The 59,758-nt window shown below is 48.5% G+C and overlaps 3 protein-coding genes across 5 annotated transcripts; all 3 read right to left on the reverse strand.

The window, feature by feature from the left end:
* Nucleotides 1-8,984: 8,984 nt before the first annotated feature.
* LOC306667058 (uncharacterized protein) lies at nucleotides 8,985-23,243 on the reverse strand. Its single transcript, XM_079149321.1, has 6 exons — nucleotides 23,037-23,243; nucleotides 20,179-20,532; nucleotides 19,209-19,335; nucleotides 18,051-18,155; nucleotides 14,604-14,708; nucleotides 8,985-13,761 (listed from the first exon to the last, which is right to left on the reverse strand). The coding sequence occupies exons 1-6, from the start codon at nucleotides 23,058-23,060 to the stop codon at nucleotides 12,641-12,643; spliced, it is 1,836 nt and encodes a 611-aa protein (XP_079005447.1). The 5' UTR covers nucleotides 23,061-23,243; the 3' UTR covers nucleotides 8,985-12,640.
* Nucleotides 23,244-23,546: 303 nt separating this feature from the next.
* On the reverse strand, nucleotides 23,547-34,854 carry ZNF783 (zinc finger protein 783). Of its 2 annotated transcripts, none has more exons than XM_079149323.1 (7): nucleotides 34,676-34,854; nucleotides 31,149-31,547; nucleotides 30,938-31,064; nucleotides 30,661-30,789; nucleotides 28,761-28,889; nucleotides 27,613-27,723; nucleotides 23,547-26,464 (listed from the first exon to the last, which is right to left on the reverse strand). In XM_079149323.1, the coding sequence occupies exons 1-7, from the start codon at nucleotides 34,697-34,699 to the stop codon at nucleotides 25,629-25,631; spliced, it is 1,755 nt and encodes a 584-aa protein (XP_079005449.1). In that variant the 5' UTR covers nucleotides 34,700-34,854; the 3' UTR covers nucleotides 23,547-25,628. The 2 variants fall into 2 exon arrangements, with proteins under 2 accessions (XP_079005449.1, XP_079005448.1); XM_079149322.1 differs by having other exon boundaries at nucleotides 27,613-27,768.
* Nucleotides 34,855-41,649: 6,795 nt separating this feature from the next.
* ZNF212 (zinc finger protein 212) lies at nucleotides 41,650-56,855 on the reverse strand. Of its 2 annotated transcripts, none has more exons than XM_079149330.1 (5): nucleotides 56,714-56,855; nucleotides 45,573-45,959; nucleotides 45,321-45,402; nucleotides 43,803-43,907; nucleotides 41,650-43,026 (listed from the first exon to the last, which is right to left on the reverse strand). In XM_079149330.1, the coding sequence occupies exons 1-5, from the start codon at nucleotides 56,735-56,737 to the stop codon at nucleotides 42,164-42,166; spliced, it is 1,461 nt and encodes a 486-aa protein (XP_079005456.1). In that variant the 5' UTR covers nucleotides 56,738-56,855; the 3' UTR covers nucleotides 41,650-42,163. The 2 variants fall into 2 exon arrangements, with proteins under 2 accessions (XP_079005456.1, XP_079005455.1); XM_079149329.1 differs by having other exon boundaries at nucleotides 45,321-45,447.
* Nucleotides 56,856-59,758: the final 2,903 nt, after the last annotated feature.

Here is a 59,758-nt window from a genome sequence, read left to right on the forward strand (position 1 = left end):
CTCAGGACTTCAGGTAAGGTTTCTGCACCCAAGGTCAATGGCTTTTTTGAGTGGACCAACAAACAGAAATTATTTTCTTGATAATTTGAGAAGTTACTGTTCACCTCATAGAGAAGGAAATGGAAGGTTGTTGAGGGTGGTGGGGCTAGACCTCCAGGTGAGGCAGATTAGTGAAGAGGAGCTCTTTGCAAATGTGACTGTCTTCTTCCTGTCTTTTGCCAGGGACCGAGCCCAGGGCCTTGCACATGCTAGGCAAGAGCTCTGTCACTCCTGTCCTGTCCTGCTGGACCACTCTTTCCTCCTTTCACGTTTCCATCTGACCTATCACTCCCTCTGGTGGACATCTGTTGATTCTGCTTACCCAGTATCCATTTCCCCTGCTCCTTAAGATTCTCCCATTTCCCCAATCTCACCACCTTTCCCCTCCTCCATACCACTGGACCCCAAAAAGCCTCCATCTGCAGGTACAGAAGGGAAGGGGGCACCCGGATTTGAACCGGGGACCTCTTGATCTGCAGTCAAATGCTCTGCCACTGAGCTATGCCCCCTGCTGGCCCTGGACTGCTTACTAATATCCTTTCACTTTAGAAGCATGCTGCATTAACACTGGCTGTAAGTGGCGGTGATTAAATTCCAACTGCTAGAAAACAAAAGGAGTTCGTTGGGCCACAACAATGAAAAATCAGAGAAGCAGCTGACTGCCAGGAATTCTAATGCTATCAGAATTTACTCTGTCCAGCTTTCTTTGGTCCCTCTTAAGTCAGTCATATGTGCCAAAGCAGCCTCTCTGGGCGGACCCTGACTCCAACATCACACTCCACACTTAGGCTCACATCTCCACACTTAGGCGGACAGAGAGAAAAGATATAAGTCTGAAAAACGTAGGGCAGAACTCTAGTCAGTTTGGTCTGGACCATGACCCACCCCTGCAACCAGAGGACTGGATATGCAATCAGAATAGCCATTTTGAGAGTAAGAGTATACTTGTTTCCACTCAGAATGTGTCTATAGCTTGGACAGGAAAGGTGGTTCTCCTGAAGAAGAGCAGGATGGCCAAGACGAGACCACAGGGGACCATCCCTGCAAACTAGTGCCTTCTCAGTGGAGACCACCCTATCAGGGTAGACCAGAAGTCTACTACTTCTGCTGCACAGGATTGTCAGAGCCCTACGTGCCCAGATTCCCTGGCGGTTAGCATTCATTCCTCCACTCATTCACCCAGAAAGCCTGAATATTTGCCTACCATGTGCCTGGTCCTAGCAACCATGCAGTTCCTGGTCTTGGGGGCACAGAGCCAAATGGAAATGCCTGATGTGACAGGCATTATAATAATATGACATGATAATAACATGGTGTGAGCAGGTGCTACGGGAACATGGAGGAGAGAGCATTAGTTATAAGTTTGACTGGAGACTTGGGTAACGATGTGGGTCTTGCACTTTGAGGAGCTTCCTTAAACAGGAAGTGGAAAGGAATTTCAGTAAAAGTGGCAACAACAAAGGAATCTGGTGCAGTCATGCTGTCAGCCCGAGGTGGGATGTGGTGACAAGGTCCAAGGCCTGTTTGTGATAGAGAAGGGCCCCCAGGCGGAATCAGTCAGCACTGTGAGCCCTGAAGGTGACTCCCCTGGAAAACGGGCGCATCACACCTGCCAATGTGCAGTTTAGGGCACTGGACTGCAGGAAGTGGGAACTCAAGGCCAGGCAGTCGCTCCCTGTTCTGGCTTTCGCTGTGAGTGGCCTCATGCCTTATTCACGTGATAACCTGCTTGGGAGTTGAACTCTGCACTCAGGGGGTATCTTCACTGTGTGTTCTCCAAGAAGCAAGGTCCCTATTACAGGCTAGACTGTGTCCCCAAAAACATTGGCTGAAGTCCTAATCTCTGGTCCCTGCGAATGTGATCTTATTTGGAAATATGGTCTTTGCAGATGTAATCAAATCAAGATGAGGCCATTAGGGTGGGCCCTAATTCCATATGACTGGTATCAAGTGATATAGACACAGACATAGAAAGAATGTCACATGATGGAGGTAGATTGGAGAGGCCCATCTGTAAGCCAAGGAATTCCAAGGAGTGACAGCCACCACCAGAAGCTAGGAAGAGGCAAGGAAGGATTCTACCCAAAGTCTAAGGAAGCATCTTCTTTTCAGACTTCATTCTCAAGAAGTGTGAGAGAATAAACATTTGATGTTTTGAGTCACTGGCTCATGGCACTCTGTCATAGAAACCCTAGGGAACAAAGAAAGTCCCCATGCCAGGGGATATGTGGGTCCTGAGTCCAGGGCAGGGACGTGACCTGCCTCAGAGGGCACAGTGGAGCGGCCACGTGGGGCCTCGGTACCTCCAGAATGTTAAACACCATCTTCTTCAACTTTGCCGACTAGCTTGAATGTGGGGCCCCTGGGATCGCTGGGGCTGCGGCCTGTCTGACCAGGAAATAGCTTTCGCTGGAGACCTTTACTCCCTAAGGTCGTGGGAGGACTAAGAGAGCAAAGGAAAAATTCAGCTCGGATGAGGTGAAAACAAAGGACACCCACAGCCTGTGACGAGCTGTGGCTCCCTCCTGAGGGGACAGCCACCAACGCCCGTGGTCAGGAGTGCTCACGTGCACCACGGGGTTCACCGCTCACACACAACACGAAGCCCGAGGGGCCCAGGTCCTCCAACTCCCGTTCACCCGGCCCACCTGCAGGAGGAGAGCAAGTGAGCAGGAGGCCGCGGTAGCCCAGGACGATGGTGGCAGGTCAGGTCAGCAGGACCACGTCACCTCTTTAGGATGGCTGCCACGGTGGCCCAGCTGGAGTGGTGTGGCCACGTCCTAAGGCGGTCAGCTGCACCGTTGCTCTCTGACCTGTCTGGGCTTCCTTCCCATCGTCTGTTAAATGCCAGAATGAAAGATGCTCCGATTCCATGGATCACGTGAGACCCTTCAGGGCAGGGACCGGCAGACCACGGCCTCCACGGGTGCAGCCTGTGAAGGATGGGCTTTACGGTTTGGTTTGGTTTCTCCCATTTTTTATTGGTGCCTTACAGTTGTACACAACGGTGGGATTACTGTTCATATTCACACATACACTCTGACCGCACCACTGCCCTGCACTGTCAGGTGTTACATTTTTAAATGGTTGGAAGAGCAAAGAAGACGGGACCTCATGAAATTTTGGAAGAAATAAATGAAAGTTTTTTAATGATACAGAGTATGTGCTCATATTAAATTTTGCCTTACAAAACTATTTCATGGCACAAGAAAATAACACGAAATTCAAAAGTCAATGTCTCCAGTGTCACTGGAACACAGCCACTCTTGTTCTTTTCTTCAGAGTCTACAGCTGCTCCCCTGCTCCAAGGGCAGAGGTGAGTGGTGTGACAGAGACTGGATGACCCTAGAATTAAAAAAATACATGTATAGAATGGCGTTTCTCAGAAAGCATGTGTGTCTGGGCTTAGAGTCCAGCAACAGCTTAGCAAGCAAAGCGCAGGGTCACGAGAGCAGAGAGCAAGCTCAGCCACTGGAGAGCACAGAGGGCCCTGTCCCATGCCGTTTCCCTGGCTTCCCAGCATCGAGAGCTGCAAACCGCGCTTTGTGTCTGGGCCTCATTGTCCAAGACCTCCAGGGAAACACTCCTTTTAAGATGCTAAAAGCTACAGTCTGACCATCCACTAGGGTGGCTTGGCAAGCCAGAACAGCTGTTTCTGCAGTGTGGCGGAAGTGTTTGGGGACACAACCACAGCTGCATAAGACAGCTGGCAGTAGCTCTCACAATTATAAAAGAATGTAACTTTGACCCAACAATTACGCTTCTAGAAATTTAGAGGGATATGAAAACATTTGGGAAATCATGTTTGTGTAAAATTATTCCATAGTTACATAATTCTTAATTATTTAAAACACTGGAAAGAACTCAACTGTCCATAATTTTAGGACTGGTTAAATAAATTATGGTTCGGGCAGCCATTCAGAAAATGATGAGGGCTGGAGGACGGCTCAGTGGTGGAGCTCTGGCCTAGCACGGGCAAAGGCCCCGGGTTCGATCCCAGCACCGTGTAAAGAAACAAACAGTGGTGATGCTGTTGATGTACTGCAATGAACAGATTGCCAAGAAAGAAAGGGAAACATACACATTAAGACAACGCTTATTCACCACAGCATGTTATCAAAAAGAAGAGAAATTTATTTACTTATTTATATGTGAAAACACTCTGCAAAGCTACATAAGAAACTGGCAACATTAGTTGCTTACAGGGAGGAGACATGGATGACCAGGGAACAGGAGGGAGACTATGCCTTGTTGTACCATTCAAATTTTGAACCATATAAACACATTATTTTTTTTCAATATGTTGTTACCTATCCAAAAAGGAAGAAAGTATAAAAGAACAAAAATCCAGTACAGTCTAGGAAATGCCTCTTGCATGACATGGGGATTCCTTGTCCCCCTCACCTCTGCCCCCTCCCACTGGGCTTCTGTACTGCAGTGTACATGCATGTGTACATGCATGTTCCTTTAGTACAGGAAGTAAATACAGAGCTAGGCACAGTGGTGCAGGTGTGTATTCCCAGCTGCTTGGGAAGCTGAGGTGGGAAGATCCGTGAGCCAGGAGTTCAAGACCAGCCAGGAGTTCAAGACCAGACTGGATTGCATAGATCCCATCTCAACAACAACAAAAGCAAACATAAAAGTCATTGAAACACACAAAATGTCTTAGAGACACTAGGAGTAAAACATTTCCCAAACCCAGTTTATCATAAATTATAATAAAATACAAGTTAAAACAAGATACATACTTGGAACTTCTAAGCACTCTGGGGTTGAATTTGCTGAGACATGGGCTCCAGCTTGAGCGTAGTCATTTTTCGACTTACAGGAACACCCCCCCTGGACCAAGCACCCCGACGGCCACCACCAGGCCTTCTTTGCCCGTGTGTCTCCATCATCTAACAGAGAGCTTGCACACAGTTAGGGTTCCCGGAATCACACAGGCCAGTCCTGGCCCTGGTGGAGAGCCCTCTGCAACCAACGAGCAGAGCGCGCACCTCCGACAAGCCCTCGGGAGCACGCCCAGGCCTGCCACCCTCTCCTGCCAGCCTGCAGCCCGCTCACCTCACGACCATCCGCGCCTTACCTGCTATCAGAGTTGACTGAATCTGGGTGGCTAGACATCCAAGACCGAGGGGTCAGCAGGCTTCTTCTCCTGAGGCCTTTCCTGATGGCTGGCAGACACCCCCTCCTCGCTGTCCTCACGTGGCCCTCCCTCTGTGCATGTGCATGCCTGGGGTCTCTTCCTCCCCCGAGAAGGCCCCCAGGCCCATTCCACAGCCTCATTTTAACTTAATCACTTCTTTAGAGACCTTACCTCCAAATACAGTGACGTTCTGCAGTGCTGAGGTTGGGGACTTTGACATGAGTTTGCGGGTGGGATACACAAAAGCCAACCGAACACCTACGAGATCACTCCTCATGCTACTGCCTTTCAAACTCTTAGTCAATGTCACGGACTGAATGTTTCTGTCTCCCAAAATTCATGTGGAAATCCTAATCCTCAAAGTGCAGGTATTTGAAGGCAATTGGTTTAGATGACTGTGGGGTTCCCGTAAGATCAGCGCTCTCATTAGAAGAGGAAATACTAGTGCCCTACTCCCCACCTCCTCTGGGAACGCAGAGGGTGGTGACTCGCAAGCCCAGAGGAGAATCCTCATGAGGAACCCGATCTGTTGGCACCTCGTCTTGGATTCCAGCCACCAGACCTGTGAGGAAGAAGAACTCCCATTGATGACGCTACCCAGTCTACGACAGGGTTACTGCAGCCCAGGCTGACGAATACAGTCCACGTGGTCATTTCAGCTGTTGTTTGGTTTAGTTTTTGCTTGTTATCCAGACTGATATTTGAAGATAACAAGGCTGGTGAAACGGGACTTCCCACGTAGCTTCCCCTGCACATCCCTTCTGGAACACGATTTGGCAAAACCATATTTATCAATTGACTCAGTCATGCCACTTCTGAGAATCCACTTCGAAGAAATAAACGAAGCTGGATGCAAAGGTCTGCCCCTGTAGCCCTGCTGAAGTGGGAGGATTGCTTGAGCTCAGGAGTTCAAGACCAGCTGGGAAAATAGTGAGACCTCTTCTGGGGTGGGGTGGACTGGGGAAGACAGGATAAAGAAAGAGCCATAGAAAATAACAAATCTTCGTCACGGTATTATTTGTAATTTAAAATAGGGGAAAAAAAAAAAAAAAAAGCCCTAAATGTCCCGTAATAGGAGAATGGTTAACAACATTCACTCAATGGAATGCTATGAAGTCATTTTACAAGATCATTTAATTTTTATTAAGTACCTGCTATATGCCAGGCACTGTGTTAAACAAGACAGATACAAAGATAAGAAAAGCAATGCTTGCTTTCAAAGAATTTACATTGTCATTCAAAACAGAGAGAAACTCTGGAGAATCCTAAATTTATCTGGGAATAAGCAGGAATTATAATCTGGGATCTGTGTGCCATGATAGATCATAGGCATATCCAAGGAGGCAAGGACGAGGGGGAGCTTTTTAAAGCAGGAAGAAGTTGGCACAAACTGGAAACAAAGTTCATTAGTCACGGAGGGTCCCCGCAGGAGCTGTTGATGACTCAGTGGCTGATGGTTTCCCGGGAGGTGTCTTCACAGAAATGTTCCCTGCTGTCAGACCGTTCTTACAGTAGTTCTTACCACAGGCCTATTTGAAGGACTTGTGATACAAGCATGAGACCCCCCTCTCTCATGACCTCCTGGTTCCACTGTGGTTTGGGTCTGATGTGACTCCATCTTGTCATCAAGAGCTTTCACATTTTCCCCTTTGATCAAGATCTTTGCCCCAAAGCATCACCAATGATTTAACTTGTGGTGAGGTTGTCCCTCATTGCTGAGATGGACCAGTCCCAGTTGGTCCAATCTGAGGTCAGGGGAAATGACCAATAGCTACGTTAATGTCAAGACCCTCTTAGCCAGTTTTGAGTGACAAGGAGTCTTAGAGGAAGTGGCTCTGAGGCCAAGTCTGCCTAGAATTCACTGTGAAGTTGAACTTTGCTCTGTAGGCATTGTCTATCATCTCTCAGTGCTGGGCCAGCATCATTCTGTTAGAAGTTGTACTTCTACAACAATTTGACAGGCAACAGGTTTGTATTTCTACAGAAATCTGACAGGCAACAACGTTTTAAAAGTAATACAAAGTAATAATAATTCTATGACAACCCAGATTGTACAATAGTTTTTACATCATCAACTCAAGCCTGAAGGAACTGACTAAACAAATCGAATGACCTTCAGGAACTGGGAGACTTATTAGCAGATATGAGGGGCAACTAGAAGAATCCATCGTCTACCCAGTCAGGTAGATAATAACTCAAGAACAGTGAACACAGCTCCACACTAACATAGTTTTCCTTTGAAACATAATTCTTCTGTCTCTGGTTCCCCGTGAGTGACTCCATCTTGGCATCAGCAGCTTTCACAGCATTTTAGTGGAAGGAGACACAAAACATTTATTCAATCATTCAAACGTTCTGTAGGTATCTGTTATGTGCCAGGGACTATTCTAGGCACTGGGCAGGAACAAAATAAAAACCTAGTCACATGGAGCTGACTATATGTCAAATACCTGTGAGAAACACAGGCAGAGTAAGGGGAATGCACAGGGCCAGGGATGCAGGGGAGGTTGATATTTTAGATCCAGTGGTCAAGGATGACATGTAGAAAATCATTGTTAAGTGCACAGGGAGCGAGCTGTGTAGACCTCTGAGGCGGGAGACCAGTGAGGGCCAAGGCCCAGAGGCAGGAGCATGGCTGAGGGTGGCCAGGTAAAAAGGATGATCCCTTTATCCTGACCATAAGGGGGCGCTGGGCAGCAGACCAGAGAACTGCACAAGCTGGGCTGTGAAGCGTGATGCTGGACAACTGGGGTGGCAGCAGAGGAGCCTGGGGCAGTTGAGGACTAGGGCATTATTCACACAATGAGGCGTCAGCGGATATTCAAGCTGCAGGTAACATGTCACATTTCATTTCAACCCATCATCCTGACAGATATGTAAAGGAGGGAAGGGGGAACTTATGAGAAGTGCTTAAATGTGGAAGCACCTACTTTAGATGTGCATGTGTAAAAACACGGGCAGAAAAGACTAGAAGAAATGACATCAAAATTACAGCAGTGATTGGATCAGATGTTGCATTTATGAATTTAAAAAAAAAAAGATTTTTCCATATGTTTTGTGTCACATTTATGGCTTATTTTTATTTTTTATTACTTATTACTTTTCCAGCACAGGTGATTGCTTGGCAAGTGGTCCACCCCTGAGTTACACCCCAGCTCCATTAATGACTTTAAAAAGGCCTGTCCGCTCTCCATTACTTAAAGGACAAAACTCAAACTCCTAGGTTTGGCAAACAAGGCCTTTCACTTAACCCCCAGCTGGCAACACAGAACAGCAGCTGTCTTTTCATCGTACATCCCCAGCAAACGTGTGAAGTAGCAAGTGTATCGCTATCAGCGCCCCGGGCGGGGGTCTTCCTCATGCCATTCTCCTGCGGGTGCCCTGACCTCCTGCTGAGCACGAACCTCACAGTCACACCGTGTGGCTCGGACCTGATGCTCACTCCTGAGCGTCATGCTTCTGCAGGCACGTCCTTGCTTGGCAGTTGGTCTTTTCCTCTTCCGGCTTCTCCATCCACGCGTATTCCCTACTTGCTGTCACCACTACTGCTTTGCAGTGGATTTCAGCGTTTGGCATGTCACTCACACACACACCCCTCAGAGCACAGTCCTCCCCACAGCATTTACCACCCCGTCTTACTGCAGTGCTACACTGGGCATGGGAAATGTTACTGAGTACTTGAATCCATCAACCCCAATCTGGAGCAATCCAGATTGCTGTAACCTGACGTGAAGAACAGGGACTCTGGGCTGCGGTTGTGGCTCAGAGGTAGGGTGCTTGTCTAGCACCGCGAGGCACTACATAAAAAAATAAAGATATCGTGTGCATCTACAACTAAAAATATTTAAAAACAAACAAACAACCAGGGATTTTAAACCCCTGCTGTTTGGCAATGCTTGGACAGGTGAGGGAAAGCCCTCTCAAGCACCCTTAGACTAGGACCACTTAGGCATGGATCTACTTGAGGAAGGGTCTCATTTGGCTTAGTGTTCTACCATCGCCATCTTGAAACTCGAGATCTTGAACTTGTGTTTGTTTAGCCTTACTCTTCCCCAGGTGTGCCTCTAAAACCTCACGCCAGGCCAATGACCAGTCACTTCCCCACCCCAGGAGGAAACGACGTATGTGTCAAAGAACTGAGGGACCCCTGGGTAAAGTACCACAAACCAGGCGGCTTGCAACAATGGAAATTGATTCTCCCACGGTTCTGGAGGCTGGAGGTCTGAAATCAAGCGTCAGCAGGGTCACGCCCTCTGAAGGCTTGAGGAGACAATCTGTTGTGGTCATCCTCAGTTTCTGAGCTGCATTCGTTGGCTGGTAAACACATCACTCAAACTCAATCCATTGTCACATGATCGCCACGTTGTCTCCATCTTCACGGTTTTCTCTTCTTACAGGGACACCAGTCTTACTGAATTAAGTCTTATCCTACTCCGGCGTAACTTCATCTTACTGAGATCTCAATTAGATCTGCAAAGACCTCATCTCCAACTTGAGCCACATTCTAGGTCCTGGAAGTCAGGACTAGAACCTATCTTTCAGTGACACAATACAACCCACAACAAGGTGCCATCAACAACTGCAGTCAAGCCCTTGGGTCTGGACCATTGGGGAGGGAGTGGCTGTAAGACAATGGCCTAAAGTAAATGGAGTGGAAATTCAAGAAAGGAAGAGTAACAAGGAAGGAATCAGAAGCTTTTGGGAGGAAGGTGTCTCACTCAGCCCAGGCTGCCATAATAAAATGCCAGACTGCAGAGCCTAGACTATAGGAATTTCACAGCTCTGGAGGCTAAAGCTGAGGTCACAGTGCTACACACTGGGTCCTGGTGAGGACTCTCCTTCTGTCCTGTACACAGTCACCTTCTCATCCCGTCCCCACCTGGCAGAGTTCTGATCTCTTCCTGCAAGGCCACTAATCCCATAGTGACCCCATCCTGCTGATCTCATCCAAACCTAATCACCTCATCCAAAGGTCCCATCTCCAAACACCACACTGAAGTCAGGGCTTCAACACATGAACTTGAAGATGCAATTCAGCCCACAGCAGAACGTTAGATGAATTTAGTACATGAAATCAGAGAACCCACCACCTTTATTGTCTGAAGGTCCAGAGAACCCGCCCTGCAATAGGTATGCACTTAAGGCCAAGGAGGCGCTGGGAGGTTAGGGGGATTATTGTCTGCAGCTTGGGTTTGGGGCAGGAGTTGCTGACACAGAACTGAACTCCCTGGTGCCAAAAGAAACCATGGGAATCCAGAAGGAAGAGGCAAACTCAAGAGCAGTCCTGGATCTGAACTGTTGGTAGCCCATGTCAACGGAATAACAATGCTATTGCTGGTTCACTTTTACACACTGAGGACCTTTGTCTAAAAATAAATCTTCTGACCTAGCATTGTCAAGAATAAATCTTGGTGGCAAACATATCAGCCACCTAGCCAGTTTTCACTTTATAAAAGGACACCTCATGCACCTCACGTTTCCCAGTGTGGGAACATGTCTACAGTGGGACACACTTAACAGCCTGCATTAGTAACAGTCAGGATGAAATGGATGCATTTTTTTTTTCCTTGCTTAGTGAAACAGAAAATAAAGGTGTGTCTTACAATTGATGGAGTTTAGATTTGATGACATAGTTAATGGATAAATATTATTCAAGGTGGGAAATGGTAAAGAGGTGCTAAACTTTGCATTTCAGATCAATGGCATTAAAATTGGGTGTGGTGCCACATGTGGGCCACTCATTCATCCCAGAGGCAGGTGCTGTCCAGGTGCGGATCCAGGGCTGAATGCTAAGGCCCTGCCCTCCAGGCCTACTTCACTCTGCCTGCCTTTGGAACCCTGTCCTGGACTTTAGTCCACCTGGGACTTTTCTTCAGAACTTCAAAATGCAGCACAGTTGAATCAACTGTAGTTTACCACTGCTCATCAGAACCTGGAGTCACACAGTTACTACATCGTAAACAAGAACAATCCCCAGCAGGATCAGGAGGGGAGGGGCTTACGGTTCCACACAAATCTCCTTAGAGGTTTTAAGTGATTACGGTAAATTAGAACTCCCCCAAACCCAACACCAGGTATAGACACGAAAGCCAGGGGGCAGCATGGGAGCTGCCATGCTCTCCGAGTGCAGCCTCTAGTGCACCCACTTCTGCTCCCATGTCCCCAAAGCAAGGAAAATGGTAGAGACAGCACCACCCCTCCGGTGTGCATCCCTAGGAACGCACATGCACACACTCCAGGTACTGGGGGTTAGGGGATAATCTGACAGTGGGGTCTCAGAACTCCTAGGGGATCTAGGAAGCCAGTGTGGGCTGAGATCTCCTGTAGTCGGGGAGGAATTTATCAAAATGACAGGGTTCCAAACCAGCCAGCTACCCATAAGCCCGACCTGAAAAGTCCATGTTGCTGGCCCAAATTTTTGAGATAGAGAGTGACCAAGATCTCAAGGGTCTCTTCTGCTGCTGGCAGGCCACATCCTCTTTCTTCCTTCCTTCCTCTCAACTTGCAGTGCTTCTGCCAACATTCATCGTGCCCATGCCACCTGCTGGCATTTGCGCCCACATCCCCGGTGCTACAGATGACGCGAGCTACCCTTCCTAGTCCCAGCAAAACACAAGGAGGCCTTGGTTCTTCTGTGTTCATCCCCAGTGGGGCACAGCTCGGGTTCCAGAAAGGCCCCTTTCCTGCCGCTCCAGCAAGAGCTTGAAGGCAAACCTTACACCAATTAAACGGTGCCTCATGGGGGACAGCAGGGCTCTTTGTGAGCTCTGAGCCAGTAGCCCCGGCCTTCTGGGACACTCTGGCCCACAAAGTTGCCTTTCCCAGGTTGGGGAGCAGAAAATTGGGAGCCACACAGAAAATCCCCGTGAATTTTATGGCAACTCACCAAGGCTCTTGGTTCTGTACTGACGGGCACTTGGACTTGGCTATTTAAAGGGAAGCTAGGTCAGGAGTGGACTCCACCTGAAGAAATCCCTTAGCATCTGCACAGTTCCTATGAGGGGAGCCGAGGGCTGCTAGAAGGGCAAGCCCACGTCCCCGCAAGGCACTGAGCATGACCTTGGAAGCAGGTCCTCCAATTTTACTCCCTTCCTGGAGAGGTCCCAGCAGGTCACTCCCTCCCAACCCAAGAAGGCCCTTCCTACAGTGGGCCCTGCCTCCAATTGGCAGAGCCTTCCTGCAGCAAGAAGTCCCCCAGGCACTTTGCCCACTCAGTCCCTGGAAGAATAGCCTCGGCTGGGAGTGCTTCCCTTGCATGCACAAGGCCCTGGTTCAATTCCCAGCACCACCACCAAAAAAAAAAAAGGGGGGGGGCAGCCTCCCCTGGGAAGCCTACTGGACAGCACCATGTCCTCCACAGAACCGGCAGGCTCCCCTTAGGAGAGGTAGCTTGGATTCGTGGGGCACCCAGGGTCTCTGTGTCCTCAGGGATCACCTGAGGGAGCTCTCTGGGTGCTACCTGGCATTCTCCATCTTCACACTGGAAAGAAAACTGTGAATGGACCCCCGCAGCTCCTCCTGACTACTGCCACTCAGCTGCCTGCCCCCAGGGTGCACCCTGTGGTCCCACTCAGCTCCAGTGCCCTCAGATCTGGGTGGAACAGAAGGGTCACTGGGGGTCCTTCCCCACGGTGCACCTCTGAGGAGGCCCACAGGGGGCTCGTGGCTTGGAGAGCCCCTCTCACAAGCTGCACAAGCAGAGGAGGTGCGGCTGGCATGGCTGCCCTGGTGGCGCACGAGCCAGGAGCGACAAGTGAAGCTCTTGCCGCAGTGGCCACAGGAGAAGCGCTTCTCCTGCGAGTGGCCACGCAGGTGCCGCAGAAAGCTGGGCTTGTGTGCGAAGCGCGAGCCACACTGGGAGCACTGGAAGGCGCGCTCTCCCGAGTGCACGCGCTGGTGCACCGTCAGGTTGGCCAGGCGTGTGAAGCGCTTGTCACACTGTGTGCACGGGAAGGGCTTCTCACCCGTGTGCGTGCGACGGTGCTCCACCAGCGTGGACAGGCGGCCGAAGCGCCGGCCACACTGCGTGCACGGGAAGGGCCTCTCGCCGGTGTGCGTGCGACGGTGCTGCAGCAGCGTGGACAGGCGGCCGAAGCGCTTCTCGCACTCAGCGCACTCATACGGCTTCTCCCCCGTGTGCGTGCGGTAGTGCGTGGTGAGCGTCGACTGATGAACAAAGCTCTTGCCGCACTGGGCACAGGTGTGGGTGCGCTGGGCCGTGTGCGCACTGCCGTGGCTAGTGACGGTGGCCTGCTGCGTGAAGCTCTTAGGACACTGCTCACAGGGGAGGGGCTGGGGGTCACGGTGCGAGCGCTCCTGCTGTGCGCTGAGCTCCTTGCTGCTGAAGCCCTGGTCATGCTCAGCACAGGGCCAGCACTGCTCTGGCACAGCCTGGCTCTGCGGACCTGGAGGACAGGAGGTCACCTCTTTTTCCCTTGTGGCATGAGGCAGGTCCCCACAGGTGCCCCCCTGCACGTCTTCCTTGCGAGGTTCCCCTTCAGCTGCCCAGGCTGGCTCCAGGACTTCGGACTTCCCCTCCAGGATCCTCTTCTCTGCGCTGGCTAGCCAGGTCTGTGCTAGGAAGGGACAGCAAGCAGGTCACCTCTGGAGCCAGGCCACCCTGATCCTTTGCTCTTCTGTTATCAGTAGCCTCCACCCCTACTCACGAGTCTATCACTAAAGGCCTCCCCTGTGGCCCCAGGCTACCTGATCTTCTGCCTGCCTTCTGCCAGGTTCCCACGCCGAGCTACTCTATGAAATGTCACCCAAATGCCCTGTTCATCCAGCTCTGTGCCTCGGCTCCAGCGTCCTCTCCACCTGCAATGCCTCTCTCACCACGCTTCAGGGCCCTCTCAGCCTCTGCTCTCCCAGGAGTCTCCCAAGACCAGCGAAGTGGTATTTTCCCTGGAAGCACCTTATCTGCCACACATGGCCACAAGACGTCCCATTTGCCACAGCTTAGTGGCAGCACATCTTTGCCTGTACACTGTTAAGCAGCTGTGCTTCTTCTTAGGAAAATGTTCATCATTTTCACAAGATCCCAAAGGGCTCTCTGGTTCTCTTCCTCTTCTCCCTTCATACTGCTTACCTGTATTAATCGTCTCTCCCAACCATAAGTTCCTTGTGGGGACAGGGGAATCTCTATCTAATGCATCGATGAGTCCCCACAGTGCCCAGCACCACGCTAGCCAGTTTGTAAAATGAAGTTAGGAAACATTTTCAGGAGAAAAAGGAGAATGAGTTCATGCAACTCTACAGGACACCCCAGCAAACAGATGAGGCCACACAGATACAGCACAATGCAGGCGCCTGACGCTGCCTCCCCCTTCAGGACACTCCTGCAGAAGGCTCTGCTGCCTCACGGTGCCCACGGTCCAAGGCCCAGGGACGCAGCCTGCAGCCCTGCCCTGAGTCTTACCTGAGCACAGGTGTGCAGTGGCCTCCTGCAGGTTCCTCCCACATGCTTCTTCCTCTTGCTTGATCTGAAGCAGACCTCCCGGGAGAGATCCCATCTGGCCTGCTTCTAAGGGAGAGGGGAGGAGGCCCTGAGGGCATCAGAGGCCTGGGCTTCCTTCCTCTCCTGGTCTGAGTCAGGGACAGCCATCAGCGGGCTCTACCAGCAGGACCATAGGTCCCAACAAGGGCAGAGCAGACACCAGGGTCTCCAGGAACACCGGCATGTGCTGTGGCAGGGAGCCAGGAGACCTGGGGTTGCGTGGCAGTGAGTGATTGGCTGCGGGCTGTGACCAGGTGGCCGGCAGCCTTCCACCACCACCTGCCTTACTCCTGGAGTAACAGAGGGCCTGATGTTTGGCTGGACCCACAAACCCCAGGATGAAGACCATGTTTCCAGGCCTTCCCTGCCAGCAGACAACTAACGGATGTGAGGGACTCCGCTCCACTAATCACATGACCTGACAGTCTCGTCTAAAACAGGAGGAAACAAAGGCTGTCAGAGTTAAAAGTGTCTGATAAGAACAAATGTGTGTTCACTGAATGAGAAATGTGCTTTCTTAAACAGAACAGGCATCCCCTTCCCCTCCGGCTACCGCTTCACCCATTTGTCCCATCGTCCCAGAAGCGAGACACCTATACACACTTGAATTGGGAAACAAATACATCACTCATGGTAACTTTGAAATAATTATTTTTGCAGAACTGAAAACTTGTGAATTTAATGGGTTAACGGCTGTGATGTGGCAGTGGCCATGAGGACAAGACCCGCCCTGGGAAAGGTGAAGCAACAAGCTGGAAGGAGCCTGGGCCTGTGCCTGACCTGCCAAATAAGTCCTGTCAGGAGGAGAAACCAATCACTATCTAATTTAAGCTACTATCTCATTGTTTGAGTTTAGTTTTTTTTAATCTCTGTTTTGGAAGCCTACATAACACAGTGTCCTTGGTAGGCGTCCTTCAGGGGCCAAGTGTCCTCACGAATCTGCACCAAGCTCTAAGGCCCACCTCAAAAAATAGAACAATCACTGCACCAAGCTCTAAGGCCCACCTCAAAAAATAGAACAATCACTGCTCCTCCTTCCTACAGTGAGCTTGATAAGGGTTAGGCATAATTTTTTGTTAAATAAATGAATAAATGGGTAACATTCTAAGCCACCAACATCCACATCACTCAACTATGGGCCAGGTTTTGTATTCAGGGGCACATACAGTCCCTTTCTGACATACCTGATGCACTCTGATCCAGTCACACGGAGAAGATGCCAGCCCAGCCACACAGGCCTCACTGCCACGTGGGGGCTGGCTCCGCAATGAACAAGGGCCCTGCAAACCATGTTCCCAACAGGTTCCTAGCAGCCCAGCCTTCAGAGAAGGAAGGGGATCAAAATGTCCACTTAAAGACATTTTGTCCTTATTCAGTTAAAGACAAAAAGATCCTTACTTAACACATACTGTTGAGTGAAAACAGCAAGCTGTCGAGTGATATGCATAGTATATCTGTTTTAAAACCCTGTATTTTTCTATATACATGCATATATGTAAAAGCATGAGAAAAAAGCCTAAAAGGTCTTATACCAAAATGATCATGAGGGCTATGCTGGAGGGAACAAGGACCAGGTGGGTGGCCAGTACAGAGCCCTTCCACTTCACACATAACCTCTGTGCTGCTTAGTGAGAATATATTCCTGTAAGAAGGCATTTGCATGATTCATGTATTAATTCATCTGCATCAGCAAAACACAGACACTTTCAAAGGCCAGAGGTTGGCTAGTTGCTGATAAGGGATCTCTACAGCCTGCTTCTCGAATTCTGACTGCATTCGAACCACCGGGGACATGCTGAAATTGCAATGCCCAGATCTAGAGGATCCTGTTCACATCTCTCCCAGAATTCTGATAGAAGGAGCCCATGTGTGGAAACTTCTAGAAAATAAAGTACGTGTGCACTCACATATCCTAGGCCCACTGGTCTGTGGTAGAGTGTGAAGACAGTTCCTAGGAACACGGCCCAGGGAGGAACCAAAGCTCTCTCCAGATGAAAGTGGAAAAGCTTATAGAGAGTGGACTGCAAGAAACTGACTGCCAAGACAGCAGTGACCCAGGGCACAGGCAGCCCCAAGTCCTGAGGACACCTCCTTTCATCTCCTGATGCTTACGCTAGCCTCCTTCCAAAGCAAGCCCCAGCCCCATGGGAGAGCTGTGGGCACCTCCACAGGGGCACCTCCAGGGACCTGTAGGCCAGGCCCAGGCTGCTCTGCATCTGCCTGGGAGCAGCACAGCCTCTGAAGAGCCCTGTCCTGCCCAAATGGGCAGCGGGCACCCAGACACCTCCCTGCACCACAGGGGAGGGAGCGCCACCAGAATCTTGCAGTACCAGAATTCAGTGGAGTCACAACAGCCACTGCCCACCCAGCCCTCACACTCGGCTCCCCAGCCTGCTTGGGCTGCCACCGCTTCCTGCCACAAGGCCTGGCCCTTGACTTGGCTCACTCTCTGCAACGCCCTACAGGGGTCCCAGACAGTTTAGCCTCAGGCCTCCATGCCAGCCACTCAGAACTCATGTTACCACCTCCTTCTTCCTTGTTCTGGGGTGACTCTGTGACTTAATTTATCTACTCAGAGAGTCTGCTTCAAAACAAAGCCTTTCTCCACAAATAAAATAAAGAATCCAAAAGAAAGGAGTGGTGTCCTGGCACGATCCTTTGTGTTCTGAGCGGACAGGGCTCACACCCCAACAACCAGAGCTCCCTTTCCCCTGTTCTGTGTCTGGCTACCATTTGAATAAAGGATTCCACACCCTTAAAAAAAAAAAAAAAAAAAAGAAGAAGAAGAAAGAAAGCTAGCTTTGAAATCTGCATTCGATCTACAATTATCTGAAAAATAATGAAAACTGAGCTCCTAATGTGGCTCACTGTTCATTTAGTAATCATTCATTCTTTATGATCCACGTATGTGTCAGGTACTGTGTTAAGTGCCACGAGGGGACATTATATTAACACTCAGTCCTTTCTTGAGCACAGTGCAGTCTTACGGAAGCTCAAGATGAAGCCTGCAGTCAGGAGCAGAGAGAGCAGGTGCCACGGGCCGTGGGGACAGAGAAGGTATCCAAAGTTTCGAAGAGGATCCTGCAAGTGCTAGAACAGCCCCTGAGTCTTTGGTTCCTAGGTATATGCTCTGCCCTCAGCCTATCCCCACAGCAATCAGGGTGGTTTCAGGCCATGGTGATGGCTTCAGGGGGAAGCTCAGGAAGCAGCCCCCACATTCCCCAGGCATCGAACACCTGGGTCTGCCCAACTGTGGGCTGTGGCACGTGGAAGCTCACTTCCCCCTCTGCCTCTGTATCTTAGGAAGGGATACTGACACCTGTTCCAGGTAAAACCAGGGAGGCACATGCCTGCGGCGCGGGGACTCACCAGTGCCTGGGTTCCTGTTCCCCTCTGCACTGGGCAGGCTGTGGCTGCCTACCTCATCTCCCATCTCCGCTGGGGTCAGGCACTCTGGTGTGGTGGCTTCATGGTCTGTGGGGAGAAGAGGGCAGTGAAGGGCTCCCTTCTGCAGGCTAAGAGCAGGACCCGCGTGCATACCCTTCAAGATACATATGGTATGGGGTATCTGGGACACTGGATGGAGTGGGGCGAGGCCTCCCAGTGCCCCGAGCCAGAAGCATGAGCAATAAGAACAGGAGGAAAGGCTTCTATCCTGCCCCTCTCTCAGACAGGAGACCACGGTCACCTAGTCCAGCTGCTTCATGTGACACTGTGGGAAACTGAGGCCCAAGCTGGGGCATCATTAAACATGGTAGTCTGCTCCCTGGCCTCCTGCTGTCCTTCTTCCACATGCTCGCCCCTGCCTGCTCTTGCCAGGCACTATCCCTTACCCCGCATTCCTGCAAGACACTGGCACCTCTTCTAGAAGAGGAAGCTTGGTGCTAGGAGAGGGAAGCAAGGCATTCTTTCCTGGGCTTCGCTCTCCCTACAAGGCAAGAGAGAGGATACAGCCAACTGCTCATTTTCCCAAAGCACTGGGAGAATTCATGTGCACAAGCAGGTTGGCAGCGGAGGAGGGAGCCACAAACATCTGGGCCTAATCAAGTCTCACCTAGGCACCTGTGCACACCTGCCTGGAAGACCCCAAGGCTTAGGACTGGCCCTTATTTTCTGGACCCAGGACACCTTTTAAAGCTTGCCCACAATTAATTCTGCATTCAGCAGGAGATCGCTGCGAACTCCAAAATTCAGAGCACAGTTCAGGGAGTTCCAGGGGTGTAAACATGAGTAGGGGAGGCCCCTGCTCCCCAGAAGTGAACTGTGCCTGAAGGAGCAGCCTTGAGTCACATGAAGGGTAGATTCCAGTCTGTCTTTCTCTTCCCTGAGGTCTTGGAAAAACCATTCAATCTCGGTGTGTTTCAATGCTTAAGACCCAAAAATGGGAAGAAAAGATAACTTCTACCTGCCTGAAGGCAGAGGATGACAGGATGACACCAATGTGCTTCTGCCTCTCTGAGCCAAGGGTTTCAACTAACTGAATAACAAAATGAAAGCAAGGTTTGGAAGCCCCAGCTGGCCCCTCACCTGCAGAGCCCAGCATCTTGCGGCTTCCCTTTGCCACTTGCTTGCAAGGCCCCTTCTTCCAGTCTTGTAAGCTGCCCTCCTGCTGCTCTGAGAAACACATGGCCACCTCTTCAGCTGTCATGGGCATCTGGAAGTATAAGTTCCCCAGGTCCGCAAGAAGTTACAACCGCTTCAGGGAACAACTAGACCCAACTGTACTCTCCCCTCCCTGCCCCCAAACCAGAGCGCACTGTTTTTCAAACCACTGGGCAAATGCAGGTCTTCTCCATCACATCTGCTTCAGATAAGGGGCAGAACCAGGGGCTAGGGACCCAGGGTTAGGACTCTTGAGGTCTACTACTCTCTTCTAGGCACAAATTTATCTTCTATTCCACATGTGGGCTTCATGGAAGGACTTTCTGTTACCTCTCACTCTCAGAGGTCATTCTGGAATAAGACAACTCTTTTTTTTTTTTTTTTTTTTTTTTTTGGTAAAAGGGTTTGAAGCCAGGGGTGCTTAACCATTGAGCATATCCCCAGCCCACCCCCTCCCCACTGGGCTTTTACTTTTTAATCTTTTTTTTTTTTTTAAGTCGTTGATGGACCTTATTCATTTATTTATATATGGTACTGAGAATCAAACCCAGAGCCTCACATACAACAGGCAAGCACTCTACCACTGAGCCACAACCCCAGCATCCCCAGCACAATTTTTTAATATATCATTTTAAGTCAGGGTCTCACTAAGTCACTCAGGGCCCCATTAAGTTGCTGAGGCTGGCTTTGAACTTGCTGAGGCTGGCTTTGAACTTGCAATCCTCCTGCCAGAGCCTCTCAAGCTGCTGGGATTACAGGGGTACAGGGGTGCACCACTGCACCCAGCTTAAAGTCCAAGGGTGACTAGCATTGGGTGCCAAGAAATCAAGCTTCAGCAGCCAAGGGGCCTCTCTCCACTCTGCCTATGAGGACCCTCCTGAGTCAGTTCCTGTACCTTGGGGACCTCGCCCTTGCTGCCGGGTGGCAGCCGCAGCACCCAGGAGCTCCCATTGCGCAGCAGGTTCTCCACGTTCTCCAGTCGCCGCTGCAGCAGCCCATACTCCTGCAGCAGAGTCCCCAGCACGGCCCACTTGCCCTCCAGCTGGTTGCCGAACTCCATGGCCATCTTCTCATAGTCAGCCAGCTTCTTCTCAGCTGTTCCTGTTCGAATTTCCAGGCTTTGAAGCTGGACAGCCTGCGACTCTGTCTTCTTCTCCACGGCCTGAACAGCAGCCAAGATGGCCAGAAGGGAGATCTCTGCAGACTGAATCTGGGCCTCTCGTTGGCAGTCAGTCCCCAGGTGCCAATCCTACAACCAGACACAAGGATGTGAGTCAGCTGCCAAAAGAGGAACCAATGCCATTTCCAGATACAAGAAATTCAGGCTCCTCTGGAATGGAAAAAACTTCTCCCAGGTGCCAAAAGCCCTTTCTGGTTGGAACACCAAACAGACCCAACCTGACAGATGGTCAAGTCAGCAGACCTTAGACTTCACAGAGCCTTTGTGTGAAGAATCTTGAACCATCCCTGGGAGCAGTGGAAAAAATGAAATGGCATGCATTATCATCATAAATAGAGTATAATGGATTCCAATACCAGTTCTTCTATGAACTTTTATTAGCCAATTAACTAATCACTTTTTTTTGGAGGGGGGGGGTTTCTGGGAATTGAACCCAGAGGGGCTTAACCATTGAGTCACATTCCCCAGCCCTCCTCTTTTTAATTTTTTGTTTTAGTTGTAGGTGGACATAATACCTTTATTTATTTATATTTTCGTGGTGCTGAGGATCAAACCCAGTGCTTCACATGTGCTAGGCAAGCGCTCTACCACTGAGCCACAACTCCAGACCCGCCTTCTTTATATTATTATTTAGAGGGCTGAAATTGCTGCCTTACCTGCTCCTCAAGTTCACGGCACCCCCACCCCCCCATTAATAGGTGAGTAAGGGAAAGGGAATAAGGACTGTTCTGACCTTGATAATCTTTTTTTTTTTTTTCTTTCTTTTTTTTGCGGTGCTGGGGATTGAATCCAGGGTTTTGTGCTTGCGAGGCAAGCACTCAACCAACTGAGCTATCTCCCCAGCCCCCTTGATAATCTTGAAGGCCTGCTACCTGCTGGTGTGTGATTTCCTGCCCTGCCTGGAAAACTGGGTGCTTGTGACCCACGTGCCTAGTAAACCAGCATCCAAGGTAGTCACCACACTAGGAGGCCATATCTAGCTGCCAGGAAACAGGGGCCAGAAAAAGACAAAAGATAGCACCTTAAAGTAGTCAGAACAAGGATATAGTGAAAAAAAAAAAATCCTGCCCATCGAGGTGAACATTGTATCATGCATTACTAGAAATAACAAAATAAAGAGCCCAGGAATGCCTCAGTGGAGGCAGGGGCAGCTGAGGTATGATGGCAGCACTCCTGGATGGAGCGCTCCTAGATCTTGACCCACGTCTAACCTGTCTTCTGAATGCTGTACACCTGGAGGTGAAGCATGCTACTTCTCTAGGGACATCGTGGCTCTGCTACCTCCTAAGGCGGTGGTGTGGATGGAGTGCATTAGAGGCATGGAAAAGCACTCGGGGTGTATGACAACACCACTTGGCGTACTACTGAAAACAGGCCATGGAACAATGGCCAGAAAGTGTTCCTAAACAAAAATTGTGATTAATCCAATTTATCCCAAGACCTCTCCCAAAAAACAACTCAGTAAAAGGTCCCACACATACAAAGTACTAGTCACCAGATGTCTGTCCTTCCTTCCACCTCTTACAGCATGATGGGTCCATTCCCGAGTCTGGCCTCTGACCCATACAACACAGCATAGCCAAGAGAAGGCAAGTAGTCTTCACAGATTTGGGGCAAACATCTTTTATCTCTCTGCAGTGTCCTGCCACAAATCTGGCATGCAGGAATATCAATAAAATTTCTGCAAAGCTATTGTTAACAGGAGATGCTCTTTATCTTCTGAGACACAGAAAATCACAGCAGTTCAGTCACACCAGTCAGGGAGGGCCTAGGTCAAACCTGAGTCTGAAATACTAATCAAAAGTACTGCACACCTGTAATCCTAGCGGCTCAGGAGGCAGAGGCAGGAGGATCACAAGTTCAAATGCAGCCTCTGCAAAAGCGAGGCACCAGTGAGACCCTGTCTAAATAAAACGCAAAACAGTGCTGGGGATGTTGCTCAGTGGCCGAGTACCTCTGAATTCAGTGCCTAGTACCAAAAAAAAAAATCCCGCATACATAATGCAGATCAGCTCCCAGCAGCTGTGTTAGGGGCTGCCCGGGGAATTTTGGAAAACAAGGGCAACCTCCCGCAGGAATCCATCCTGACTGGAATCAGAGCTCAGGTCTAGAAAACCGTTTTGGGACTCTCCAGGTAGGGATTCAAGATGGGTTCCCAGGAGGATGTGAGGGCCTGATGAGACAAATATGTCCTCCCCAGACCATGACTTAGCTTGGGAAAAGATTAGATAACGGGGTGGAATGTCCCTCTGAGATGGGTCAGTTGTGGCGGGGGTGGGGGGCAGGTCCCTGAAGGACAGGTCCAGGAAAAGAAGCCTTGCAAGAGTCTCCGGAGTGAGGACTCCCACATCACCGCCCCGCAACCTGGTCCTACAGAGCCAGCGCTCCGGACCTCGGGCATCTCGCGGTGAAATCCGATTGCTCTCTGCTACCCGCGAGGAAACTGGGGCCGAGAAGGCGAAGGGACTTCATCGTGCGGCCCGAGGCGTCCTCCCCACTACGGAAGGTGGCAGGCTGGGGTAGGGCATCCTGACGAATTCAGGACTCGGCTCCACCGTGAGGGCCGCCCTTACCGGAGCCGCGGCCGCCTGAGCCATGGTCCTGCGCTGTCAAGCCAGGCGGGAGTCACCGTCGCCGCCGCGCCCGGTCCTCTCCGCCGGCGGTGCGAGCCCGGACCTGCCTTCCCCGCGGACCCGGCGCGCGGCCGCAGGGACACGAGACGCTCGCGGACCCGGGCGGAAAGCCAGGTCCAAGCCCGAGCGCTGCTATGCAGGCAGCGGGACCGCGAGCCAGGCCACGGGCGGGTCCCGCCCCGGCCCGCCCCCTTCGGAGCCGGCCCCCCCCCTTCGGAGCCGGCCCCCCATTGGCCAGCCGGGAAGCCCGCCCCCGCCCGCGAGCGTTAGGCCGCAGCCCGGAGCCCGCCCCCCATTGGCTGGCGGGAAGCTCGGCCGCAGCGCGCCGGGGGCTTCTGCGCGGCCGCAGGTGTGTGCGCGGGATGCGGGGCTGCCCTTCCCAGGGCCAGCGACCCTCTGCGTCGCCAGCCGACTGACCAGTGCGGCCGCTCACCGCCTGCAAAACAGAAACCAGGTCACGGGCATCATCATTTATGCCAACATGTTTATTAAGCACCGACTAAAGCAAGAGACTGCCACCTTCACAGTTCGGAAGGAGTCTCCGCGGCCCAACCACTTCTTTTTACAAATGACGTTGAGGTCCAGAGCTGGGAGTCTGGGACCCAACCAGGGCTCCACCTCCCGGTTGTGGGGCACGGTTGGGCTGCTGCAACCAAAGGAGCATTCTTTGAACACGTCCTCCTGAGTGACAGGGCAAACCCAATACCCTAGCCCAGAGTTGAGCACTGAATGCTTTGAAAATATGGGAAAGACACCTGTGCCTTGCAAGTGAGCGCCTGCATTTACGGAGGGCATTTAGCACTTACAAAGCAGGCCTAGGACTGAGCAAAACTGAGCTCTGAGGCATCTCCAGAATACCTGAGATGAGCTCTTGTAGCTGAGGGTTAAGCTCTGTGCACACTTGCACCATAGCCTGTGTGCTTGCTGACAGCTGCCTCTGGGGCGGGGGTCCAGACAAGCAGGAGCCACACGCAGAGACAGCTGGTGCCTCTTCAGGATCCTGACAAACTCTTATCCTTCCCTCGCCCTAAGGATGACAGCAATGTTACCATCTGATCCCAGCTCTGTTCAGGACTTTGGAAAGGGAGTGAGGGCAGCAGGAAATGGCACAGCCAGGACCCCAGCACCCAAGGTGGTGTGACTGAGTATGAGAACCAGGCGTCTTCACCACTTCTCTGTGCAGCTTGACACTATCATCTGAACGTGCTCAGTGTGAACCGATGCTTTGGGAAAAGGGTGCCCAGAGCACCAGCCCAGTGGGATGGTCTAATCTCTAACTGGAACCTTCACTCTCCAGAAGAGGGGTCCTTCCTGGGGGGTTCTGCCTGAGGGAACTGCAGGAAGTCACTGAAGAAAAAGGAGGCCCTAAACTTGAAACTAAGACCACCACCAAGCTTCTTACTAGTTCAGTCTCTAAATTCAGGCCAACAGCTCCAAGGTGAGGTGATGCACTGGAGCTGTCACCCTCTTTGACACACAAGGAATGTGAGCCTAGAGTTGGTTGAAGGCTTCCCAACCTCCTAACCCAACTCAGCCCCAGAGCCCAAATTCTTTACCAGGAGAAAGGAGCCCTGGAGACCCAAGTCCTGGCAGGCTACCCAGCCTCCCCGTCAGTCTTCCCCTTGGGGAAGGTCTTCTTGGGCTCACTCTGCAGCACTTCAAGGCATCTTCTGGGGTCCAGTCAATGGGTCATGCACACCCATGAATTCTGAGACCTTAGGGGGAAGACCATCCACTTCTGGCTTCCTTTCTCCTCTTGACTGATAGCAAAAGTAAACAGCAGATAAGACTGCTCTGTGAGGGAGACTCCAAACACTGGGAGTCACCCTGAGCTGAGAAACATACCTGGAGAGAAGCTTGGCTTCTAGGACAGCAGCCCAACCTTCCCCATCAAAGCCCACAGGTCCAGACTGAGCACCTCTTCCTGCCCTGCCAGCCCCACACAGAAGGTGGCAGAAGACTTCCGGCCCTCAGGAGTTCTTGGTCCTCTTCGCAACTACACACAACACTTACAAAAGCACTAGAAAGTCTCCATACAAAGGGAAAAAAGTCTCAAGGTAAGAAAAGTACAAAATGCAAATTTCCAGCCTTGGGTCTTCTGTCCTTTCTGCCGTTTCTCAAGTGGACCACAGACAGATCTCTGTGCAGTCAGTCCAGTCCCCGAGGTTTCTATGGCCCATCCTGAAAGGACCACAATCTCTGATCATCTTGACTATAGCACCAGTCAAAAGCCACACCAAAAACTGGTGTTCCTTAAGTCTTCAGGGATCTTTTGTAAGTCAGGAATGTAGGAAAAACAGCTAAGAGTGGCACACTTAGGAAAGAGAAAGCAGAGGCACCTTGTCACACATATATGCTATCATCAAAAGGGCCACTGCTTTCCACATGAATAAGGGGAAAAAACAACTCTCTCCAAGTCATCCCAGAATAAGGGACCAGCATCAGGCGCAAGGGAAGGTCCCAAGAGACAGAGCACAGGTCCTGCCAGGGATGCAGGCAGGCCAGAGGGTGCCCTGGCAGGCTCCTGCCTGATCAGCCCTCCTCTGCATGGCTGTGATCCTGCGGGGGTGAGCACCCCTGGCCTGTGGAGGGCACAGGGAAATGCAGGCCCCCCCGATGCCGGGCATGAGTCTGCATGTGCACAGCCAGGTGGTGGTTTCGGTTGAAGGCTCGGCCACACTGGGGGCATTGGTAGGGCCGCTCACCAGTGTGGATGCGCTGGTGACGGAAGAGGTCCGAGGGCCGGCGGAAGGCCTTGCCACAATAGGGACAGGCAGGCCAGCCCTGATTGTGGCCAGTGTGCAGGCGCTGGTGAAGCAGCAGGCTCTTCCGCTGCTGGAAAAACCGCAGGCACTCACTGCAGTGGTAAACCTTGGTGGCTGCTGGCCTCCGCCCCAGGAAGGTATGGCCTGCCAGGGAGCGGGGGCCCCCGCGATCCTCAGGAAGCCAGCGGATGACAGGGCCAGGCACTACCACTTCCCCGGGCTCCAGTGTGGAGTGGTCTTCCCCCCACCCGGTGGGTGAGCCACCCAGAGCTTCCCTGTGCTCCTCCTCCACATGAGTCCGTTGATGGATGGTCAAGTTAATCTTCAAGCGGAAGCTCTGCCCACAGTCAGGACAGGGGAAGGTCCGTTCCCGCCGGCGAGGGAGGACACGGGGTGTCTCCCCAATGGCTCCTGGTGGCCGGGGTTCCCCTGCCCGCACCCTTGGCATCCCCTGGGCATGATGCCGCCTAGGGCCTCCAGTCCTATTCCTGTGCCCTTTGGGTATTCTACACTTGGTCCGGCTTGGGGACCCCAGGAGGAGCTGCTCAGGCATCATCTCGTCCTCAGACTGAGCTTCTGTCTTGAGGGCCATGCCACCACCACCTGGCAAAGGAATCTATGTTGGTTCCAAAGGACCGCACAGTTCTTCCAGGTCACCCTACCCAGGGCTTGCTTCCAGGCTGCCCCACTCCCACACCCCTGAATCCTTTCTCTTCCAAGTGCTCACAGGCCTCACCAGGCAGGCACTGCCCTGTCCTGTCATTCAGTCCTGTTTGCTATCTTACTCCTCACTCCTGGGGGCTGAGCTAGGGAACCAGGAGAGAGGAAAGTAAGCCACAAAAAACAGCTGCCAGATAGCCCGTGGAGTCAGAGCACAAACTGGTGGGAGACAGGTGGGTGGGAAGGTGGAAGAGAGCCCTAGGCAGTGAGACACTTGGTCAAGGTAGAGGAGTAAGCAGGACCCTAAGAGTTCTGATGTCAGTAGTTACGATCCATGAAGGACAAGGAACACATGGGCCCCAATTACCTCCAGACCAGGGGAGAGGCCCCTGCAGCCCAGAGGAGGCCAGTGACTCAACCTCACATAGGGTCACTCATCCACATAACAAATGGGCTCATACCCTGCTCTCAGAGCACCCTGCGGGGCAGCCTGTGTTTCTGCCTGGGTCTCAATGCAGGTCTCCCCTGACTCGGGTAGGACTGAGGCAGGAGCTGCCAGGAAAACAGTGAAAAGTTCACACCGAGGCAGCAACAGTGGTCAGAGACGGGTCAAGACCTAAGACTGAAGTCTTAGCAGATGGCTTTCAGAAGTCCCTAGTGCAAGAAAACAAGGTTCCTGGCCCTGTGCCCTCAGACTCCGGCAGAGGGACTTAAATTTAAATTGTAGGTCAATACATGCCAAGTCCAAAACACCAAAGGCTGAGAGCCCAGGTCACCTCAAAGGGTTGCTGTGAGGCTGGAACCAAAGTGGAATGACTTTTCGGTCACCATCAGACCACAGCCTGGTGGCCTGCAGCCTATTTTCCAGCAGTAGCTCCCCAGCCAGGTCAGACCACAAGGGAGAAGACTAGGACCACAGGCTGACCTGGGCCCTGCAGCCCACAGGGTCACACCTGGGTAGGGAAGAAGGAAGGAAGCCTCAAGACGAAGCCCCTCATCGGGTCCCATCACCAGACCTTGCTACTCCCAAAGGGCCCTCTGAGCTCTGTGTGGCTCTGCCATGGTGACTGGTGCCCTCTCCTTTTACTCACCTGGCCCCAGACTGGACATGATGTCCCTGGGAGGGGAAGCTGGTGACTCCCCCTCTGAAGATTCTCCCTCCTGTTTAACTGAGGACAAAATGCTGGTGGTTGCTGGAGACCCTGTGTGAGAGAGAATCCCATGGGGACTTTCCTGACACGGGGTTCCTGCAGAGTGACAGGCCATCTTTTCAGCAGGCCTGCCAGGCATAGGGGCCCCCAGGCCTTGGTCCAGATGACTTCAGAGCTAACAAGAGAGGTATGAAGGCCACACCCACAATCCCTATGCAAGCTTAGGCTCACAACTTGTCCCTCTGCAACTGTCACCCTGATGGTCCTCAAAAGGAAAGAGGGTTTGGGGAGGCCTCAGCAGAGTCTCAGGTCTGCAATGGGCAGGGATACTGTTCTCCTATATGTAAGAAGGTCCCACCTGACTGATTCCATGAGCTGAGCCCAAACTTCTACACTGGCCAGGAAGGAGCACCTAGGGAAGGAAGGGGATTTCACTTCCACCTGCAGAAGGTCACACTCAGTGGGGGAGATACAAAGGAACCACGGGGAGTAGGCAACAGACGAAGCTGGACCAGCAGCAAGAAGGAAGAATAGGGAGGAGGAGCCAGAGTAGCCAGTGTGCGCTGAGACAGAAAGCGAGACTCGGGATTAGAGGCCCAATGCTCTGTACAGTGTCCTCTGAGTTAACAGTTCCAGTGCAGGATGGCAGGAACTGCCTGTGAACAGAAGCAAACACAACTTGGGAGAGGTAACTAAAGCCAGCCTTCCCAGCAGTCTCCAGAAGGAGGACGTTTACTGAGAACTACAACATGCATGCCATCCCAGCGCTGTGCTGGGCGTGAGACAGCCCTGGAAGAAGCCCCAGGAGGCTCCATCCACATCCCTCCCCTTGCTCCAGCCAGACAAGTGTGCCCAGGCCCCCAAAAGCTCCATGCAGATGTTTTCTTCCACTGAAAATCCAAAACCTACCTTCTTTGAGGTCTAGATCAGGAGCCCCTTCCCCAGAAGCCCGTGCAGCTCAGTCCAGTCATATCCCCAGCCATCTCTCCCACTAAGCTTCTAGCATGGCCTCTCAGTGCCATGTGTTTGGAACCCATGCACTGCCAAAAGACACCATTCACCGTGCTGTCCCGGCTGTCCTCACTCACCAGTGCCCACCCTGGGTGGGGTCACTCCTGCTTCTTCGTCTTGCTGATGTTGAGGGGCCTGCCCTTCTTTTGGCTCCTCCTGGACATGGCTGACGGGGCTGGGGACCTGCTCTGGATACGGAGGGAGACCTAGAGGACGCAAACCAGTGACACTGAGCACAACATGAAGATCTCCCAGCCAGATGGCCGGGGACCCTGGGGAGTGTGTAAATGCAGAGTCCCAGGATCCTGCGATATCAGACCAAGCACAGAGTGTGATGATGAGGTGGCTTCACCTGTCATCCAACTGCTATATTCTCCCCTAGAGCCTCATGTCCAGAAGGACTGCGTAGTGTGATAATCCACACAGGTTTCACAGCCAGGACGTGACAGAGGACTGCTCCTTAGGGCAGGGAGGGGAAACACAGTATTGTCTGTCCCACCAGCCATCACGGTGGCTGCTGGCCTCCCCTCCAACCCACTCTCCATAGCATCAGGGAGTCCAAAGATGAAACTAGTCCCTTCTTTTTTTTTTTTTTGCGGTGCTGGGGATTGAACCCAGGGCCTTGTGCTTGCCCTGCAAGCACTCTACCAACTGAGCTATCTCCCCAGCCCTGAAGTAGTCCCTTCTGAGACAACTCTTCATCCCGACACCTGGCCTCCTCACACCCAAGTCTACACGAAATGTCTGTCAGGGCTTGCCTCCCAGCGTAGTCACAAGGACCCAGGTGTCACCGAGGTTGTCCAACCATGAGCTGCAAAATGAGCACATGTCACATGTACCCCTCCCACAAGAAATGGAGCTCTGGTTTTTTGGTTTTTGTTTCTAAGGAAAATACCTATGAAGAGGATGAAATACATCAGGAGAGAGCGCAGCAGGGAGTGACTGCTAATGGGTGTAAAGTTTCTTTTGATGGGACACAAAAGTTATCAAGTTAGATTGTGGTGACAATTGCACAACTCTGAATATACTAAAAACCACTGAATTGTGTACTTTAACAGAGGAATTCTATGCTGTATAAATTATATCTCAAAGAAGCTGCTGAAAAGCGGGAGGACACAGGCCGGGGATGTAGCTCAGTGATACAGCACTTGCCTGGCCCTGGGTTTGATCCCCAGCACCAAGGGAAAAAAAGGAGAGAGTCACTTATAAACCAAATGGAATGCACAGACTTTGAGTTATGAGATTAGGATCCAAATACCTACTGAAAATATTGTTGAGACAACCAGGGGAAAAAGAACAAGCACCAGGCATTAGATGGTTTTTTTGTGGGTATAAAAATGGTATTATGGCTGTGTGTAGAAAAAGCAGAGACCGATGAAGCAAATGTAGAAAAATCAAGATCTTGTTGGGTCTTGGCAATAATCTGGAGGTTCACTGTTCTCTCTGCTCTCATTTTTCTTTCTTTTTTTTTTTTTTTTTATATTCAAAAATATCCCCCAGGGCTGGGGACATAGCTCAGTGGTAGAGTGCTTGCCTGGCCAGGCCCTAGGTTCAATCCCCAGCACTGTAAAAAAAAAAAAAAAAAAGAGTCCCCCCAGAGGATTCTGATAGGCAATGTCACCTTTGGACACTGGCTGTGGGAGGAGTTGCCCCAGTCCTGCTCCCAAGGGCCCATCCCACAAAGGGACTCCAGTGCCACAGGAGCCTCCTGCTGCAGGAGGAGCTGGGAAGCAGAAACGGGCAGGTGGATACGGACAGCACCGACGACACCAGCGTACTACATGGTCACATCGGCAACACTCAGCCCTACTAATGATGGAACGTGCAGGCCATACACCACAGGGCTCTGAAGAAAAGCCCTCCACCCGCCCTGCCCAGTGTACCCTGCCAACAGCCCACTCGGGGATGAGGGCCAGTGCTCCCTTCGCAGTTCTCAGACAGGGAGTGAGCCTGTGGTCACTGTGCCCAGCCACTCACCAGCGTCCAGCCTCCCCGGACGTGCTGCCTCCTCCTCACGCCCCTTCTCCTGGCCTTGCTGGTCTTCAGGACAAGGCTCCTCTCCCCTCTCTATCCTGGTGAGGATGTCGGGTTTGGAGAGGGCGTAATCTGCACACAGGACAGGGATAGGAGGGGTAAAGAGCTTCCCAGATACCCACGGACAGGCCCTGATGCCCAAAAAAAGAAGCAAAGCAAAGATGCAGACTGCAGGAGGTCAACCCGGGATGGAGGCCCGGATCCCCCTACACACCCTTACCCAGGGAGACCAGCGTCTCGTAGTTGCCCCTCATCACGTGCTTGTAGAGCTCCTTCTGCCAGTCCTCCAGCTTGCCCCACTCGGGCTGGGAGAAGTAGACGGCCACATCATCAAAGGTCACGGGCACCTGGAACCACAGTGTCACACTCGCTCACCCACACTTACAGGCACAGCCCCCAGCGCTCCCCACTCCAGGGCACCCAAAGGCTACCTTGGGGACCTCCCCCTTGCTGCCGGGTGGCAGCCGCAGGATCCAAAAGTTCCTGTTGCGCAGCAGGTTCTCCATGTTCTCCAGCCGCCGCTGCAGCAGCCCGTACTCCTGCAGCAGGGTCCCCAGCACGGCCCACTTGCCCTCCAGCTGGATGCCAAACTCCACGGCTGTCTTCTCGCAGTCGGCCAGCTTCTTCTCGGCTGCTCCGGTGCGTCCCTCCAGAGCCAGCAATCGGGCCAGGCAGGAATCCACCTTCTTCTCCAAGGCCTGAATGGCAGCCACCACGGTCCACAGCGTGATCTCTGTGGAGTAGAGGTACGAGTTCTTCTCAGCAGCTAGCTGGGGCGATGGAGGTGTTGGAGGCCTCTGATCCTCTACTGGCTTGTCCCTCTCTGGAACCTGCTCAAAACAAGAGAAGAGAGAGATATTACCAAAATTATACAATCAAAATTTCCAACTCAGAACTTGGAATGACTCCTGCTCCAGTGCAGCCCCTGGAGACCCTGCCGGCCAGAGAGCTGGAAGTGAAGAAAGGAGGCTAGGACGTCAAGTAGGAGTCCAGTTCTGGTAACTGGAGATGGTGGCTCAACCAGGGTGTTGGCAGGTGGCAAAGAGGAGGAAAAATGGCCAAAGAGAGAAGGCATCTACAATCTCAGGTGACTCCCCTTCTTGGGGTGTTTCTCCTGAGAATGAAGGAACAAGGCTGGTCATGCTCACAAGAACGTGAGCCCAAGGAGCTCATAAGCCACAACCACACACTGAGTGACTTTAGGAAAGGTTTTTCAAATTAATTTCCACATCTAGAAAATAGAATGTCTAGAACAATATTGTATACATAATAGCATTTTGAAAAAACAATGAGACAATCTTTTGTAAAAAACAGTTCGCATAATGTGTTGCACATAAACAATAGTGTGAATCCTAGGTTGTTGGGGCTGAGACAGTGATAATAGCTACAGACTGAATATCCGTGTCTCCCCCAGCTCTGCATGCTGAAGCACTAATCTCCAATATGATGGTATGTGAAGGTAGGGTCTTTGGGAGGTACACAGATGGGTGGAATAGGACTGGTGCCCTTAAAGGAAGAGACGTGAGAGCAATGAGAGCTTTCTCCACAGTGAGGCTGTTGAGAAGGTGGCCAACTGCAAACCAGGAAGAGGCCTCACCAGACACCAAACTGGTGGCACTCTGATCTTGGACTTCCAGTGTCCAGAACCATGAGGAGGAAAACTTCTGTTTAAGCTACCAGTCTGTTGAACTTTGTTATGGTAGCTGGCTAATAACAATGATGTTGATGATGGCCACGCTCTGGCTCAGGGACACCCTAGGAAACAGGCGCATTGCCTTTTCTTCCTCCCCCTTTTATTCCATCATCATTCAGCAGTTTGGAAAAAAAGCTTCTGAGGGCCTCAACTTAGCTGGAAGTCTGATGTGGAAGCCCTCACTGAACATGTGCAATGCCCCAGTCCTGGTGCATGTTGCTAAGAGCCTTCTGGACAGACAGACTGACACCTTGACCCTTTCACGGTTAGACCAACATCTAACCCCATTTGGTTGACTGCTGAAATCATCTCAGATCCATCCACTTTTCTCCTCCTCCACCACCACTGCCATGCCCCACCGCCTCACAGCCCGGGCCACTGCAATCCCACCCACCTGATTTCCCCTCTTCAACCTTGTCATACACAATACGTGTTCCACAGTGTAGTCAGTAATCTTTTAAAACACAAACTAGACTACTTCAGTCCTTGCTTCAAACTCGCCAGTACTCCCAGCACACCAAGATAACATCTGAACATCTTCATACCCAGCCAGCTCGTGGCACCTGACACATTCCATCATTGCTGCACTTGGGCCACGTGGCTCCCATGGCTGGAATGCAGCTGGCTCTCCTCCACCCTCTCCTGGGCTTTCCCATGCAACTCGCTAGGCCTGGGTCCCCTCACCTTTGAAGTTCCAGGTTTAAGCACCACTTCACAGAGCCTTTCCCCAAGCGCTGCATTGACCCAAAGCCCCTGTTAGCCCCTTCCTTCACTGCGCTAATAATGTGGACTCATCGCCTGCCTTAGGTTTGTTTCCCCCATGTGAACATAGCCCTCCGAGGGTGTGTGTCATTACCACTGTGATCCCTGCTTTGTAGAGTGCCTCACCCACAGAAGATGCTTGATAACTATTTATTGAATAAATTAATAATGGAACAATGCATTCCTTCAGTAACAATGAGTGAACACCTATCATAGTAAACGTACAAAGGGAGGGAGTTGCACAAAAAATTGATGTTTCTTCTTTCTCCAGGAGAAAAATTCTGTATAGAAATGCAGCTGGCCCTCTGTATCTGTGGTTCCACATCCAAGGATTTGACAAAGCCAAATAAAACACTTGGAAAGAAAAAATTAGAATATGTCCATTCTTTTTCCTTGTCGTTATTTCCTAAACAACAGAGCATAACAATTTACACAGTATTTCCCTTGTATTAGGAATTACAGGCAATCTAGAGGTGATTTGGAGGATTGCTGTAGATTATATGCAACTATTATGCTATTTCATGGCTACCAAGAGTTGAGTCTTAACAATGTAACAGGATGGGCTAACAAAGAGTCTGGGCAAATCTGTCCTGCTGGGGAGCTTCTTGGGCTCTCAGGTGCTGCAAGATGGCTGAGGGAAAGGTGTGTAGGTGAGTAGGAAAGGCCAGGCAGTACTGAAGGTGGCCAGGCCACGCGGGGCTGACAGGTCTTCTAGGGATTCTCGTAAGAACAGGGTCATAAAACTGCAGAGTCCCCAGCCTGCTCTCTCTTGCACTCAAATCCAGCAACAGGGAGAAAGTTCTCCTTAGGAGCACCCAGGAAAACCAAGGTCTCAGAAACTTGGCCGAGCTGTATCGATAGTAGACATAACTTAGTACTACACACACGTCCTTTTCTAGTATGTCAAGGTGACCAAAGGGCTATTTTCTCTGAATTGGCCGTGCTGCACACTTCAAGCCAGCATTCTAAAACTATACAAACCATCGTTCTTATAAAGGAATGAAAACCTGTTGTAAACTGTAGCCAGTATCCTTCCTTCAGTACAATCTGGTGGGACACTAGATGCCCACCGGCCAGGTCCAGCCGGCTCGACACGACTGGGTAAGTGCGCAACCTCGGGCTAGCGTGTCTAGCCCGGGCCTCGGCCACCCACGCTCCCTGCCAGCTCGGGCCGCAGGCCCCAAAAGGGACAATGGACGAGGGCACAGCTCCGCGGTTCACTCGCAGGGTCCGTGGCCGTGTCCAGGCGGGACTCCGGCGCCCTGCCTCGCAGGGGCCTGGAGCGGCAGGTCGCGGGCCGCGCGCCGTCGGGGCCCCGCGCGCGGGGCCTGGCGCTGGGCCGCCGGGTCCGTGGCCTGCAGGCGGCCGCGGGCGGCCGGGCCTAGCCAGGGGGGCGGACCGGGGCTGCAGTGATCCCCGCGACCGGGCGTGCCGGGACCCTCGCGCGGGCCACGCGGCCGCGGCGGCCCTGCCTGGGCGGCGTCCGCGAGCCGGGGCGCTTACCCGCGCGGGCGCCGCTTCGGCCATGGCGGCCCGCGTCCTCGCTGGGCTGCGCTCCTCGGGCCGGCCTGGGGGGCCTGGCGCGGGCAGCGGCGGCGGAGCGGGAGCCGCCCAGCCCCGGAGCTCCTGCTGGGCGGCCGCGAGCTGCGTCCTGAGCCACGTGCCCCGGGGGCCCTTTAAAAAAGAGCTGCGCCTGGCGGCCGCGCCCGAGGGCGCACACAGCGCCCCCTGCAGCCCGTAGGACCGCACGCCCCTCGGGCCCCCAGGCGGCCGCCGCCCCGCGCGGCCTCCGCGGAGGAAGCGCGCGGGAAAGTTCAACGCTTGGGCCGAGCACCTGCAGGGGGAGGAGAAGCGGCCGCGCCCGCAGTGCAGGGCGGACCAGGACTTGCTGTCTCAGCGCCTCCAACCGACGAGACGGACTTTCCTTAGATTGAGCAAAGTAGGTTTTTAAGGTGTTTGAACTTCCTTTTCATCATTTCATTAAGTGAAAAGAAAAAAAGAGGGGGGGCCTCTCCTCCCCCAGTCCTGTCCTGTAGGAGTTCACCTTCTCCGTATTTTTCTTACTTTTTTAATATGTTGATAGACCTTTATTTTACTCACTTGTTAATAAGCGGTGCTGAGAATCAAACCCAGTGCCTCAGTGTGCTAGGCAAGCGCTCCACCACCGCCACGACCGCAGCCCACCTCGCCTGTGTTTCTGGGTCTTTCTTCATTCACCCTGGGACCCATCCCGCCCGCAGGTGTCTGGTGTGCCTGAAGCCCCTCTCTGCACCCAGCCTGGACCTGCCGTCGTCCCACCTGGGGATCCCGTTAGCCTTGGCTGCAGGCCAGGATCACAGCAAGTTCATGGAGCACCGGTTCAGGCCCCACTCCACCGGCCCATTTTCTTCCTCTGCAACGGGAGAGCCTTGCTCTGAAACACCAGAATTAACCCCGCATATAGAGTCACGTGTTCTACGTGCAGCTCAGGGTTTTTCCTCCCTGATTTTTCTGCATCTTCTATTCATCTTGTCTTTTGTCCAACAAATCTGCAAACTCTTTCTGCTATAAACTGTTTCAAGGTTTCTTCATATGTTTCGATTTGCTTTTTGAGGGAGGCAGAAAATTATTTCCCCCCAATATTTTATTCTAACGTAAGTGTGGTCAGTTAACATAGTAAGTACATAAAGAAACATTCTCTCTACAATGCACCCCTAGAATTTGGGGCTAGGAGTGTTACTTTAAGGAAACAAAGTTCAAATCAAAGTATTCATTTTGGAATTCTTTTTTTGTTGTTGTTGTAGATGGACACAATACCTTTATTTTATTTGAAAGCAAATGAAAGAGAATACAAAAAGAAAAAAAAGGGGAGATAGACCTCAACGGAGCAGCGATGCTTTATGAAGCAGCGAGGGCACATTTTCAAGAGGGAAAATAGCAATGGGCTAAAACAAGGGTTCAGCAGGTCCAGGTCATGGAAGGAGTTGGTCACTTACTTTGGGCAGGCTTATATTCGGTGAGCAGGAGGATCTTGGCAGATAAAGGAGATTGTGGCAGGTCAGATTCAGGAGCTCCCTTTTCCCCTGAGGGGTTTTGTAAGTCTCCATTTCCTTATTAATTAATTTATTTATTGTGCTGGGGATTGAACCCAGGGCCTTGTGCATATGAGGCAAGCACTCTACCTACTGAGTCATATCCCCAGTCCTATTTAATTTTTTTTTAATATGGTCCTGATAGTCAAACCCAGTACCTCACATATGCTAGGCAAGTGCTCTACTGCTAAGCTACAACCCAGCCCCATTTTGGAAATATTTGTTAACACCATCTAAAAGACAAATTGTGAAGACATTAAGAACTTCACCAGGATCTCATCAAGGATCAGTGCAATAAAGATTATAAAATGCTGGTAAATTATCACATTATAAAATAATAATGGCTGGGATCATGGCTCAGTGGTAGAGTGCTTACCTTGCACTGGGTTCGACTCTCCGCACCACAAAAAATGAATAAAATAAAGGTATTGTGTCCATTTACAACTAAAAATAATTTAAAAAAATAATGTTCAATGCAGTCTAGAATATGGATCAGAGAGGAAGAAAATGTTAATATTTAATGAGCTCTACTGAGGAAAGTGTTATAATTTTGGCAACTGGTCTTAGTGTCTTAGAAAATTCCTCTAAGTCAGGGGTACTCAAATGTCAGTGTGCTTCCAGTCCGCCCTGGGTGCATGTTAAGAGATTGCTGGGCACAGATCTCAGTATTTCTAAGTCTGAGGCTGGAATGGGTGGGAATGGTGAGGATTCACAGTTCCCAGGAGATGGTTTACCGAGCTAGGGGTCGTAGTTTGAGGATGAGTGCCCTTTTCATCAGCTCCCAAAGGTGCCTTCACTCCCATGCTGATTTTGTAAGTTTATTTTTAAAAGCCACACTTTGTACCATAACATAGTTTCCAGAGCAGAAGAGCCAGATGTCAGACCAGGTGTAGCCTTGATATAAATTAAATTACCTTCATTCTTAATTTTTTTTAAAAATGTTTTTTTAGTTGTCAATGGACCTATATTTGTTTATATGTGGTACTTAGAATCAAACCCAGTGCCTCTACCACTAAGCTACAACCCCAGCCCCCAATCTGTCTCTTATGGGGTTGAATTTTTTTAAATCCATTGGCCAGGCCTGGGTACCTCTTAGGTGAACTGAAAACACTTGGCCTTTTCAAGTGGAGGCCAAGACCCAGAACTCTAGCAGGGGTGACTACCAGCAAGGTACAGTCATCAGGGTCTGAGGGTCACCAGTCACACCTAGGATCAGAGTGGGGCCAGGCTGCTCAATGCTATTGTCCCAGGAAGAGGTAGGGGCAACTCACAGAGAATTCCCAAGGCCCTCCTTGACATACAGTCCAGGCCTGTCACTGCAGTCAGGAAGCGGTCACACAAAGAATGACAAAGGTGCTAGCAGGGGAAGCAATAGCAAAGGGAGACTGGAAGAATAATCAAGCCTCCCTTCTTCCATCACAGAACTCTGCCTGCCTGCTCTGTGATGCCCACTACGCTTGTTCATTCCACCAACATTTGATGAGCACCTCGTGTGGGATCCACTAAGACATGGTCCTGCCTTCCTAAGCATCACATCTGTTGATTCTGCTTTGGTAACCTTGTCTCCTACCTTCCCACTGCAGCTGCCCCAACCCCTCACTGGTTCCTGCTCGGTCTCCCTCAAAACCCTTCTGGGGTGCTGGGGCTGAAGCTCAATGGTTGAGTACTTGCCTCACACATGTGAGGCACTGGGTTCAATCCTCAGCACCACATAAAATTAAATAAATAAAGATATTGCATCCACTACAACTAAAAAAAAGTTTAAAAAAAAAAAAAAAAAACCCTTCTGGGCTGGGTCATAGCTCAGCTGGTAGGGTGCTTGCCTTGCAAGGCCCTGGGTTCAATCCTCAGAGCCCCAAGAAAAATAAGAATATGCATTAAAAAGAAAGAAACCCTTCTAACATATTCCACTCCCCACTCCATTCCCTCCAAATAGCATTAATTAATGTTCCCAAATCACAACTGGAATCAGGCCAGTCTTTGGCTCAGTGTTTCTCAGCTCCCCTTTATCAAGAAAATCCCAACTTCTCAGCTGGACTCCACTTCTCACACCTTGCCCTCTAGCCAACAGGATGGACTACTGTGTGTACGTGCCCCAGTCTGTGTCGCAGGCTGTGTATACTTGCATCCTGCTTTGGTCAAGTCTCCTCCATTTAGAATGCCCTTCTTCCCACTTTTAAAAGGTCAGTTCAAAGACACCTCTCAGGGGGAGGGGGGAGGAGGGACAAAGGGAAGTTGCATAGTGGGTCCCTAAATATGGTTGCATAGAAGAAATAAGTTCTTATGTTCTACAGCACAGTGGGGTGACTGTTGTTCACAGTATATTACCTATTTTATAAAGAACTAAAACCAAAGAAACAATGGTGGAAGAGACAAATGATAATTTCCCCGATTTGATCATTACACATTTTCTACTGTATTATTCCACTGTACTCCACAAATATGTTCATTGTCAATAGTCACTACTTGCTGTCTCCCCCAATGCCCCTACCCAGTTGTCCTGAATTCCTATAGCCCTTTGCCTCACTTGACATATTCTCGACCTTGCATTAGCTTCTCTTAACAGCATAAAGCTCAAAAGCAAGACCTGATTTATTCTTTTCTCTTGTAAAATACCGCAGATGGTATTCAGGAGTGCACAAATCTAAGGCAGAATGGAATGTCTAGTAGAGGACAGAGCTGTACAAAGGGGCAGGAGAGGAAGAAACCTGATTTTAACACAGCACAAATTCAACTACGGCCCAGTTGTTTTGTTCACCTAAATATTTAAAACTGTCTAGATAACAGGTGCCATATATATATATATATATATATATATATATATGTGTGTATATATATATATACACACACACATATATGTTAAAAATGTATATATAAACAGGTGTATATATATATACACACACACGATTTAAGAAACAGACGAGGAAGCATCCCCAGAAGGGGCTAACATGCCAACTGTACGCGCAAATGGATGGGAAGCAGACCTCCATGGATCCAGAGAAGCCTTTATTCCTTCACAGATAGAGCGGAGATTCTGGTTTTATAGGGTACCAGGAGGGTGATGGGATCATTGTATACGTGCAGCTTTGACCATCAGGGGATAGTTGTACAGGTTAAAGCCAGACCCAGGAGCTGGGGATATAGCTCAGTTGGTAGAGTGCTTGCCTTGCAAACACAAACCCCCTGGGTTCAATCCCCAGCATCACCAAAAAAAAAAAAAAAAAAAAAAGCCAGACTCCAATGAGTATTCAAATTTTGCCCATTGTCATTCAGGACTACCAGGTCAATGGGGAAAACCCAAGGTTTAGGGGCTGGCATTCCATATCTGCCCTTTCCTTTAGGGCCCACTGTTATCAGGAAGGCACTGGGAGAGGTTTAATGTTTGTTTCCCCTCTCACTTCTGGAGCCACACTGTCCCTCCGCTTTCTTGGGGAGCTGTCTTATAGGAGTATTACTTTCCATAATCCTTCATCAACAGTAAAAACCAAACAGTGTTTAGTTCACCAAGGGCACTGGTGAGAGAGAAAGCAGGGCTTATTCAATAAGATGGGAAGCCCAAGGTGGCAGAAGCACACTGAGGGGGAAGGGAAGAAACACAGGGTGGGTAGGCTGTGGAAGCTGCCGGTACTATACCAAATCATCTCTGTCAGTAGCTGGTGAGTGCCACTGCAGGGTTCTGAGGAAAGCCCACATCCAGCTGTGCTCTAGAACAATAACTGGTAGCAGGAACATGTGAGGAACAGACTAGTTTGGTTACCAAGTAGCTCAGGTGAGGACCATTAGGACCTTAACTATGGGAACAGGAGGAGAGGAGACAGATGGATTAGTTAGGGATGTCTGGCATTTGTCACCCTTATAGTCTTTCCAGCTCAGTTCTCCCTAAGCTTCAATCCATTTCCTGTTTTCTTCTCAGTTCCTCCCTAAGCAGGCTTTCAATGCAGGACAGTTGAAGCAGACAAGAGGTTAGTTAAAATTTGTTGTCACTTAGGACAGTGCCCTATGCACATTTGTCACCTGGAGATCTTGTTAAAATGCTGATTCGCATTTCCACCAAGTTCCCAGGGAGCCAGTGCTGCTGACGCGGAGACCGCAGTTGTGGTATCAGGGACTTGGAATCCAGTCTTGACACTGCATAAGCAACAGCACCTGGACAAGTGTGGGCTCTGAAGCACATGGTCTGCACTGACGTCCCACACTGCTCAAGTCTCCTCCCACATCTCTTAAGTGAAACAGTGAAATCATACCACTCCAGGTTGTATGAGAACTAGTTTTTATAAAAAGAACTTAAAAGAGTGCCTCATGCATAAGTGCTCAATGAATGTTACTAGTGGCTCAACTGTTTGACATAATTATGTCCCTGCCCCAGGGGAGACTTGAATTTGTTGGAGAAACAGGACTGTGTCTTATACTTTACACTTCCAGGCAGGAGGCTGGCCACAGTAAACCACTCAATAATTGGAGCATGAGAATGATCAAGGATGGGACAGTGGCCATTTGGAGTGTAAAGGTTTCTAATAGCTGCCAAGTGCTCCCGTGATACCCGCCAAAATTCACCTACCTGTCTACCACCTCCCAGATGGTGCCGCTCTCCACACGGGAGCTAGGGTCCCTGGGCTAGTCTCAGCCACACCCTCTTCTTGTCTGTCCTATGTTTAAGTAAAAATGCAGGTCATGCTGTGCCTTCAGGGCTGCCACTGCTCTAGGTCAGGCACCTCTTCCACCTTGGCTCCAGGAAAGCATTTTGACAAATGGAGAAAAACATCAGATGTGAGTTTTGTTTTGTTTTGTTTTGTTTTAATTTTTTTTATTCTAGGCAACTGTAAACCATCCAAGGGGACATTCACATATGACTCAGGAGCCCACTGCCATCCCCACCAACGACAGTGGCGCAGGTGGTCAATACTCCCGAGACAAGCATCTGTGTGCTTTTTCCCATCTCTGGGACAGAATTTGGAAGTGTAATCTGAACAACCTCAAGTAACAACTAATAGGTGCAAACTCAAATAACCACTGGAACACTTCGAGAAACGGAGTAGTCTTCCACCCGGGAGGCTGCATGAACACAGCAGGGTCAGGGCTTGAGAGACACCGACACTCCCAGGACCAGAACCCTACTTCCCACTCCTTCACAGGAATCCAGCAGGGGCTTTAGGGGCTCCCTCTCCTACTCCTTTCCTCTTGGTCCTTCTGAGACCATTAGCCCCAATTAAGAAGGCCAAGCACACCCACTAGAGGGAGCCCAGCACTGTGTCCCCGCTCTCTGGCCTAAGTGTGGCTGAGCTACAACGGCCCCATAAACTATTCCCTCTTAGAGGGTAGGCCCAGTCCCCATGTTAGGAACAACTCCTACAACTCTTGAAATTAAAAAAAAAAAAGTGTCAGGCTATATATAGTTTTTAAATCAACTAGAATCTAACTCCAAAAAAGGATCTTCAGAGCAGGGTTCATTTAAATTATTCCTTCTACTTGTTATTAACAAAGAGACTACAAAAAAAGAGGAAGTGAAGGGTTACTCTTCCCCAAACTCCTCCCATACCTGCTTGCCTGGAGCCCAACTTAACCCATAGGAAGACGTGCACTGCTAGGATTGGCCCTGGAACCAGCCGCCAATCCCTGTGGGGTCACAATGCCACCACCAGCCCCCAAGTATCAGATGGATGGGAAAACCAGATTTAACTGGGCCAAAGAGAGAGCACACCCAATGGCAAGGGTCAAGATGGCTAAGAGGCCGGGCCCTAAGACTCCTCTTCCATGTGATTTTCAGGACAGCCTTGGGGCTCGGCCTGGCACTTGGTCAAGGGAAGGCAAATCAGAAGCAATGGCCCTCAGGAAGAAGTTAGTCCCTGACTGCACACAGTGTCTTTTCCGGGGGGACCAATGCCACCCCCCTCTGCCCCCGGACAGTGAGGGGTTGGCACCCTTAAAGAAGGCCATTGGGCCTTCCAGGGTCCAGGGTCAGTCCACCCCGCTCCCGCTGGTGGATCTTCTGGTGCTGCAGGAGGTGTTGCTTCTGGACAAAGCTCTTCTCACACTCGGGGCAGCTGTAGGGCCGCTCGCCGGTGTGGATGCGCTGGTGCCGCACTAGGTCAGACGGGTGACTGAAGCTCTTACCACAGTACCCACAGATGAGTGAACTCCGGCTTTTCCTCCAAGGGATGTGGCCAGGCAGGGCAACCAGGCTGTTGGGTGAGAATCTCTCCTGGACGCGCGGGCTAGCACTAGGCCCCTCCTGAAGGTGGCAGCGCTGGTGAGTGATGAGGTTCACCTTGCAGCTGAAGCTCCTCTGGCACACCTCACACTGATGCAGCTTTGCCTTCTTGGCTGGTGGTTTCAGCCGTGGCCTGGGCCTGAGGCTCTCCTCTGGCTCTGTGGTGGGGAAAGACTCCCACCCCGAGTGGCTCTGCAGATGGGTGGCCAGTTGCTGCTTGTAGCGGAAACTGATCTCACACTCAGAACATTCATAGGAACCGGAAGTGTCCTTTTTCAGCTTCAGGCCCTGCCCACATTCCTGACCCAGCTGGACCTGCCTGTGGGATTTCTGCTTTGTGGAGCAGCCCAGAATTCTGTCACTGGTCGGATCTGTACTCTCCTCAGTAGGATCCTCGAGATTAGAGTCCCCAGGGCCTGACTCCAAGAGAACAGGTCCACCCTGACCATCCCAGAGCTCAAAATGCTCTGGGCCCAGGAAAGCCTGCTCTTCAGCAGCACCTGAGAATGTGCCAGGAAGGCCCACAGAGCCCTCCTGCTTGTACAGCAACTCCTGCTTGACCACAGCCCCATCCGCTGCAAAGAAAGAAGACCAAGAAAAAGATCACATTCTAGCACCTCTGGCCTCTTCAGAGTTGAACAAGTATCTGAGAATTCAGAAGGGCTCAAATCAAAGTCCCAGGGAAACAAATGAATTAGGGCAATCTGAAAGAAGATGTAACTAAATTCCAAGAATTATTAAAACCTAAACCTGTATTTATGTATAGACAAGTAACTGGAAATCTAAAACACTATTCTCAAGAGAACAATGTTATAAAAGGTAGCTCTCCAAACTTGTCTACAAACTGATATTTCATCCCTGTGAATAATGACAAAATGTACTTCAACAAACACATTAATTTAGGAGAGTGTTAAAATAACAAATTTGAATAATTAAAGAAAAATACACTAGACCTACTGCTTAAAAGTTTTGTGTCCAGCTCTGTCCTTTCTGCATATTCTGCCCAAATACCCTGCTTACCAATACCTTTCCTATATTTCCTTCCCTCCTGATGCTCTGACCTGCCTCTTTCTATCTATTCTTATGATAACCTATTACAGCCTCTATTCTGTAGGGCATGAAGAAATGTGATGTGTAGTCTTAAGAATCCACAGACTGGTAGGAGTAAAGCCAGACATATGACTGCCATAATGGCAATCATGAAGGTGTCTGGAACCAACATATGGCAGATGAAGTTACTGAGAGTCAGTCAGTGTTTGGCAGTTCAGCAGTGGGAAAGCGCCCTATAAGCTGCAGAGGGACTTGCTTGGGAAATGAGGGGGACAGGATAAAACATTCCAGAGCCACTCACCAGGACGGGCACCACCAGGGCGGGTACCACCAGGGCCTTCCTCCTCCAGGTCACCCAGCATTTCTGTACCCAAGTCTGCTTCTCCCTCTGGCTGGCCAAGGACCTCTAGGTTGGAAATGGCAGAGTTGAGCCCAGGAGAGAGTAAAAGTTCACTGATGAACACAGGGACCACTGGCAGAGAGCAGATACTAAAACTTCAAAAGATTCAAAGGCTACTATTATTGTCACTCTCTCAAGCGCTCTGGGACAATTAGACAATTCTGGTCAGCTAACTGCCAGCTAATTGGTCACCAGTTCAGCTAGCTGCTGCCACCACTACTCCTCCATGAGGGCTGCCAGGCTGCAGAGTCCCTACAGTTCACCCAGCAGACCACCTCCCCACATGCATGGCTAAGGCCTTATCAAAGGGCCTTTCAAAGGGCATATAATCTCATCCTTGCTGAAGCACTGCTAGGTGACAGACAAGGAGAGTGCCTTGAGGAGAGCACATGACCCAGCTAAAGTCACACAGTCACCTCTCTGGCCCACTGCTACTTCCCTCCCCACTCACTCGGGTCTAGCCACATTGGTCACCTACTCCTCCATGGGCCTACATTTTTTTTTTTTTTGCTATTAAAAAATATATTTTTTCTTGACACATTCTGTAATTTTTGGTTAGCAGACACTATGAGACTCCAAACATGCAAACAATTTATCCTATATTATGAAAGAGCAAAGTCATGTGATAGAAATATAGTGAATAATAAAGTACAAAAAAGAGGTTAAGAATCAAGATATCTGAAAGTACTACATTCTTGAATTCAGTTCACTTTTACTCCAGCTTACTGTAGATCTTAAAGCCTAGAGCAAAGAGCATAGGTAGGACTTAATTAGGAATACTGAAAGCGAGATTTGTGGCATCTTCATGTTGGACACATGGGCCTACATTTTAAAAGATTTTATTTACCAAACAAAATGCTTTAGTTATGTAATAGTATGTTGGACATAAAGATTTATACACATTAAGCAGCACTTCTATATGAAATATACACTGAGACCAAAATGACTGGCTAGGACTCCAGCCAAACTCCAAGAAAAAGGTTTTGGTCAGTTTGTGCTGCATCACTCATCCCAGGTAATGTAAGAATTCTTTTGTGGTGCTGGGGATTGAACCAGGGACTTATGCTTGCAAGGCAAGCACTCTACCCACTGAGCTATATCCCCAGCCCCGTAATGTAAGAGTTCTAATTGAACAGTCTTAACTATTAAAAACAACATGAGAAACCCCAGAAATATGACCATGGCAGTAGCAAATATTCCCAACAAGTAGCTGTGTAACTGCAATACTGAGACTTTTCCTAAGATTTTGTAGCTGAGAAGACCTGGAGATGCCCACTTCTCCTCCTGGCACAGGCCAACAGAGGATCCCAAGTCAACCGGAGATACAGGCATAGTCAGAGGCACAAGCCGCTGGCCAGGAACTATCAGGCCTGTGAGAGAATTCCAGGGGGAAACTGGAATTCTACTACTGCTACTCACTCAGAGAGACCAGCGTCTCATAGTTGCTCTCCATGACGTTCCTATAGAGCTCCTTCTGCCAGTCCTCCAGGTTCTCCCACTCCTGCTCAGAGAAACACACGCCATCATTCTCAAGTGACCTGGACACCTGAAACCACAAATGACACACAATGAGAAGCTCCAAGTCATGACAGACAAGCCAGCAATTCAAAATCATGACCAGTAGAGAGCTGGGCTCCGCTTCTTGCCTAACTCAATCCTCTGTTTGTGTACCTTGGGGGCCTCCCCCTTGCTGCCGGGTGGCAGCCGCAGCACCCAGGAGCTCCTGGTGCGCAGAAGGTTCTCCACATTCTCCAGCCGACGCTGCAGCAGCCCGTACTCCTGCAGCAGGGTCCCCAGCACGGCCCACTTGCCCTCCAGCTGGTTGCTGAACTCCACGGCTGTCTTCTCACAGTCAGCCAGCTTCTTCTCAGCTGTCCCGGTACGTCCCTCCAGGCTCTGTAGCCGGGCCGCCTGGGTCTCCATCTTCTTCTCCACAGACTGAATAGCAGCCACCACTGTCCAGAGCGAGATCTCTGTGGTCTGAAAATACGAGCTTTTTTCTGTTGCTTGTGAAGGTGTTGAAGTTGTTAAAGGTGCAGAGCGCCGTTTTCGTCTATGCTGAAGGACCAAAGATACAGGGTCAGTCAGACAATGCTATTCCAAGCATCAAGTACAGAAAGCAATGCCCAAGTCCAGAAGGACTCAGAACTGCCTACTTTCTTTCTTTTCTTTCCTCTCCCCCCCTTCCCTCCTTTCTTTTTCTCTTACTTTATTTTGTTACTGAACATTGAACCCAGGGGCACTTGGGGCACTTTACCACCAAACTACATTCCTAGTCCTTTTTGAGACATTGTCTCACCAAGTTGCTAAGGTTGGCCTCAAACTTGTGATTGTTCTACCTCAGCCTCCGAAGTTGCTGGGATTCCAGGCATGCACCACCACACCTGGCTTTTTTTGTATGTATGTACTTTTTAATTCTGATGTTGAAAATGTGTATATTGTAATGACTTTGGAGAATACCATAGAAAAAATCATATAAACTGTGTGAACTTATGTAGATTATGTATATGTTTTTTTCACCTTTTCTTTTTTTTTCAAAAAAATAAAAATCCTAGTACATATTGTGTTGATTGTGTTGCCTGTATTTTACACATAGCATATTTTATGAGACTTTCCTATATTAGAGTTCATTTTTTAAAACCAATTTCTTTCTACTTTATGTATGGGACTATACGATAAATGATGTCATTTACATCCATTCTGCCTCTACTTTCCTGCCAGACATCAATAGTTGATCAAGCAAACCTTTCAATGGCTCCCTATGATAAGAGAAAATTCCTTAGCAGGGCATTCCTTATTGTATGCTAGTAGTTGATAAGGTGAATAACACAAATAAATCCTTAATAAACATTTGCTAAAATGACTTGACTAAGCCTGCTGACATTTTCCTTATAATCCTCATTTTTATGATCATCTCTGAAATTTTGGCTGAAGCTCAAAATTTCTAAAACCAACACTGGGGAAGTCTTTCTGAAGCTGCCCTCTCACCCCACTGTCCTACTCCATTTTCACTTCAGTCCTAAGCCCCCAAAGCTTGCTACTCTTTCATGTGGCACACTTTATCTAAGGCTGCTTCTCTAACCTGGTCTGGAGGACAATGAGACCAAGACACCAAGAAGAAATTTCTCTGAAAGAACTGCTGGGGGGAGGAGTCACAGTCTGGAGAAAAGAGGGATAAAATGAAACTGACTGGCAAAGAGAACACTTGAGTTTGATCAAGACCTATTTCAGCTATTCATCATAGAACACACAGACAAAAAGCTTACAAATCCCCCTAAAAAGATTTAAAGAAGATTGCAATGTAAATTATAAATTCAAGTGAAACAAAACATTAGGTTGAATGAATTAACCTCGTCACATTTGTTTTGCTTCTGTAAGCTTCTGAGTGACTGGTTTTTTGAAGGCTCATCTTTCCTCCCCGTGGCCACCATTCATTCACCACCTTGTTGCTTGTTAGTACTTCTTCCAGACAGGGGGTAGGTAAGGGTCTAAGAGGAGGAATAAACCCCTCCTCTTCCACATAATAAAAGAGTTTCTTATTTTCTTCCATTCTGAATTATCTAGCATAATGGAAAATTCAAATGTCCATCAACTGACACATGGATTAACAAATAGTGGTTCACCCATCCATATTATGGGTTGAACTGTCTGGTCAAAAAGACGCTGGAGGGCTGGGGTTGTAACTCTGTGGTGGAACACTTGCCTCCCACGTGTGAGGCACTGAGTTCAATCTTCAACACCACATAAAGTAAAATAAAATAAAATAAAAGATATTGTGTTCATCTATAACTAAAAGTAAAAAATAAATAAAAAATAAATAACCTGAACCCTCACTATCTCAGAATGTTACCTTGTTTGATAAAAGGGTCTTTCTGGAGGAAATCAAGCTACGCTGAGATCATTATGATGGGTCTTAATCCAATAACTAGTATCCTTATAAATTTGGGGAAATCTGGACATAGACACAAAGAAGGACAATTATATGAAGATACACACAGGAAGATGACCCTGTAAAAATGCCTGGGGTCACCAGAATCTAGGGGAGTGGCACAGATCTCACAAGGAATCAGTCCGACATACACTTTGGTTTCAGAAGAGTAGACACACTTCTGTTGTGTAAGCCAGTTTGTGAGTCAGTACATTGTTACCACAGCCCTAGACTAGTTCTCAACAATTAAAAAGAACAAACTACTGACCTAATATTACCACATGCTAAGTCCAAGAAGTCAGACACAAAAGGCTATGCCCTATATTCCATTTAGATGCCATTCAAGAAAAGGCAAAGGGCTGGGGATATAGCTCAGTTGGTAGAGTGCCTGCCTCACAAAGGCCCTGGGTTCAATCCCCAGCACCGCAGGGGGGAAAAAAAAAAAATCAAAGAAAAGGCAAAACTATTGGACAGAAAGATCAGTGGTTGCCAGGGGCCAGAAATGGGAGAAGACAGATTATAAAGGAACAGGAGGGAAATTTCTGGAATGATGGAAATATTTTATATCTTAGTAATCTGATGTCTAAACATTTATCAAAGCTCATTAAACTATATGCAGAGAGTGAATTTTACTGTATCTCAATAAACAGGACTTAAAACATCCAGGTAGGAGAAAATGTTAGCTGTCATAAAAGATACCAAAAACAAAATCTAAAAACAGAGGAAATACTGTGAATAGGATATGAAGTGGAGAAAACCTGCATCCAAAAATAAAACTGCAGAACTATGAAGTGAATGCAGACAATCAATTAACAAATGAAAAAACAACAGCCTTAGCAGTTAATGTGAATATAATCAAATGCAACCATTTTTCCTCCATCAGATGACAAACATGGAAAAGGAATAACAGAGCTCATCATTATGTGGTGAGCTGATACTTTCATGCTCCTCCTGGAAGTCATTAAAAATACTACAAACCACCTTAGTGAAGACCTCAGAAAAGTCACCTAGCAATACCACTCAGGGAATATAGCTTACAAAAATAAACAGTACTTATGACATACACATGAAGATAATTACTGGTTAAGACTCTTTGGAATAGTCAAAACCTGGAAATAACTTAGACATCTGTTAATAAGGGAATGGTCACATAAATTATGGCACAGCTCAAGATGGTATTATATAACCATTAAAGAAATGGGTTAGATGTGTATGTATGGTTTAGAAAACACACTGAGGGCTAGGTGCAGTGGCGCATGCCTATAACCCTAGTGGAAAGCTAAGGAAGGAGGATCACGAGTTCAAAGCCAGCCTCAGTAACTTAGCAAGACTCTGTCTCAAAATAAAAAAAATAAAAAAAAAAAAAAAAAAAAAAGGCTGGGGATGTAGGTCAGTGGTTAAGCACCCCTGGGTTCAATCCCTGGTACCAAGAAAAAGAAAAAAGAAACACACATTGATAAGGTTAAAAGTCCAAATTTTAAGAAAATAGTTATCATCATCTCATTTTCCTAAAGAGAAAACATTGATGTATGTTTATTTCAGCACACAGAAAGGTTTAGAAAAATAGTCAACATGCACTTGTTAACAGGGTTGCACCTTCATGGAGTTGAGAGAAATGGATTTTACTCTTTCATAGAAAGTTATTGCTTGTTTGACTCTCTTTCTTTTTCTTTTTTTGGATACCAGGGATTGAATCCAGGGGCACTTAACCACTGAGCCACATCCCTAGTCCCTTTTTATATTTTATTAAGAAACAGCCTCACAAAGTTGCTGAGGCTGGCTTTGAACTTGCTATCCTTCTGCCTCAGCCTCCCATGCCGCTGGGACTACAGGGGTGCACCACCACACCCAGCTGCTTTGACTTTTTAATAAACGTATTCTTTTGTAATTTCTTTTAAGTTCAATATGTAAGAATATTTCTGAAGGCAATGAAAATACAAAAAGTACATTTATGCTGACCATGCTTCTGGATTTTCTGGCCCATTCCTGCCTTTGAATATCAAACAACTGACATGTTATGGTTCAAAACATTACCAAACATCTCAAGAGTTCCTATTGTTAAGAAAACTGAAGTTGTCTTGAGTGAATGCAAAGCAAATAACATTTTAAAGTGATAGTTAAGTTGAACTAGATGATATCTAAAATCTTTCCCAACTAAGAGATACTATTAATTTTAATATTAAATAGTTTAAAACTGACTGTATAAAATAGTGACAATAGTCAGGTGCAGTGACACACACCTGTATTCCCAGTGCTTGGGAGGCTGAGGCAGGAGGACTGCAAGTTCCAGGACAGCCTCAGCAGCTTAGTGCAACTTACTAAGACCCTGTCTCAAAATAAAATTAAAACAAGGGGCCGGAGCTTGCTCACGGACAGACAGGATTAATATTGCTAAAATGGCAATACTATCAAAAGAGGGAAGTGAGGGGAGGGGAGGGGGCGGGGGTTGAGAAAGCTGGTGGAATGAGGTGGACATTATTACCCTATGTACGGGTATGAATGCAGGAAAGGTGTGACTGCATCGTGTACAACCAGAGAATTTTTTTGAAAAGCTATGCTCCATTTGTGTACGATGAGCCGAAAAGTATTCTGCTGTCATGTATAACTAATTAAAACAACAAGAAAAAGCAATACACAGATTCAATGCAAGCCACATAAAAATACAAACAATATTCTTCACAGAACTAATAAGACAGTCCTAAAATTCATTTGGAAGAATAAAAAACCAAAGCAATTCTAAGCCACAAAAGCAAGGCAAGAGCCATAACAATACCTGACTTCAAATTATATTTAAACTGAATGGTACTGGCGTAAAACCAGACTCACAGACCAATGACACAGAATAGAAGACACAAGACAAATCCACACATCTACAGTCACCTTACCCTTGACAAAGGTGCCAAGAACATGCACTGGAGAAAAGAAGTCTCTTTAAGGAATGGTGCTGGGAAAGCTGGTTATCCATATGTAGAATAAAACTGGATTCCTATCTTTCACCCTGCACAAAAAATCAACTCAAAATGGATCAAAGACCTTGGAATTAGATCAGAAACTATGCAACTCCTACAAGAAAACACAGGGTCAACACTCGGGTATAAAGGCACAGGCAACAACTCTCTCAATAGAATTCCTAAAGCTCAGGAAATAATGCCAAGATAAATGGGATGGCATCACATTAAAGTTTCTGTGCAGCAAAGGAAACAGTTAAGAATGTGAAGAGAGAACTTTCAGGATGCAAGAAAATCTTTGCTAGCTAACTATTCTTCTGACATAGGACTAATATCTAAAATATATAACAAACTCGAAAAACTTAACAGCAAAAAAACAACTAACCCGATTAATAAATGGGTAAATGACTTAAACAGGCACTTCTCAAATACAAATGACCCACAAATATATGAAAATATGTTCAACATCATTAGCAATTAGGGAAATGCAAATCAAAACTACACTGCGATGTCATGTCATACCAGTGAGAATGGCAGTCATCAAGAATACAAACAACAATAATGCTGGAGAGGATGTGGAGAAGAAAGAGCATTTTTACATGGGATTGTAAGTTAGAACAACCACTACAGAAATCAGTGTGCAGGTTCCTCAAAAGACTAGGCAGGGAATCACCACATGACCCAGCTATACCATTCCTTGGTACTTATCCTAAAAAAATTAGTTATCTTGCTACAGTGACATATGCACACCCATGTTTATAGCAGAACAATTCACAATAGCCAAACTGTGGAACCAGCCTAGGTATCTATCAACAGATGAATGGATAAATAAAATGTGGTGTATGCATATATATATATACAGTGGAGTTTATTCATCCATAAAGAAAAACGGAATTGTCATCTACAGGAAAATGGACAGATCTTGAGACCATATGTTAAGTGCAATTAGCCAAACACAGGTCAAGGATCATGTATTTTCTCTCATATATGGAAGCTAGAGAGTAAAAAGGAAAAGAAAAAGAAAGGTGTGTATGTGGGGGTGATCACATGAAAAGCAAAGGGACATCAGCAGAGGAAAGGGACCAAGGGATGAGGAAAAGAAAGACGGGGCAGATCTCATGAAAACCAAAGGGAGATCAATGGAGGAAAGGGACCAAAGGGTGGAAGGTGGAGAGGGATGCTGGACAAATTAACGTGTCATATTGTTTATATATACTAAAGAGTAAGAATAAATCCCACCATTATGTACGACTATAATGCACTAGTTCTTAAAATGTGGAGAAAAAAACAAAAACCCAAAGAGCTAAGGATGTACAGTGGTACAGGAGAGCACTCCTGGGTTCAATTCCCAGTACCACTCACACACACACACACTCACAAAAGTAGTGACACTCACGTAATCACCATTCAGTTACATATATATATATATATATATATATATTTTCCCTTTAATGTCTTTTGTGTTACTCTATAAAGTAACTATCCTTGATTTTATTTTTTTTCTACTAATTGCCTTTTTCTTTGTTTTTATCACATTTGTTTCCAAATAACTTATTCTTGAATTTTGTATGCTTTAGGACATTAAATTGAATCACTCTCCTACAACTCCTGGGAATATTCTGTTATGAAATGTGGCTATGATTGATTTTCACTGCTGTAAAATATTCATTGTATAATACTGTTTATTTTTCCATTCCATTACTAATCTTTGTTTTTGTCATTACAACAGTGCTATGATGAACAAGACTACACATGGGTGTTGGGTCCCAGGTCCTAGGTGACACACATGAGCAAGTGTTTCCTTAGGGTAGAGTTCTAGAAAGAAGTATTTCTATCACAGAGTATATATACATCCTGAACTTAAGTAGATAATGCCAAATGTTACATCTTTATATGTACTAGTTATTCAGACTTCCCCTTCAGTGAATTACCTGCTCAAGTATTTTATCCATTTATCTTTTGGGCTGACTTTTCCTTATTGTCTCAATTTCTTCATTAATTCTTCAAACTAATCTTCAGCAGATATGCTACAAATTTTCTCGTTTGTGCCTTTTGGGGTTTTACTTGTGTGTGTGTGTGTGTGTGTGTGTTACTGGGGATTGGACTCAGGGACACTTTACCACTGAGCTACACACCTACGAGAGGGTTTTACGAAGTTGCTGAGTTTGGCCTTGAACCTGCTACCTCCTGCCTCAACCTCCCAAATCACTGGGATTACAAGCATGCATCACCATGCCCAGCTTACTCTTTATTATCTTATTTGGCAGCGGGGGTGGGGGTTATAGGGGATTGAACTCAGGGGCACTCAACTACTGAGCAATTTTGTATTTTATTTAGAGACAGAGTCCTATTTTGTATTTTATTTAGAGACAGAGTCTCACTGAGTGGCTTAGCACCTCACTTTTGCAGAGATTGGCTTTGAACTCAAGATCCTCCTGCCTTAGCCTCTGGAGTTGCTGGGATTACAGGCATGTACCACCATGCCCACCTCTTTATTGTCTTTTGATAAAAAGTCCTTAACTTTAATGTAGTTATGTTTTACCCGTGTCCTTTTTATGGTTTCACCTTTTGTGTCTGAGGCTTTAAAAAAAAAAAAAATTTAAATTTTATAATATTGTGTCCTAAGCTCTTTATAGTTTTGTCTTTAAAGTATTTGTCTTTTAATTTCAATTAAAATTCATATACATGTACAGCACAAAGCTTGATTTCGACATGGGGAATTGAGTCTTTTACCATTATAAAAATAGTAGTAGCCTTCTCTAGCAATATTAATACGTAATTAAGTCAACCTTCTTTTCATTAGTTTTGGTGTGGTACATTGTTTTCACATCCTTTTATATTCACTTTACTTTGTCTATAAACTTATCTTTTAGTTGTACCTCTTATAAATCATACTTAGATTTCCCCCCATTCCGACAATCTCTGCCTTTTAACAAGAACATTTAGTTCATTTATATTTATTGTGATTGTCAATTTACCTTTTTGTGCTATTGATCTCACCTTTCTTTTCATCTTCTTTCTTGTTTTTTAAATAATTATTTTCTTATTCTATTATTCCCACTTCTAAGTTATATAGTCAATTTCTAGTATTTTACAATTGGCCTTGAAATTATAGGGAGCATACTTATAAAGACCTTTAAATATTTGAATTCTGATCATCTCTTTCAAACATCTATATCAATGCTGTAATGTGTTCTAATTCCCTTTAACTCTACAAAAAATTATTAGCTTTATTCAGTCAAAATTTATTTAGATTTACTCATTTTCAAGGATAATCACAGTTTTTCAATTTTCAGAATTTCCATTTGGGATAATTTTCCTTTTACCTGAAGTATATCCTTTAGAATTTCCTTAATGAAAGGGTACTGCTAGCAAATCGTTAAATTTTAATTTATCTGAAAATATTTTACCCTTGTTTTTGAAAGATATTTTTGTTGAGTATAAAATTCTCAAATCACAATTATCTTTCTTTCAGCCTACTGACAATCTCATGCTACTGTTACCAGACTTAGGTACTGCTGTTAAGAGGCTGTCTCCCCTAGACTTACTATTGTTCATTTGAAAGTAATCTGTTTTATTTCTCTAGTGGCTTATAAGAACTCTCTCAGACTTGTATTTTGTACTTTTTACTAGTATATGTCTAGGCAGAGATTTTTCTTTATCGATTCTGATTGATGGTGGATCACTGTTTCTACGTATTGGCATTTGTCAATCCTACTATAACATCAGCCATTAGCCACTCATCACATATGGCCTCTAGAGAAAGTCTGAGTGACTGGCGAGTGTGTGCATGCAAGTGATTTCCTTCTAGTTCCGGTTAGATGAATGCTAGATTTTCTCATTCCATTTTTTTCTTATCTCTTATCTTCTTTTCACATTTTCCTTTTCTTTTACTTACTCTGCATTGCTTTCTGGATAATTTCTTCACCTTTGCCATTCAGTTGACTATCAGTGATATTTTTAAAATAATTTCTATTTAATTCTTTTTCAAATCTGGTTATATTTAGTCTCTTGACCCTTATTCATATTTGCCACTCTTTATCTTTAAATATATTAAGCACAGTTATTTCATATTCTATGTCTAATACCTCTAGTATGTGAAATCTCTGAGGATCTAATTTGTTGACCATTATTTTCACTGGCTTTTCTTCTCCTTGCTTGTTTGGTAATTTTTTTTAATTGTAATCTCATACTTCTTAGAACTTTATCCATTAGAATTAGTTAAAGTCTAAGTTAAAAGTAGATTCCTTTAGAAAAGATTTGTTTGTTTCTGAAAAACAATTGAGAATTCTTTTTAAATGCTTGGCTTGGGATTTCTTGAACTACTGAGAAAGTATGAATTCAAGCAACAAGCCCACAAGAGGGTCACCATAAATGCTCGAGGGAAACCCCACACCCATCCCTCAAGGTCAAGATTTAACTTTTTTTTTTTTTTTTTGCAATCACCTACGGGAAAGAGTTTACATTTAATTCACCCTTAGAATATTGCCCTTTGAAGTCTCAACTTTATGGAGTTGGAACAGGAGGCTTCTCTATCTCAGGCTCTGAGTTTTGTCTTCTAATTTCTAGGTCCCTTGAGGTCATGAAATACCAAAAATTAATGTTCAGAAAATGCCCTCAATGTTGGCCTCAGAACTCTGCTTACCTCTGAAAGTGTTCCCTCTTTCACTTACTTTTTGCAATATCACACATTTCAAATACATCAATATCAGTCTTTTTCTCAGCATTTTTTAGTTGTTTTCAAGGCACCTACTTGGACTAGAGATACAGGATCCTCATCTGAAGAGATAACGTCTGAGAACAGAAACATGTTCAAGAACAATTTGTTCTATGGCAAATCCATGAGCTATTTAAAGACAGGTTTGAGATTTTGGCTTCCTCTCCACCAGGTCTGTCGATGACACGTAAGTAACCCTGGAATGACCAGTAAGGAGCAAGGTCCTTCTGCCCCACTGGAGTACTAATCTGGTCTGGAAAGCAAATCTGTGCTAAGTGTTCCAAATCCTCCCTTCCTGTCCACTTCCTGCGAGAATCAATCTAGTGCACCCTGCGCAGGTAAGGCGTTCACCGCAGGCTCTTCTTAGCGCTCCATTCTCACCGAAGACCTCACAGGCTTCTGAAAGGGTTTGTGGGCCCACAATAGCTGCTCTAAGACCCAAAGCATCACATCTGCCCTTCCCACGGGAAAGCCCCCGCGGTGCCACCGAGCCACCACTACTCTAGAGCAGCACGCAGAATGTCAGCGCCAGAAGGAACCTAGAGAGCATCTAGCAACTAACCCAACACTCGCAACGGAGACCCAGAGGGGCGAACGAGTTGCCTAAAGTCGCCTGCGCTGGGCACCTGAGCGCTGTCAGCACCCCATCCAGTTTCACTCCACACCCAACTCCTCGCAGCTCCAGCCCTGACATTCCTGGAACAGGGGCGGCTCCCAGCGGCAGGGCAGGACCGGGCTCCGACTCCTTCACGAACCCACCCGGCACTACTCTGAGTGACACTAGCCCCGAGCAAAGGCAACCCGCCTGGCCGAGACCGGGGGCTGCAGCCCAGCGCACTAAGCTGCACGAGCGCTGCAGGAGGGACAGCGGAACGCCAGGCGGAGGGCGCGGGTGGCGGGTAACGCGCCCGGGGTCTCCGGAGCCGGGGAGAGCTCGCCGTGGCCGCGGGCACCGAGGGTTCCCGGGCGGGCACCGGGTCTCTCAGGGCACGAAGCCAAAACTGTGGACACAGGGACAACCCCGAAGCCAGCCTCGCCGAAGTTTCTGGGCGCCGGCGCCGAGGCTCCGGGCGGACGCAGAGGGAGCGGGTGCCGGGGCCCCGCGGCGGGTCCCGGCCCGGGGGGTCCGCGCTCGCCCGCGCCGGCCGAGCCCGCGACGCCGACCCGCCCGACGGGCTCCGCCGTCCGAGGGCCCTGGCGGCCACGGGGAGCCTCTCACCCGAGCAGGCGCTGCCTCCGCCATGGCGCCGGTCGCCGCTCAACAGCCGGGCCGCCTGAGAGCCGTCGAGCTGCGCGCCAGTCCGCCAGCGCCCGGACGCCCCGGGAAGCCGCCGCCGTGTTGACGCGAGGGGCACTCTGGGAGCCGGCCTGCCCGCCAAGACGGGCCTCAGCCGCCCGCCCGCCGCGCGGGTTCCCATCGCGCCCCCTGCGGCCGGAGGGCGAACGGCAGCAAGGAACCCCCGGCGGCGCGGCGCGGCCAGCCGGCTCGGACCTGGAGGTCAAGCGCACGTTCCGAGCTTAAGGCGGATCCGCGGGCCTTTGCGTGTCTTTTGGGCGCCAGCACTTTGTTAAATGCTTTCCGGGATTGAAAAATGCATAAAACTCGGACTTTTCTCCTAGAGAGGAACATGTAACCTACTGGGGGAAAAGAGATATGGTCCCAAATGGCAAGCAGTCTTATACTAAAAACTCACCTGTCACCTGGCTTTTTAGATACTAGAACCACATTTCTATAGCAACAGTGAGGGGTCAAGGGCCCACGTCCGCCCATTGTAGCCTATTAATTATGGTCATCATATGCCTTGGAAAATCCAAGATAGACTTGACTTCAAATAATTAATGCAGTCCTCCAGTTGCATGTGTGTTAGATGGTGTGTTCTGAATTTGGGCTTGGAAAACATGGCCACATTAACATTTCATCACCATATATCTAAAGCCCAATACCAGCAACACTACTACAAATGTATTTACCTAATTTACACCACGTTGTCTCTCTAGAGACATGAGTGAGACTGAAATGAACTTCTAATGGCAGGCACGAAGTGCTTCCTCTGAGAAGTAAAGTCTTAAGATCATCAGAAAATTTGTTTCACTAGATTGGCTCCTTCACAGGAAGGGCTGAGCTCAGATTCCACTTCCTCAAAGAGGTCTTCCCTATCTACACTGACTACAGCCCAACTCTCTCCTCTATCCCCAAACTCAATCACCTCACTCTGCTGGAAATTGCACCCAGCATCTATCACTCTCTGAAATAACCTCATATTTTTTCATTTGCTTCTCTGTCTCTTCCACTAAAATGTCTTTCCATATTGTGTCTGCCACTTATTTTTCTTAGAAGTGCTCCCAAAAGCTTTTGAATGACTAAGTAGTGAATCAGAGAGTAAGGACATGAAAAGTCATCTCAAAGAGAAGGTATGATTTCCAGGGCAACCAGATTGACAGGAGCTTGATTAAATCATCAACAAATCTTAAGGAAGAATGGGCCAGCCTGAAGAGACTAATCAGCCATAGTACTGCCTTCTCTCAGGCCAATAAACACTTGCTGTCAGACTTAAGAAAGAAATGTGTCTTTATTGTGGAGCCAGATATATCAGGACATAGGGCACTGAGGCCATTAAACAGTCCATAGCCCTCACCCCTCATTCCATTTCTATGCTCACCAGGCTGCTGACTGCTGAGTCAGGTTTTCATGTAGCTGCTGGGAGACAACATGGGCTTAGACTGATGGGAATGTCAGTCCACCCTTGGAAATGGTTAAACTGATACTCTGGTTTGTCCATCAATCTCTAGAGTCAGCATGGTTCAGAATCCCTGATGCTGAGCCTGGGACCCTGGAAAAGAGTTTGGATTGAATTTCCAGCCTTCCAGGGAGGAAGGAGGCAGCACCAGGAACAGGTTGGTAGGTGCCTGGTTTTTGGGAAATGGGGTTGGGCAGTGATTTAGGAAGTGTGACTAGAGAATGAGACCATCTGGGTCCTGGCCTAGCACTGCCACTCACTGGATGTGGACCTTGGGTGAGTCTTTACCTTCTTGGTGCTGCCATTTCCTCCTTATTCTTGGGGAATAATAATACTCTTTAGTTCACAGACTTCCTGTGAGGATTAAATGAGTGGATTCAAGGCATTAAAATAGCATCTGTCATGGAGTAAGAGTTCAGGAGTGCTCATGTTCATATGACAAGGACTTAGAGGCTGCTCTGGCTAAAAAGAGTGACCCTTGAGCCTGCATATGCCCAATGGGAAATGAAAGGCAGAATCAGAACTGGGCATCTTTGCCTCCATTTTGCTCTGAGTCATTCTCTTTTGCAGGCAACCTCCATTCCAGGAGCAACAGGTCTGCTCCATAAACATCTTGCAATGAATTAAAACCACCCCTCAGGCAACTGCAATTTTCTTATCCATGCTGACAAGATGTCAGCCTGATCAATCCTAAGACAGCATCCCACCAGACCACTGTTTGACCGAGACTGCTCGACTATGCATGCTCCGTTCCCTGGTCTGTACGCCTTGGGAGCTCATATCAGTACCCCAAGGACAGCTGAAAATGCCCCTGTCTTCCTGGTATTGCTACACTTGTTGACGTTCCTTTCCTGCTTTTCACCATCACCTTTTCTGGTTGGTTTTTGAGGCAAGTGGCTAGATCTGATTTATTGAGATCCAGAATTGGGCCTCTGGACTAGGACTCTAGTAACAATCATTATTATTCTTTGAGTCTGACTTCATTAAATGACATGGTTTATGCCCTCTTTGTCCCAGTGTCCTATCTTCCCACTGAGAATTTGAATACCTCATCCTAGAGTTGTTAATGGAACTAAAAGAAGTAATTTGTGTAAGTGCTTATGTGAATGCCTGGCATACAGCAAGCACTCAATATCAGGCAATTTCTTGTTTCTGCTTTGTGTTTGCTTTTGCAAGATCCAAGCCTGCCACTGCAATGAATTCGCCAAGATAAATGTCACTTTCTTATGACTCTTAGAACTCACCCATTTGTCCTTTCCCACACTCAAATGTGCCCCTTAAAAAAACTTTTAAATGCAGTTTATAATTATTTTCCCACTGGCAGTGGTGGTATTAGAGGAATCGAAATAGACCCTTAGAATTTGTGTCCTGTCATCTCTACATCTGTAAAACATGAACATGAAAGTGACATAAGAGCCCAGGGATGTGGCTCAGTGGTAGAATTCTTGCCTGACATGCATGAGGCCCTGGGTTCAGTCCCCAGCACCACGCGTGTGTGCACACACACACACACACACACACGCACA

Source organism: Sciurus vulgaris (assembly GCF_902686455.1).
Source record: "Sciurus vulgaris genome assembly, chromosome: 8".
In the NCBI taxonomy this organism is placed as follows: domain Eukaryota; kingdom Metazoa; phylum Chordata; class Mammalia; order Rodentia; family Sciuridae; genus Sciurus; species Sciurus vulgaris.

Coding starts and splice junctions, on each gene's coding strand:
- LOC306667058 (XM_079149321.1), bottom strand. CDS start 23,060: ATGGCTCAGGCGGCCGCGGCTCCG. Junction 18,156..19,208: donor CAAGATGCTGGGCTCTGCAG/GTGAGGGGCCAG, acceptor TTCTCCCCACAG/ACCATGAAGCCACCACACCA. Junction 14,709..18,050: donor GAACAGGAACCCAGGCACTG/GTGAGTCCCCGC, acceptor CCTCTCCCTTAG/AAGCAGGCCAGATGGGATCT.
- ZNF783 (XM_079149322.1), bottom strand. CDS start 34,699: ATGGCCGAAGCGGCGCCCGCGCGG. Junction 31,548..34,675: donor CCGAAGCGGCGCCCGCGCGG/GTAAGCGCCCCG, acceptor TGTTTTGAGCAG/GTTCCAGAGAGGGACAAGCC. Junction 27,769..28,760: donor CCCACCCAGGGTGGGCACTG/GTGAGTGAGGAC, acceptor GTCACTCTGCAG/GAACCCCGTGTCAGGAAAGT.
- ZNF212 (XM_079149329.1), bottom strand. CDS start 56,737: ATGGCGGAGGCAGCGCCTGCTCGG. Junction 45,448..45,572: donor GCAAGGGGGAGGCCCCCAAG/GTACACAAACAG, acceptor TTGTGGTTTCAG/GTGTCCAGGTCACTTGAGAA. Junction 43,027..43,802: donor CCCTGGTGGTGCCCGTCCTG/GTGAGTGGCTCT, acceptor CTTTCTTTGCAG/CGGATGGGGCTGTGGTCAAG.